At 51.2% G+C, this 72,089-nt stretch overlaps 1 protein-coding gene across 1 annotated transcript; it reads right to left on the bottom strand.

Moving 5' to 3' along the window:
* Window positions 1–29,285: 29,285 nt before the first annotated feature.
* LOC133350495 (prosaposin-like) lies at window positions 29,286–53,642 on the bottom strand. Its single transcript, XM_061564834.1, is given in 16 exon segments — window positions 29,286–30,679; window positions 31,118–31,228; window positions 33,361–33,441; window positions 35,102–35,188; window positions 35,190–35,260; window positions 36,049–36,241; window positions 37,778–37,876; window positions 38,402–38,491; window positions 39,804–39,860; window positions 40,572–40,718; window positions 41,419–41,545; window positions 41,547–41,550; window positions 45,634–45,760; window positions 47,049–47,123; window positions 47,941–48,068; window positions 53,368–53,642. Coding segments are annotated over 16 exon segments (1,485 nt in total). The 5' UTR covers window positions 53,420–53,642; the 3' UTR covers window positions 29,286–30,643.
* Window positions 53,643–72,089: the final 18,447 nt, after the last annotated feature.

Here is a 72,089-nt window from a genome sequence, read left to right on the forward strand (position 1 = left end):
AGATTGGATCACCGTTTTTTCCCCTAATGATGGTAATAGGTGTGGCGCTGCAGGTTACTTTTTTGATGGAGTTAAATAGTGATTTGTGATCGCGGGCCACTGAGGCAGACTCCATCTCCTCAGCAACCCACGACCACCACCCATCCTTGCAGCGCCTTACGGCTCTCCGAACCTCCGAGCGAAGGCTGCGGTAAACCTCCTCATTCTCTGACGTGGGATGCTGTAACCGATGAGAGTGGGCCTGTCGCTTTTTCTCAATTAACCTGAACACCTCCTCTGTCAACCAGGGTTTCTGGGGAAGTCTGGACCGCGTACCCAAAGCAGCCATTGCAGCTGAATGAGTCACAGTCTTAAACCTCGCCCATTTACCCTCGACATCAGGTGGAGTGTGGGACGATGCCAACCCCAGCTGCAAGCGATGATGAAATTCTCGCTTGCAACTTTCATCAGCTAACTGAGACCAGGCCACTTTTGGTTGGAATGGGGTCCTGGGTGTACACCCACCACCGGAGTGGAAGAATGGCAGGCGCATCTTACAGATGACTAGTCGATGGTCAGAGGGCAGATCAGCTCCACGGTAGGTCCTGGTGTCAAGGACATGGGCTCGCATCCGCTGGTCCGTCACTATGTAGTCCAGCAGATGTTCTTGCTTGGACCCGGCATGCATCCATGATGTTGTGTGGATGCGCCGATGCCGGAAGAGTGTGTTGGTAATTACAAGCCCATGGGTTGCACAAAAATCTAGCAGCCTCCTACCGTTGTTATTGAGCTGATCTAACCCATGCTTTCCAATCACTCCAGACCAGGTGCCAGCATCATGACCAACTCGGGCATTGAAGTCACCCAACAAGATGACACTGTCCCGAGTGGCCACTTTAGCCAGCACCTGTGACAGGAGGTCATAGAAGGCATCTGACTCATCGGCTTTGCCTGCATCCCTCCACGGATGTTCGTCTTCGGTGGGGGCATAAGTAACCACGACCACTACTCCTCGCCTCCGGTTGATGGGAAGGCGAGCCCAAAGTATCCTGGGGCTTACAGCTTCCCACACCTCACCGCCACGCTCCCACGCCCCCTTCATTCTTTTGTTCAGAAGAAGAGCCACACCCTGTTGTTTCGCAGTCTCCTGCCCCGAGTGGAGGACTGTCCACCCCTCATGGTGGCATGAACCAGAACCGGTCCACCGGACCTCCTGAATGCCGCAGAGATCCAGGCGGTACCGGTCCAGCTCCCGACAAAGGAGTGGCAGCCTCTCCTCCGCAGTGAGCGTTCGAACATTCCACGTGCTCATCCGCAATGGTTTTTCGTTGTTTCTGGAGAAGCCCCGAGGGTGAAGATTCAATCTCCTGGCTCCGCCAAATGGGGTTTGGCCAGGAGACGTTATGAAAGCCTGACCCCCCGGGGCTTCCGGCACAAGCTTATTAGTTACAAGTTTACGTTTAATTCGTGGTTTCGTGGTAATTAATTGAAGGTGGAGGGGTTACCAGCCCCTCGCACCCGTCCAGAGCCCCCGTTTAGCCACTGTGGTGGTCACAGACGCCATGAGGGGAGAGGCCAATGGGCATTGGCCCGCCCCCCACAGCACTGCCCACGACAGTGTTGCCCGTCCGGCACTGCGAGGAGGTAGGAGGTTGTTTTGCCGCCGCTATTGCAAGTCACAACACACCCATGTACACACAGACACACACACACCCATGTACACACAAACACACACACACATGTACACACACACCCATGTACACATACACCCATGTACACACACACCCATGTACACACACCCATGTACACACAGACACACACGCACTGACGAGGCGAGGTTCATGACGCGCTCCCCCGCCCCCCTCCCCCCACGATGCTCATCCCGAGCACGCGCCGTGTCGTCACCGCTGTCCGCCAGTGACCCCCTTCAGCCCCCCCCCCCGCCGTCACCCCCTCCCCCCGCCGTCACCCCCCTCCCCCCGCCGTCATCACCCCACCACGAGCCGGGCTCGCCTCGCTCTCACCCCACGCGCCGCTGCCGCCTCTCCTGCAGTCCTCACCGCCACCACTCCACCCCCCATCCCCGCAACCGAAGAATGCTGCTGCCTGCTTGTTGCTGGCCGCCGGCGGCTGCTGCTGCTGCCGCTATTGCAAGCCAGAGTCGCGTTCCCCTATCATGCGGTGGTCGTTGCTGCGTTCCTGGAGAACGGAACAGGCATCGCGTCATCATAAATGACATCATCTGGGGGGTTAAAGCACACGGCCCGCGACAACACGTGAGACGCGTACGCTGGGCCGAGCCAAGACCGAGGCGCAGTGGGCAGCATCCAGAAGCATCCAGCAGCATCCCGACGCCTCGTGGTGTGACGCTGCTGCTGCTGCTGCTAGGCCGAGGCAGCCGCACAACCGCCGCCTATTCCTGCTCGCGCTGCGACGTAGTTCTGTCCACTCCCATCCGCGTTCTATAAAACCGAAAATGTGTTCCCTAATTACATGCATCGCGTTGTATTCAAATTTGCGTTTTGACAACACGTGACGTCCAGAATAGACGCCTCATCCCAGACCCGAGCGTCAGAGAGCACCTCCTGCTGGCTTGGATATCCCTCCTCCTCCTCCTCGAAGATATCCGTGGTGGAGCCATCAACTCACTCACCAACTCAGTCACCCAGTGGTGGAATCATCAACTCACCAACTCAGTCACCCAGTGGTGGAATCATCAACTCACCAACTCAGTCACCCAGTGGTGGAATCATCAACTCACTCACCAACTCAGTCACTCACTGGTGGAAACATCAACTCACTCACCAACTCAGTCACTCACTGGTGGAAACATCAACCCACTCACCAACTCAGTCACCCGCTGGTGGAACCATCAACTCACTCACCAACTCAGTCACCCGCTGGTGGAACCATCAACTCACTCACCAACTCAGTCACCCAGTGGTGGAGCCATCAACTCACTCACCAACTCAGTCACCCAGTGGTGGAGCCATCAACTCACTCACCAACTCAGTGACTCGCTGGTGGAGCCATCAACTCACTCACCAACTCAGTCACCCGCTGGTGGAGCCATCAACTCACTCACCAACTCAGTCACCCGCTGGTGGAGCCATCAACTCACTCACCAACTCACCAACCCACGAAGCAGCCCTCACAGAGTCGCAATGCGGCGTCGGAGCCACCACGTTGCCCTCCCCTACGTCATGGTCTGGCTAAATTGGGAGCGCACCAACTTCGTGTCGTCAAGACCGTCCGCCACCCGACACAGACAATCGAACTTGATGGCCTCGTGTAAGCGGCATTGAACTGTGCGAATTCTCATTGTTGTTGTTGTTTCAGCTCACTTTTAATAACCGCAAAGACAAAGATCTTCCGTGTAGCCTCTAGCAAACTGTTGGGGCAAGTGCTGTTAGCGAGCACCTACGAAGGCCGGAATGGCACACGAATTGGGAGGGGGGGGGGGGGCAGCACCACGGCCGGCCGCCTTTGTCTCCCCAGTGGCGATGTTTACACACCGCGACGAGGTACTCATTTGAGGCTGAGTCGACATATAGGGGGGGGGGGCCTGGGACCGGTTCAGATATTCGTTACCGATGTTGGCTTAAGGGTTCGCAGGGCAGTGCGCTGACCATTGCACTACCGCCCCCCCTACACACTCTGTGCCTCAACCGCTTTCCATCAAATGTAGCGTTTTGATAATTGCAAAGCGCCCTTGGATAAAAGCGCTATACAAATCGAGATAAGATAAGAGCCATTCTCACAACCACGTGATGTACAAATTTGGTGAGCGATATGTTAACTACCTCGCCTGGTATACAGGAGGTCGTGGGTTCGATCCCGACCCTGACGCCTGCTGCTGTATATTTGGAGTTTGCGTGTCTCTCTCATCATTACGGTGGCTAGGAGATGTTGACTACCTCGCCTAGTATGCAGGAGGCCGTGAGTTCGATCCTGACCCTGACGCCTGCTGCTGCTGTATATTTGGAGTTTGCGTCTCTCTCTCATCATCACGGTGGCTAGGAGATGTTAACTACCTCGCCTGGTATACAGGAGGCCGTGGGTTCGATCCCGACCCTGACGCCTGCTGCTGCTGTATATTTGGAGCTTGTGGTGTTTCTCTCTCCGTGGCCCCGTAGATACCTCCGGTTCCCCCCCTCTACACTTAGAATCAACGTCACGCGTTTAGAGTATTCGGCTGCTGTAAACTTCCACGTGATGACGACAAGTCACCTCGTTGGGCTATCATTTATGGCGAGGTCGCTTCTGAAAAAAAATAGCTGCATAGCTCACTGGGCCTTATCTGGTAAAAAAACCCTTTTATACTGGTAGGAACCTCCTGGTTACACCAGCCCACAGGGGATTATTGTGTCCGTCCGTCCGTCGCGCATCCAAAAATGGGAGGGGTGGGGCTGAGCGGAGAGGAGATGGTGGGGAGGGTGGGGAGGGGCTGGGTGGAGAGGGTGGGGCTGGGTGGGGGGTGGAGAGGGTGGGGCTGGGTGGGGGGTGGGAGGGGTGGGGTTGGGTGGGGAGGGGCTGGTCACCCCGTGGTGCCCTTATAAAACTCAACGTTTAACCTACTCACGCCGGCTTGTGCCCGCCCTCGCAGTCGGGCATATTTGCGGAATACACCACGCCGCCGTTGACCCTGGCCATTGACCAAGCAACCCAACGTTCCTACCAGCTCCCTCCGCAGGAATGTGTTTAGTTTGAATTAAAACTCCACCGAGCATCGCCAACAGAGCGAGGAGAAGTCAGCTGTAAGAATGAGATCAGCAACGGCGGGACAAGGAGACGCGGCGGCGGAATGACGGTCAAAGGAGGGAAAAAAAAGAACGCATCCAAGAGTTTGACCGCCACTGGAGATGGAGCCGTGAAATCGTCTCGACGGCAGTGTGCGGGATGCCTTCATCCAGCAGCGGATAGAACAATGACTGATGACGACGATGGTGATGGTGATGAACGACCGGTCCAACCCGCACCGCCACACGTAAGCGATTAATGCGTCCGTGATTCGGTTTGCAATTCGATTCAGGGATTGATTACATAAATAAATACGTGATAGAAAAACAAAAGAAACCAACCAAAGCATTCCGTTATCCACTCGTTTTCTCAACCCGCACTCGCCAGCGTGGTGAAGTATGGTCACGCAACGCTCGTGGCCAATGCGCCTCGTAACAAGGTCAAGGGAACCATCTTCTTGGTTCTTTCGGTAAAGTCACGTAGAAGGGAAATAATAAAATAATAGAAATAAAACATTATAAAATAATTCTCACGACGTTTCGGCCACAACGCAAGCAGCCGTCCTCAGGTGAAGACCAGGTCTGTCGGGGAGACTTTACCGAAAGAACCAAGAAGTTGTTGGCACGTGTTGCACCAAGGGCCACTGAAACGATGCACTCCCAGAAGGCCGCGCGGCTGATGGGATTTGTAAAAAATAAAATAACACCGTCTCTATTTCATGTGGAAGGGCGAATATGTGGAAGATGATTGTCTTCTTATTTGTCTATTCAATCCAGCAGTGGATTTGCAGAAGGGCTAGAGATGAACCCGTTCCCGCTCCGATACGTCTGCAGGTCGCAGGGTGCGCGTTCCGTTCACCGCTGAGACTCGGAACGCGCAAAGCGGTTACCGCCAATACTATTCAGAGAGGCGTAGCGTCGTCGTTTTTAGCGACGTTGTACTCGCCGCGGGTAACTGTAGTGACACGACCGCACTCCACGATAGCTGCCGTCAAACTGTGCCACGCGCCCTCCCGCATGGCCTCCTGGGGGCCTCGCTATCGATGAAGCTATTCAATGTTTCTTCCGTACACGCACGATGACGCGCGTACGTCATTGGAACGGAATCATAATAAAAACCGATGACGTATACGTACGTAGCGGTGGCGCAGTGGTAAGTGCACTGCGCTCTCAACCCGGGCATCTGGGTTTAAATTCCCGGCCGCAGCTAACGTAAGCGACAAGCAGATATCTGGACCGACGCTGCCTCCCCCACCTTTCGCATTGACCAGCGTAGTGAAGTATGGTCACACAACCCCGACACTGCACGGGGCGACCGTCATCCATCAGTGGATAGATCATCACCAACGACGAAGATTATATCTGTGTTGCACCGCGACAAAGTGCATTTACTCCCCAATATACATTCTATCAATTCACACCACTCCACATTCCACGAATTCACACCACGACATTCAACAGATTCACTCCACTACACATTGTACTGCTGAATGAAGGACTCCCAACCAGCACTGACCAGCGCGGTGACGTATGGACAAATAGCCGCCACGAAGAGGCGGCTATTGTCAACACAACCCACGTGGGAGAGAGGCTCGAAGCCTCGCCCTCACGGAGCCCCGCGAGTGATGCAGCCGCCGCGGTGCCTGGCGCTGGGCGGAGTGGCCCAGCCCCGTGCCACCCAGCCCCGTGCCCAGCCCCGTGCCACCCAGCCCCGTGCCCAGCCCCGTGCCCAGCCCCGTGCCCAGCCCCGTGCCACCCAGCCCCGTGCCACCCAGCCCCGTGCCACCCAGCCCCGTGCCCAGCCCCGTGCCCAGCCCCGTGCCACCTAGCCCCGTGCCACCCAGCCCCGTGCCACCCAACCCCGTGCCACCCAGCCCCGTGCCACCCAGCCCCGTGCCCAGCCCCGTGCCACCCAGCCCCGTGCCACCCAGCAGCCCCGTGCCCAGCCCCGTGGGGGCGAGGCGGTGACACCCCGTGGGGCGATGTCGCGCCACGCCACGCGACACCCCCCCCACCACCCCCCACCACCCCCCACCACCCCCCACCACCCCCCACAGCCCCACGGCCCCACGGCTGGTGTGGGGGGGGGGAGACACCGTGCGATCACTCGGGTTCCCTGGGGTTCACGTCCACCAGTGATCTCGAGTTTCTCCGGAAATACCTTCAGAGTTGACACTTCATTGGGCTGTGGGGGAGGAGGGGGTGGTGGTGGTGGGGGGGTAGGGTGGGGGGTTGGAGGTTTGTCCCTGGATGGGCAATAAAACGACGGGATGACCATCGCGTTCCACGTGCGCAGAGTCGCGGTTGGCCCATCGTGAACCCTCATCTACCGTGATCACTCACCTATTGTGATCACTCACCTACTGTGATCACTCACCTACTGTGATCACTCACCTATTGTGATCACTCACCTATTGTGATCACTCACCTACTGTGATCACTCACCTGCTGTGATCACTCACCTACTGTGATCACTCACCTGCTGTGATCACTCACCTATTGTGATCACTCACCTGCTGTGATCACTCACCTATTGTGATCACTCACCTATTGTGATCACTCACCTGCTGTGATCACTCACCTATTGTGAACCCTCACCTACTGTGAACCCTCACCTGCTGTGAACCCTCACCTACCGTGATCACTCACCTACTGTGATCACTCACCTGTCGTGATCATTCACCTACTGTGATCACTCACCTACTGTGATCATTCACCTGCCGTGATCACTCACCTACTGTGATCACTCACCTACTGTCAACCCTCACCTGCTATGAACCCTCACCTATTGTGAACCCTCACCTATTGTGAACCCTCACCTACCGTGATCACTCACCTATTGTGAACCCTCACCTATTGTGAACCCTCACCATTCCGTGATCACTCACCTACTGTCAACCCTCACCTATTGTGAACCCTCACCTATTGTGAACCCTCACCTACCGTGATCACTCACCTACTGTCAACCCTCACCTATTGTGAACACTCGCCTACTGTGATCACTCACCTACTGCGATCATTGGGCGCTTTGGAGGCGAGGGGTTTTGTTTTTTTGTTTAAACCCAATAAACAGAACAAAATATGATTGTTTTTTTACCCTTTTATCTGGCAACAAAACTGACACCTTTTTTTACAAGGAGTCATGTTTGCATAGACCACAATACCTGCAGTCGGAATGCAAACAAAAAACATAACTCTGATAATGTATGCACTGTCCTTGAAATTGATTGGTCCACACCCGAGACAGCTTTCTTTAGAGCCTAGTCTCACATGGTGTTGGACCAGATGACGCCAAAAGGCGCACAACTCAAAGACAATGCACCATCAGAGTATGAGAGCTCGGGGTAAGCATTCACACCATTGGAACCTCATTTGCCAGTAACAAAATATGCATACATTATCAGAGTTGTTATTTTTGTTTGCATTCCGACTGCAGGTATTGTGGTCAATGCAAACATGACTCCTTGCAAAAAAGGTGTCAGTTTTGTTGCCAGATAAAAGGGTAAAAAAACAATTATCATATTTTGTTCCTGGCAAATGAGGTTCCAATGGTGAGGACTAAATATCTCAAATGTTGCCGAGTGCAGTGCCCCCAAAAGGCCCAGCAGGCCCAAGCGGCCAGCAACAACCAGCACTCTTGAGGGCGCAACAGGTCAGAGTTGAGTTTGTCGAACACGTGTCTTGATCCGAGCACAGCTAATGGGAATATTAGTTCACGAAGTTTCGAGCGCAACACAATAGCGGCCGTTCTTAGGCGGACAAAATAAGAATGTAGCAGTTGAACTGCTGAACGTAGGTCACAGCAGTTCAACTGCCGTGACTTTACCGAAAGAATCAAAGAGTATGGATGTCTGCAGTCACGAAAGCTTCAAATCAAGAGAGTGAATGATGTTAAGGGCTTGGGGAATAAAGACGACGATGATGACGCCGGAGGTGATGGTGGGAATCACAAAGTGGGAGCAGGGCGAGGTGAGAAATTGGACAGAGAAGTGGGCCAGTGAGTGTTGTGGTGAGTGGGTGGGTGAGTGTGTTGGTGTGGTGAGTGGGTGGGGTGAGTGGGTGGTGAGTGAGTGGGTGAGTGTGTTGGTGTGGTGAGTGGGTGGGTGAGTGTGTTGGTGTGGTGAGTGGGTGGGTGAGTGTGTTGGTGTGGTGAGTGGGTGGGGTGAGTGGGTGGTGAGTGGGTGGGTGAGTGTGTTGGTGTGGTGAGTGGGTGGGTGAGTGTGTTGGTGTGGGGAGTGGGTGGGGTGAGTGTGTTGTTGTGGTGAGTGGGTGGGTGAGTGTGTTGGTGTGGTGAGTGGGGGGGTGAGTGTTAGTGTTGTGGTGAGTGGGTGGGTGAGTGTGTTGGTGTGGTGAGTGGGTGGGTGAGTGTGTACGTGTGGTGAGTGGGTGGGTGAGTGTGTTGCTGTGGTGAGTGGGTGGGTGAGTGTGTTGGTGTGGTGAGTGGGTGGGTGAGTGTGTTGGTGTGGTGAGTGAGTGGGTGAGTGTGTTGCTGTGGTGAGTGGGTGGGTGAGTGTGTTATTGTGGTGAGTAGCTGGGTGAGTATGTTGGTGTGGTGAGTGGGTGGGTGAGTGTGTTGCTGTGGTGAGTGGGTGGGTGAGTGTGTTGGTGTGGTGAGTGGGTGGGTGAGTGTGTTGGTGTGGTGAGTGGGTGGGTGAGTGTGTTGGTGTGGTGAGTGGGTGGGTGAGTGTGTTTCTGTGGTGAGTGGGTGGGTGAGTGTGTTGGTGTGGTGAGTGGGTGGGGTGAGTGTGTTGGGGTGGTGAGTGGGTGGGTGAGTGTGTGTGTTGGGGTGGTGAGTGGGTGGGTGAGTGTGTTGCTGTGGTGAGTGGGTGGGTGAGTGGGTTGGTGTGGTGAGTGGGTGGGTGAGTGTGTGTGTTGGGGTGGTGAGTGGGTGGGGTGAGTGTGTGTGTTGGGGTGATGAGTGGGTGGGTGAGTGTGTTGCTGTGGTGAGTGGGTGGGGTGAGTGTGTTGGGGTGGTGAGTGGGTGCGTGAGTGTGTGTGTTGGGGTGGTGAGTGGGTGGGTGAGTGTGTTGCTGTGGTGAGTGGGTGGGGTGAGTGTGTTGGGGTGGTGAGTGGGTGGGTGAGTGTGTGTGTTGGGGTGGTGAGTGGGTGGGGTGAGTGTGTTGCTGTGGTGAGTGGGTGGGTGAGTGTGTTGGTGTGGTGATTGGGTGGGTGAGTGTGTTGGTGTGGTGATTGGGTGGGTGAGTGTGTGTGTTGGGGTGGTGAGTGGGTAGGTGAGTGTGTTGGGGTGGTGAGTGGGTGGGGTGAGTGTGTTGGTGTGGTGAGTGGGTGGGGTGAGTGTGTTGGTGTGGTGAGTGGGTGGGTGAGTGTGTTGCTGTGGTGAGTGGGTGGGTGAGTGTGTTGGTGTAGAGAGTGGGTGGGTGAGTGTGTTGGTGTGGTGAGTGGGTGGGGTGAGTGTGTTGCTGTGGTGAGTGGGTGGGTGAGTGTGTTGCTGTGGTGAGTGGGTGGGTGAGTGTGTTGGTGTAGTGAGTGGGTGGGTGAGTGTGTTGCTGTGGTGAGTGGGTGGGTGAGTGTGTTGCTGTGGTGAGTGGGTGGGTGAGTGTGTTGCTGTGGTGAGTGGGTGGGTGAGTGTGTTGCTGTGGTGAGTGGGTGAGTGGGCGGTACAGCAAGCGGGTTTCCACGACCCCGCTCCGAGTGTTACCCCCCCACCCCCAATGCGTGGTGAAGGTTTCTCGGGGTCATTCGCTATTTTCAACATTTTGTTGTTTTCGACCAAACGTCCCAGCGCCCTCCCGAACACGTGTTGCCCGAGACTCGGCGACGCTCTCATCGATTCATGAATGACAGTCGTCATCATTCCAGCCTTGCCAGCGGCACTTTTATCGTGCCACGGTCGCTCCCTCCCATGCTCTTTATTAGTTTAATCTTGGGAGAGGTCTTTATCCGTGCGGTTTTACGTTTCCTCATTCATATTCTAATTGAGCCCCTGTCGGCATCGGGTTAATGACTGCCACTGCGGTGCGTTTGGTATCGGCGACAAATTCTTCTCGTGGCGCGCAAGGCGACCACGAAGCTTCTGCTGCGCTTCACAGACAGATGCTGCAGGCCGGGCTGGAGGGGGGGGGGTGGTTGATGTTGCTCCCATTGAGTCGCTGTTCGAATTTGGCCGAGCGAGGTGTGTTTTTTTACGGAAAATATGAACGCAGTGTTAAATAAGTAATGTTAAAAAATATAAAAAAAAACACGCTTTAATGAAATATACCGTACGAGTAATGGAAGAACTCCACGACTCCAGGAAGTGGCCCCGAAGCTTTCCATAACGTAAGAGACCGTGGTGATTTACAATTAGACTCAAGCCGAAACATAAGATATAAAAAAGATTGCTTAAAAATATGGTTTTATTTTTTTATGATAGAATATAGTATTGTCGTCAGTAAGACATACGTATACCAAGTTTGCAGTCGATACCACATTGGGAAGTGGGTTAAAATTGAGCTACAAGATTTGAGGATACGACAACAGACAGAGTTGAGGATACAACAGACAGAGTGAGTTTAATAAAAAGCGTGTAATAAAAATAAAACGAATCTATTTTATTTGACCGGGTAAGGCCCACCGGAGCTGTCTAGCGCCTTTTTTCAGTAGCAAAGGTGGCCACACGTGATGATAGCTCAACGAAGTGGCTTATTACGTGGACGTTTTTAATCAGCCAAATTTCAAAACCGCGTGTTGGTCCACGCGACCATGGGGAGAGAGAGAGATACACACACTCCAAATATACAGCAGCAGGCGTCAGGGTCTGCTTCGAACCCACGACCCCCTGTGTACCAGGCGAGGTAGTCAACATCTCGCTACCATGGCGCTCAAAGTCCAGGGCGGCCTACCGCCGGGTCCGTGTCGTCTCCTCCAGCAGAGAGGACGAGGAATGTCCACTCGGAATCCTCCCGCATCGGCCCGCGGCGGAGAAATAATCTGTGGAATAGGACATCGCACAAATACTTCCGAAGCCCCTTCAATTGGCGGTGATATGTTAACTACCTCGCCTGGTGTGGGTTCGATCCCGACCCTGACGCCTGCTGTATAATTAGAGTTTGCGTGTCTCTCTCCCCGTGGAGATGTTGACTACCTCGCCTGGTGTGCAGGAGGTCGTGGGTTCGTTCCAGACCCTGACGCCTGCTGTACATTTGGAGTTTGCGTGTTCTTCCCGTGGTCGCGTGGATTTTTCTCCGGGTTTTCCCTCCACATTTAGAAACACGCGTTTAGAATATTTGGCTGCTGTATATTTCCACACGATAAACCAGCTTCGTTGAGCTATCATTTGTGATAGCCAGGTCGCTTATGAAAAGGTCTCCATTGCTCAGTGGGTCTTACCTGGTAACATAGAAACAGTTGATAGTTGATTTCAATTGCCTCTTGGCAGCACAAAGTGGTGCTGCACTTCTTACACGCCCCGCTGTGGAAGAGGTGTTCGCGCTTGCCAATAAAAAGAGATTGTTTTAGTCATTGGAGCTGCAATTTGACCACATTCAGTAAGAAGAGAACGGATCAGGGAACAAGCGCAAATCGGAAACATCATGCGGTGTTGAGTGCTTGCCGCAAATGAACTATATACAATTATGCCACAAATTAACTCTCTTATATAAGCGCACAACTTTATCTATCTGTGATGAACGCTGCATGGACGACGGAGGCGCAGGGACAGACGTTCGATGACGTTGGAATCGATCTGCAGACGGCGATGTTCTCGCACGGCCAGCAGCTCTGTGTCGCCTTATCTCGATCCCGCAATCCCAAACAGGTGAAAGTCCGCATCGAACCGAGCCCCTAGCAAGGCCATCTACTTAACGACGAGAGAAAATTCACACGAAATGTCGTTTTCAATGAAGTCTTCCAGATGTAAAATGACATAAGCTTTCAATGAAGAAATACAATTATCCAATTCAAAACATAATAAAATTCAAAGATGTTTCATTTAAAAACTTCATCACGGGAACTTCGGTGGTGACCCTCGCAGCAGCAGCGGCAGCGGCGGCGACTTCTGGCTCAGCCATCGAACAAAGACGGCGGCCACCGCATCGCGCGGCGCTTTCAGATGCGCTTCCGCGGCCGTCTGGAACGCTCTTTCCTTCCGATATTAGGAAAGCCAACTGGAGCTATGCACTTTAAAATAATCTACATTGAAAGCGAATTTTTTTGTTTGTGTGTTAGTTTGTTGTCCTTCCCCCGCACCTCCGATCAGCGCGGTTGGCTACATACGCTGTGATAGGAGTTCAACGTACGCGTCCGCACAGCGATGATTAAGAGCAGCAAACGGTCTTGGCCAGCACGCGTCGCGAGATGAGACGTTTGGCGGACGAACGAGACCGGTGATGGAACGGCAGACAAAGGAGCGAATGCGTCCAGGGGGATGACCATAGGCTAAGGATGCAGCGGCACAAGTTGGCTGGCGAGGAGTGAGGTGGATTGTAGCATCCCTGGAGCCGGGAGGGCTGGTGGCGACTTGGGGAGACGTCCTGGCGTCCACCGGGCGACTTCTCCTCGCGGCAGGCAGGGTCGACAATCGTTGCGGAAAACAAAAACAACCCCATTCCAGATCGAAGGGACTTTGCCGAGATTGCAGCAGCCTCCACCAGGAGTCGAACCCGGCTCGTTTTGATTTGAAAGTGCAACTATGAATACGGTGCCACCACCGCTGATGAAATTACATATAAACGCTCAATGTGGCACAAATGGCACACAATGGCAGGTATGAGGCCACATCCCCATGACGAGGAACAATCTGAGCGTAGTGCCAGCGTCCCTGCACAACGTGGCAATTCACATTACAGAGCCCAGAGGGTTATTGACGGCGATGATGGTGATGATGATGGTGATGATGATGGTGATGATGGTTATGATGATGATGGTGGTGATGATGGTGATGGTGATGGCGGCCACTGACGCCCGGCATGATGACGATTGACATTGTCCAATTTGAGGATGACGATGGGAGACAATCTGGTTCCACGACGAAGATGATGATGACAAATGACGTTAACGACCTGAGTCGACCCCAGGATGGACTTGAACTCGGTTCTGAGATACGCAATCTGACCACGGAAGTGCTCCCCCCACCCCTCCTCCCAGATGTTTGCCCACGAAAAACAAAACAGCTGCTCTGTCGTGAGCGTTTACACACGCTCGCACAGCCAAAGAACCCCCCACCCCCCGTATAGCCTCAACAGAGTGTTGGGGCAAGTGCTGTTAGTGAGTAGCACTTAATGAAGGTCGGCACTGTGGCACACGGAGGGCTGTGGGTGGCTAACACCACGCCCGGCTGCATTAGTCTTCCGAGTGACGATGTTTACACGCCATACCGAGTACTCATTTGAGGCTGAGTCAACCTAGGGGAGGCCCAGGACCAGTTCAGATTCTCTCGCTGGTGGTAGGGTGGCCGTGTGTCTGTGCTCTCTCTGTTCATGCCTCTATAGGTGTCGCTAACAGCGCTTGCCCCAAACGGTCTGTTAAGGCTACACGGGATATTTGGTTTGTCTGTGTCTCTGTCCGTGTCTCTCATTCTCGGCTCAATCACTCTCCCACTCAACCAGGCGAGGCAGCTGCGGCCGGCACTCACGAACCGCGCACTCACTTAGCACGTGCGATGGCTGCTGCTGCTGCTGATAATGATGATGATGATTCTAGGTTATAATTACAATGCGGAGGAGCCACTTTTCGCGATTAGAAATTACGATGAGTAAAAGCCACACGAGGCGTGATTAGATCAAGGAGAAGGCAGTCTCGAGCGTCTAAATAAAGCAAAATCAGTTCCCCGGTAAAGAACGTGCGGGGTTTGGAGCGTTGTCCCCTTCGTACGGCGCGACAGGGCCTCTCCAGACGCTCCCGACGACGCTCACGCACGGAATTGGCCAAACACCCCAATGCAGGAACCTCCTGAAAACATACCCTTGAGATCTTGATCTTCTTCATCTTCTAGTGCATCAAGACGGTGGGTTGCATGGGGGCCAAGGACGACACGTGGCCAAAGATAATAGCCCAAAGTGGCACCAGCATCAGGGTTATCTCAGTTCACTGGTGCTACCTCGTGAGCTGTTCTCCCATGGTGGTAAAATATATTATTACTGTGGGAGGGTGGGCAAAAGTAAATGAATAAGTCACCCGAAATGCTTCCTATCCAAGTCTCCTTTCGTATGGCTGCTGATGTAGATGGAGAGCAACGACTACAATTTCACAATCAGGTGGTGAAGCCCAGGCAATGACTGCGTCAGGAGCAGCGGAGTGTAATCGCTGCGACGATGTCTCCTTCGTATTTGTGGATCGGTGCATTGCGTCGTGAGACGTTGTACCGTCTGTTCTGGATGACCACAGTCGCACACCACTGGACATTTTAACTTATTTTCCATTTGTGCATCAGGGCATCCGCATCTACTGCCATGGTTTGTGCAGTGGATGCGGTTTAGGGTGGAGCACTCTTGAGATCACGTGAGGCTTCTCTTCGGTCGGCGATGCGATGACGAATATCGAAACGACGTAACTCGAAGCGATTGACAGGGTAGTCGTCGTGGTAGTAGTGGATGGTGGTGGTGGTGGTAGTAGTGGTGGTGGTGATAATAGTAGTGGGTGGTGGTGGTGGTGGTGATGGTGGTGGTGGTCGTAGTAGTGGGTGGTGGTGGTGGTGGTAGTAGTAGTGGGTGGTGGTGGTGGTAGTAGTAGTAGTAGTGGGTGGTGGTCGTGGTGGTGGTGGTAGTAGTAGTAGTGGGTGGTGGTGGTGGTAGTAGTAGTAGTAGTGGGTGGTGGTAGTAGTAGTAGTATTGGTGGTGGTGGTGGTGCAGGCGAAGGGCTGAGAGGCGTCGGATGACGAGAAGGGACGGGACGGTGCCGTGAGCGACATGAGTGTGGGGGTTGAGGCGACGCACATCGAGGTAGTGGCGGTGTTAATCATAACAAGGTGACGACGTATTTGCGAAACGACGTAGAAAGGGGGTGGGGGGGGGGGGTACATCGCGCTCTGACTGAGTCACTTCATCAGAAGCCAACGGCGATCCTCCAATGGAGAGACCGTCCCCCGGGCATAGGAATGTGGAATTACCTCCAGTGGCATCACGAAACCCAGCAATAATGAACGCTGTCCTTTCCCTCCTCTGAGCGGCGGAGAAACTTCGGCGAGGGATGTTAACTCCCTCGCCTGGTGTGCAGGACCTCGTGGGTTCGATCCCGACTCTGACACCTGCTGTATATTTGGAGTTTGCGTGTCTCTCCCCGTGGAGATGTTAACTCCCTCGCCTGGTGTGCAGGACGTCGTGGGTTCGATCCCGACCCTGACACCTGCTGCTGTATATTTGGAGTTTGCGCGTCTCTCTTCTCCGTGGTGATGTTAACTCCCTCGTCTGGTGTGCAGGACGTCGTGGGTTCGATCCCGATCCCGACACCTGCTGCTGCTGTATATTTGGAGTTTGCGTGTCTCTCTTCCCCGTGGTGGTGTGGATTTTTCTCCGGGTCCTCCGGTTATTCCGCTCCACATTTAGAATGGTGCGTTGAGAGTCGTTTGGCTGCTGTGAATGTCCACGTGATAAGCCACTTCGTCGAGCTAACACTTGTGGTGGCCAGGCCGCTTCTGAAAAAAGCTCCATAGCTCAGTGGGCCTCACCTGCTAAAATAAAGAATAGTTCAGTAAAACAAATTGTTTGGGCGGTTAACACAAAAATCTGAATGTTAACGCATGACGATTCAGCAAAACTTGCAAAAATTCTAAATTACGTACGGAATGCAGTGCGATGGAACGTGCTGGCATGAAGACTCGGAGGGCTAAGGTCCATGTCAGATTACGAGTCGGCAAAAAAATGAATTTTGGGGCACAAAGAGGGTTCACGAGTCAAAGGCAGTAGACCTCGCTGTTGAGTGCCACCTCGAAGTTACACGACTCTGCTCGCGGCTCAATGTCTTGATGTGGCCGACAACATCGCGATATGCGATGGCCATTCGAGATTAGTGGGTTACGAAACCATCCGCTAATCTAGGTAACTACCTCGCCTGGTATAACAGGAGGTCGTGGGTTCGACCCAGACCCCGACGCCAATGTATGTGCATGTTCTCCCCGTGAGGTTTTCCCCTCCACATTTAGAATATTTGGCTGCTATCGATTTTCACACGACGATGAGCCAATTCGTTGAGCTATCGTTTGTGATAGCCAGGTCGCGATCTGAAAAAATATCAATAATAATCCACACTCGTATTAAAAAAAAAATCGGTGCCACTAAAGTTTTATTATGTTTTATTTTTATTATTTTATTACTTCCCATCTACGTGACTTTACCGAAAGAACCAAGAATATGAATCCCTGCAGTCACGAAAGCTTTACATCGAAATTTAAAGCCACTAAAGTTGTTGTTACCGTTGGGTGTCACCAAATTCTGATCGGGCCCATTGGACCAAAGCCCCCGGGGTCACCAATCTGTGCTGGGGCGTCTTCTCCTGCCGAGTCCGGGCATCGTCATCGTCGTCACCGCCACGACCCCTGGGGCCAGATTGCCCCAGGAGGTGTCCACTGCACATTTCGTCATTTGTTGTTTCCACTCTCCTCTCTGTCTTAGAGTGCCAACATGCTCAAGTAGTGGCCACAACTTTTTGCCACCAATCTCTTTATGTCGCCATGAAGTCACTCTCTCTCTGTTCGCTCTTCCTCTCTCTGGCTCCGTTACTTTGTTTTGTCTCTGGACGACGACAACAACAACAACAAGACGACACTCTTTAACTCTCCACGCTGTTGTCCAATCCTACACAGTGCCCTGTACGGTAAACCGCTGCATCTGTTGCAACTTAGTATCAGCCTCAGGTCACAGGCGGACGGTCAGGCGCCACTCGGCAGCCACAGCGAGTAGGCCGCGTTCCCCCCCAACTCGTCGCTGCTGCTGCTGCTTCTGCACGGCTCTCCCACGAGCTTGCCGGTGGTGCCACGTGTTTTTCGGCACGACGTCCGACGTTTCGCTCCCAGATCCGACAGAGCACGTTCCATCCAAACCAAAATAACAAGAAGAGTTAAATTTCGATTTAGAGCTTTCGTGACTGCAGTGATTCATATTCTTGGTTCTTTGGGTAAAGTCACGTAGAAGGGAAATAATAATTTATTTTTTTAGTTTTATTATTGTATTATTTCCCTTCTACGTGACATTACCGAAAGAACAAAGAACAAGAAGAGTGTTTTTGTTGTTGTTGTCGAATTCGATTTAAAAAAAGTGCAATGTTTCAAGAGGCGCCAATGCCCCGTGGTGAATACGAGACGGGGCGGTCCTTCACAAAATGACGTCACGAAGCAGCCCTTTGAAGAGCCACATGCGGCTGCGGTGCCACAGGTTGCCGAACACTGGTGCACTGAACTTGCATGGTAAACTGAACTTCCATGGTAAACTGGACTCCCATGGTAAACTGGACTTCCATGGTAAACTGGACTCCCATGGTAAACTGAACTTCCATGGTAAACTGGACTCCCATGGTAAACTGGACTTCCATGGTAAACTGGACTCCCATGGTAAACTGGACTCCCATGGTAAACTGGACTTCCATGGTAAACTGGACTCCCATGGTAAACTGAACTTCCATGGTAAACTGGACTCCCATGGTAAACTGGACTTCCATGGTAAACTGGACTCCCATGGTAAACTGGACTCCCATGGTGCACTGAACTTCCATGGTAAACTGAACTTCCATGGTAAACTGAACTTCCATGGTAAACTGGACTTCCATGGTAAACTGAACTTCCATGGTAAACTGGACTCCCATGGTGAACTGGACTTCCATGGTAAACTGGACTTCCATGGTAAACTGGACTCCCATGGCAAACTGGACTTCCATGGTAAACTGGACTCCCATGGTGCACTGAACTTCCATGGTAAACTGGATTCCCATGGTAAACTGGACTTCCATGGTAAACTGGACTTCCATGGTAAACTGGACTTCCATGGTAAACTGGACTCCCATGGCAAACTGGACTTCCATGGTAAACTGGACTCCCATAGTAAACTGAACTTCCATTGTAAACTTGACTCCCATGATAAACTGCACTCCCATGGTAAACTGGACTTCCATGGTAAACTGAACTTCCATGGTAAACTGGACTTCCATGGTAAACTGAACTTCCATGGTGAACTGGACTCCCGTGGTGCACTGAACTTCCATGGTAAACTGAACTTCCATGGTAAACTGAACTTCCATGGTAAACTGAACTTCCATGGTAAACTGGACTTCCATGGTAAACTGAACTTCCATGGTAAACTGAACTTCCATGGTGAGCTGAACTTCCATGGTAAACTGAACTTCCATGGTAAACTGAACTTCCATGGTAAACTGGACTTCCATGGTAAACTGAACTTCCATTGTAAACTGAACTTCCATGGTAAACTGGACTGTGAAACGTATTGCTTTAAAACAGAGACGTCTGCCCACAACAGCCTCGTACCTGGATTATAAATACATCCAATCTATTATTCGCACCACGTGTTGATGGCACATCTGTGTCTTCATTCGGTTATTAAGCTCGTTGAGCCAGTTCGGCCAGACTTGGGCAAACTGACCTACAATGAAAACTAGCAATCACCATATTAAATAAGTAATATTAAAGACAAACTTTTTTAAAAACACCCTTTAATGAAATGTACCTTACTATTAATGTAAGAACTCCATGACTCCAGGAAGTGGCCCCGAAGCTTGCCATAGCGTAAGGAACCGTGGTGAATTACAGTCAGTTTACCGTGGACAATTAGAGCCGAGCCTAAACATAACATATAAAAAAGAATGTTTTAAAATATGTTTATTTTTATTTTTTATGATACAATAGTATTTCCATCAGTATGACATAAGTATACCAAGTTTGCAGTCGATACCACATTGGGAAGTGGGTTAAAATTGAGTTACAAGATTTGAGGATACAACAACGACCACAACAGACAGATTGAGTTAAATGAAAGCGTGTAAAGAATCACGATTAAGAGACAAACAACATATATAGAGTTTTATTAAAACTAAGAATGAAAGTTACGTGAAAAAAAATCGCATTAATGGTCTTCTACACTGCGGATTACTTAAAAGTGCAATGCAATTTCCTGAACACTGAAATCCAGCGGCGCCCTGGCAACTGTGGTCGTGAATTCCCAGTCACGCGACTCTGGCCGAGTCCTCGAAGATACCCTCCAGGACAAGACAGCGGCTTTCACATAAAACAATCACCGATCGGAATGAAGTTGCCCAGCATACAGCTCCTCCGACTCGGACGCTCTCAGCAACAACCGCCACTAAGTGGCGGTGACGTCACCCACGGGCGCTTGTGCCAGGCTAGGTGCACCGAGCATCATGCTCCGCTCAAGCCACATGACCCCCAATGCACTGCCGAATTGCGCCACCCCGTGGGCAGGCGGTAGGCCAGGGTTGGAGCGTCAGCCACGACACGAGAGCTTTGACAGCGACGGGATTGTTGCATGCATCTGTGCGGAGCCGGTGGGGGTTTTCTCTCCCGCGCTCAGAGGTCTGGAACGGGCCAAACATTGCAAGGCGTGGAGCCCTCGCACAGACTCGGGCTGGCCGCACTGCACGAACGACGAACATCAGTAGCAGCATCAGCAGCAGCAGCAGGAGCAGCCGCAGCAGCAACAGCATCAGCAGCAGGAGCAGCAGCATCAGCAGCAGCATCAGCAGCATCAGCAGCCGCAGCAGCAACAGCATCAGCAGCAGCAGCAGGAACAGCAGCAACAGCATCAGCAGCAGCATCAGCAGCAGCATCATCAGCAGCAGCATCAGCATCATCAGCAGCATCAGCATCAGCAGCGTTGTCTCACAGCCCAGAGCAGTGGTCTCTCACGGGGGGGGGGGGGGGGGCTGGGCACGCGGACCCTTGGGGGGGGGGGTCACGTGGCATTGTCCCAGGGGGCTACGACGCGAGGTGATGTACACACGTGTGTGTGAGATTATGCCACACGCGTGTGAGTGTGTGAGATTATACCACACGTGAGAGTCGTTGGTGAATAATGATCACGTTGTATGAATCTGCCGATGCACGAAACAAACCTGCTCATATACGGAAGAAGAAGCAGCAGCAGAATATTAAAGAATATCAAATAACTACGACGGCATTCGAATCCATATGGTGACCTATAGAACGATGCAAACGACCTTTCTAAACTCCCCGATGGTAAACAGAGTAACCACCAGTGAGCGAGAACAAGCACAGAGCGTCCGTTTAATGTTTTAGATATTCGCTCGCATTTACGAACTGAGCGCAGCACATAACCTCGCAAAATGGACCGTCGGTTAAGATATTGGCGATCATTATTCATACATTTGTTTGCCAGAAGCACGTTGGCTCAGGCAAGGGGTGGGGGCCACTTCGGTTGCAACAGCAAAAGCACTCCACCAGGAGGGCGACAGCAGCAGCAGCCCTCCTTGTTGAGAACCGCTGGGCCGATTAAACGGTAACCCGGTCGCCGCGTTGTGTTACCGATTTCGAAAGTCAGGAACCCGTAAACTGATGCCATAGACTGTGTGGGGGGGCAGTGTGGGCAGAGAGCGGTGGCGCAGCGGTTAGCGCGCTGCGCTACGAACCCGGCGACCCGACGAAAGGTTGAGAATCGCTTCACTTTTTTTCAAAAACATAATAACAACAACATTCGGCTGGCCCCTTCTCCGCTGCGCAAATGGCGTTGGCACAACCCTCTAATATTCTTGGTTCTTTCGGTAAAGTCACGTAGAATGGAAATAATAAAATAATAAAATAAAACATAATAAAATAATTCTCACGACGTTTCGGCCACAACGCAAGTAGCCGTCCTCAGGTGGAGAACAGGTCTGTCGAGGAGACAGAGTCTGAATGACAAGCCCCAGGCTTGGAGCGACTATTTAAGCTGGGATGGAGGGTCGAAGAGCGCCTTGACAAAATAATTTGCATATCAAGAGGAATTTAGCATATTTATGGGAAATGCAGATATGCGATTAGTACTACTTGTGAAATACGTAGGAGGTTTGGCGAGGGGTTTAAAGTCATTATGCCCGTGCATTATGCAGGATTAGCAGCATCAAAGGGAGGGGATAGGGGTAGCATTAATAAACCCTCTCATACTTCAATGTCTAACCCTGCGCCAACCAGCGGAACTTCCCGCACGCACATGGACGGGTGGCGAGGCCAGGCCGTCAACACGATGCCCACCGCTCGTGCCGACTGTCCCGCACACGACGACAGATCAACAACAACAACAACGACAACAACAACAAAGGTGGCAACCGCTTTGGGCGCGCGGCTTAAAGCCGCCCGGGACGCTCAGCGGGTGCTGCCGATGATGACGTAAGCACGATCACTGCCAGGGTGGTGGTGGTGGTGGGATTGGTGGATCGCGTGGAGATTAACGCGCCCGCGTGCGTCCGTGCGAGACCCGCGTGGGGATCATTGGGCTGGGCCTGGACGAGGCGGTAGGCTGCCGACCTACCCATGAGGGGGTGCTTTCAAGAAATTGGCCAAACGTTTCAAAGAGGGCCCTCTTCTGAACAAATATGATGACATTTAAAAAGAAAAAAATGTATACAGGGTGCTTAAAAAAGAAAATGTTCACACTTCTGAGAATTTGCAACAACGCCACAGGAAATCTGCCTCCGGGCTCTGGAGAAGATCCCAGGCACGCGTTGGCAACGATGGCGAGCAAGTGGAGACTCTTTGAAGCTATCAATATACATTTGTTATCATAATACAGAGTATTATCAGTTTTTTTCCCCAATAAAAACGATAGTCCCATATAAGTGTTAAACCTTTTTTGGAAGCACCCTGGATAATGACATTTAAAAACTAAAATGTATAAATGTGTACAGTATTTATTTACACTGACCAGTGATCGGAGGCTCGAATTCCTTAAAAACAACACTCGTCCATTGTGGATAGCGGTCGTGCCAAGGATCGGCTGAACCCCGCCACCATCATCATCAGCCGTGGTCAATCCACTGCTGGCTGAATGCCTTCCCCGGGGTTCAGTCTGCGATTGCGACCACACGCACTCAGCACCGTTCACGGGCAACGGATGTCATTGCGTGTACGTTCAACTTCTCTTTCGCAGCGTACGTAGTCAACCACGCAATCGCTCCATCTCATCGTTAGAGGTTCTCTCCGACGCGTTCCATTCCTTGTAACGTTCTGACCCCGTGCACTTCCCCCCCCCCCCCACGTTACTGGACATCTGTGGAAAAAAAGCGCTTTGCAGCTTATCGGATTCCTCCTCCAGTATAAAGATGCCGATTCTGATTTTTGGCCGCGACTCCATCATCACGGTTGACCACCGTCCCATCCAGCCGGGGGATGCGTGCTGCTCAAGCCTTGGCTCGGTTGTCTTGACGATTTTCGTGAGATCAATAACCCGATCGCGTCTGCCCTGATGTCATCGCAAGCGTCGCTCGATGATTCTCTGCCACAGTTTTCAGTTTTTCTTCTGACAATGTTTGTTGCTTCCCACCCCCCGCCTGCCACCACCACCACGAGCGTAGAAATGTCAAATTTTAACCACCGCCCCAATGAAAAAAACTGCTCATGCAGATGAAGGCCATTCCCATTGCTTGTTGGGAGTAGGGAGGAAGCCGATGATTAAGATTCGCGATTCATATTTTGGGTCAAATGGCCGCGTAAGTAAACTGTGTGTGTTGTCCACCCTCCTCCAACCGACACAGCAAATTAAAAACGTCGTCACGTGACGAGCAAGGGTGCCAATTCGTGACTGCGTCAGCAGCGGCGTTGATGTGCGGGGGGGGGGTGAGAGCGATCTCACGACATTTCACGATTGGGTGGGGACGTTTCGCTGAGCTGATTGTGAGTCTACTCGGCTTTAAATCAAAAGGGACATGGGCACAGCGCACAGGGGTGGATTGGCAGCCATCACCGTCGCACTGCGAGGGTGGAGACGGGATTGCTCAGTACGGCAGTGGGGAGGCGCATAGATGATCTGGATGACCTGGCTGCTATAAATATCCACACGAGGATAAGCTCACTCCGTCGAGCTATCACTTGTGATAGGCAGGTCGCTGGGGCAAGGAGCGGTGGAGAAGTGGTAGACGCACTCACTGCGCTCTGAGACCAGCTGACCCCCGAGTTCAATTCCTGGTTCACGGCTAACATCAGTGGCAATGATATCCGGGCCGGTCCTGGGCCGTGTCGTGTCTTCCCCCCCCCTACCCTCATTCACCAACCCGCACCGGGACCAGAGTGGTGAAGTATGGGGCCGTCCATAAATGACGTCACGCGATTTTGGACGATTTTTGACCCCCCCCCCCCTCGTCACACGGCGTCACAAAAAGTCAGACACAAAGCTCTGCCCCCCCCCCAAACCATATTTCCATTTTGAAAATAAAACATGCTTAAAATCGTTTTAAACAATTGTCACTGGAGTGCGTATTTAATGTGGCGCTGCACTCTGATGTTGTAGGATAATTTATTAAACAGTCTATTTAATTAAGTATTTTGATGTGACGTCACATTTCTCAACCCCCCCCCCCGGTGCGTGACGTCATTTATGGACGGCCCCTATGATCAAACAACTCCAAACGATCGACATGGAGGGGGGAGGAAGGGGGCGAGGCACCTTCATCCAGCAGTAGTTTTGAGAAAGGGCTGCGATTATAAAAGTCGTTACATGTTTAAAGCGATTTCCCAACAACGAGGTGACGCACACACCTCCTGCTGCTGCTGCTCCTGCTGCTGCTGCTCCTGCTGCTGCTGCTAATGCTGCTGCTACTGCTGCTGCTGCTCCTGCTGCTGCTCCTGCTGCTGCTGCTCCTGCTGCTGCTGCTGCTCCTGCTGCTGCTCCTGCTGCTGCTGCTGCTCCTGCTGCTGCTCCTACTCCTGCTGCTCCTGCTGCTCACTCCGGGCGAATACTCCGACTGCTGCGCGACTGGACTCCACGTGGGACCGAGCACACCCGCACCTCCCAAGAGCACTGTTGGCCACGCACGGTGCGAAGGAAGTTCAACACACACGTACACACATGCACACGTACACACGTGCCCACGTACACACGTGCCCACGTGCACACTCACGTACACACGTACACACGTGCACACACGTGCATACACACGTGCACACGTGCACACGTACATACCCACGTGCACACTTGCACACATACACTTGCACACGTGCACACGTGCACACGTGCACACACACGTGCACACACACGTGCACACACACACACGTACACACGTGCCCACGTACACACGTGCCCACGTGCACACGTACACACGTGCACACTCACGTACACACGTACACACGTGCACACACGTGCATACACACGTGCACACGTACATTCTCACGTACACACACACGTGCACACCCACGTGCACACTTGCACACATACACTTGCACACGTGCACACGTGCACACACACACACACGTGCACACACACACGTACACACACTTGCACACACACGTGTGCACACGTGTATACGCACACATGCATACGCACACATGCACACACACACGTGCACACGAAGCGTCGCCCGGTGTATCGCCAACGCTTGCCGCGCCAGACCCGGGGCCTTGGGCTCAAGCAGCAGGGCGGCGTTCCACGTGGGGGGTGGTGGGGGGGGGGGCTCGAGGCTGGGAAGGAAGAGGCAGAGCCATTGATGATCCACGGGGGGCACGGGGTGTGTGTGTGAGAGAGAGAGAGGCAGGGAGAGGCAGGCAGAGGCAGGGAGAGGCAGGGCAAGAGCGAGCTGCAAGGAGTCCAGGCGAGAAGTAATGGAGGCGTGGACCAGAGTCTGCCCAGCCGCTGGAGCCAGACCATCCCGTGTGTCGGCAAGGTTGCACAGGTGCAGGTGAGAGGTCGGAATCTTTCTTTGGCCTGGATAAATCCGATGAGCTATGAAGTTCCTTTTCACAGACGCCCAAGTAGGGGCGCAGGACAGAAAGTTACAACAAAAATGCCAAAAAAAACAACCCAACCTGATGAGTGCAAAGTACATGATAGGATAGGTAGGCAAAAGACTAAACACAAATACGTAAAATAGATAAAGAATAAAATTTCAAATGGCACAAGTACACCAATTCCCAGGCGTGAGAAAGGCAGCAACACAAACAGCAAAAAAACCACCCAGCCCCAGACCACATCAATACAATACCACACAGCCCCTCATTAAAATTGTACGTTAAAAATATAGCTATGGATAGACGGGTGAAGGATGAAAGTTAAAAACAAGCTCCTGTCCTGCGAGACTTGGGACATGCTGCGGTGGGTAAAAAAAGCGTCAGGACAAAACAAACAAAAAGTCAGCGCCCAGGGTTGTTTCACGCCGCTCGCCAAACATAAAATCAAAAGTTCACACAATTCGCGCTCGATTTGGGGACTTTATAAACGACTGACATTTGACCAAGTTGACGGACATCATTCGAGTACTGTACACAGATGCAGGGAGACGGGACAGGCAGGGGGGGGAGAGAAAGGATAGGTATGGAAAAGAGAGAGGCAGGGAAAGAGGTGAGAGGCAGGAAGAGGTGAGAGGTAGGAAGAGGTGAGGGCTGCGTGCAACACGTGTTGTAGAAAAAAATACAAATATTACATAGAAAACAGGGGGAACATAGACAGAGTAGGGAGAGAGAGGGGGGGGGGGGCAGAGAGAGGGGGAAATCTTTCATTTAAAAGTGGGGAGGGGGGGTTTACATAAAGCAAAGCATTGAAAAACACACGAAAAAAACGAAATGATGAACGAAGCAAAGTGCCGACTACACCGAGCATCTTCTTGTTTCCTCTGATCGTAAAAAAATAAAAAAGAGAGAGAGGTGAGAGGCATGGAGAGAGGTCAGAGACTGGAGGGAAAGAGAGAGGAAATGTATGGAGAAGAGAGAGGCAGGTAAAGCAAGAGAGATGAGAGGCATGGAGGCGGGGAGAGGATGAGAGCTCCAAGACGATTTGTCCTGCAGCTCTCGCCTGCACTCACTCGCATCCTCCACCTCTCGTGACCAATTAGAATTCACTCGGCATTGCCAGTGGCGGGCATCCATCGAAGATGTGCACGCAGACAAGCATCCCCAACAGAGCTCATAAGAGCGACCGGAGGTTCCCTTCATGAATATCGATGAAAGTTCAACTTTGCATTTTACCGGGTAAGGCCCACTGAGCTATATAGCTCTAACTGGTAGGAACCACCTGGTTCCACCAGCCCACAGGGGATTATTGTGTCCGTCCGTCGTGCATCCAAAAATGGGAGGGTGGGGCTGGGTGGGGGGCTGGGTGGGGAGGGGCTGGTCACCCCGTGGTGCCCTTATAAAACTCAACGTTTAACCTACTCACGCGCCGGCTTGTGCCCACCCTCACAGTCGGCCATATTTGCAGAATACACCACGCCGCCGTTGACCCTAGCCATTGACCGAGTAACCCAACGTTCCTACCAGCTCCCTCCGCAGGAATGTGTTTAGAAGCGACCTGGCCATAAACGATAGCTCAAACGAAGTGGCTTATCATGTCGAAATGTATAGCAGCCAAATACCTTAAACACGTTGATTCTAAATGTGGAGGAAAATAATTAGACACGGGGATAACGTAAAAAAACTCTAAATGTACAGGCATCGCCAGGGACGGGATCGAACCCACGACCTCCTGTATACCAGGCGAGGTAGTTAACATCTCCTAGTCACCGTGGCGGTACCACATTTGCGGTTCGTTGCAGAGGCTCGCGGTTCGATACTGTCGGGCGCCATGGATAATACTGCGGTTGGATTTACCCATTGCCATGCATGCAGTCTGCGCCACGGCTTCACAGCAATGTCCAATAAAGAGTAGGCAACATGGCAATTGTGGGCCCCCCTACTGAGAAAACTTGGCATGACCCTCCTGCAAAAAGTTGACTGCAAAACTTTCCTGGGTAAAAACATGTCGTAATACTGGTGATTGCCGTCGTGAATAATTCAACCATGGTGACGGGAGGCTCCAACAATCTCTTCTTTTAAAATGAAAGGTTACCGACATCAATTGAAGTGCGACCGAGCACACTAAAATATTTATAACGAAAGCGAACAGAGGTCGCCGATTCATCCGTGACAATTAATGGCAGCGACTTCGAGGCGCACTTGCCAGATTGCCTAGAACGAATTCTCTGGACGCGTGCGCAGGTCAACGAACGATTCAGCAGCCATCAGCAGATACCGAGGACCCATTTGCAGACATAAGCAATAGCCGAATTTGCACATCCATCGCAACAAAAATATTTTCACAATCCATCAGCCCGACGCCGATGATTATTTTGAGTTGTATGGTTGGGTCAAACTCGGCCCACCCCCAACCACAACATAATGGGAGGTGTACTTGTATGTTGAACTTTTTTCGCACCGTACGTAGCCAACCGTGCTCATCTCAGGTGCGGGGGCACCTGCCTGTCCGATCGGCAGTCCAAGCATCGAGTCCAGCGAGTCCGACTGTCGATGAGACACCACGGGTGCATCTTAACACCGGCCCCGGCGTTTTGCGCGTCTTGAAAAAACGCTGCCGAAATCGTGCACCCGTCCCCTCCCCCACAGAGCTCCGTGTGGCCGGCGGTATGTGGAGAGAGACGGATGCGTGAAGACATCTCTCGTCTTCTTCGAGACGTCTTCTTCCCGTCAGGAACATCACACGAGCCCTCGCTTACAGGAGAACCCAGAGAGAAAGGGGGGCGAAGAATGGTGGCCACGCCAAGTTCAGCTCTGCAGCCCTCAAAAAATCGCGACGCGCGCTTGTTGCTCGACCCGACATCTGCGTTGCACGCCACACGCTGGGGGCGTGGCAGGGGGGGGCGTCTCTCCAGGCACTGGAGGGGTTTCCTTGGCAAGTTTCCAGCGGGCAGAGCGATGTAACGACTGCTTTAGCCTTCCCAGGTGGCGACAAAGACGCAAGGTCGCCATGCGACGTGCAAAACCACCACACCTACTCCCTGCGCCATGCGACGTGCAGAATCACCACACCTACTCCCTGCGCCGTGTGACGCACGCAATTTGTGGAAGGAGAGGAGGTGGGGGTCTAACCAGAGAATGCCCCCTCCCCCACAAAAAAACGGTCCTCGTGTCACCCCTACCCCAACCCAATGTCACACCTTGATAAAGTATATTGAAACGTCACTCAATTCTCACTCGGGCAGGGAAAATGACAAATTCCATCCGGAAGATAAACATCAGCAGGCGGAGGCATTCCACCTGCACCAGGATTCACGCAGCCACGAAAATAACCAACCACGCCCCCCCACCACCCCTCTCGACTCCACAAGGAAACGATTCACATTCACTAGCAAGCAGCCAAAAACCAAGATGCCCCCATGTAGCCTTAACAGACTGTTGGAAGCAAGTGCTGTTAGCGAGCACCTATCAAGGCCGGCACGGCACACGAAGTGGGTGGGGTGGCCAACACCACGCCCGGCCGCCTTTGTCTCCCTAGCGGCGATGTTTACACATTGCACCAGGTACTCGGTTGAGGCAGAGTCTACCTAGGAGAGGCCCAGGACCAGTTCCAATACCCGTCACTGGTTTTGGCCATGAGCGGGAATCAAACCTGGGTCGCCAGGTTCGTAGCACAGCATGCCAACCTCTACACCAACGCTCTGCACAACCACCCACACAAAACACACACACACTTCCCGCACTTCACGTTACAGGCTTTATTTAGTCAACATTACGTTCCAGAATCTACGGCACCTGCTAAGCCATGAAGGAGCCGATTTCATTCCTTTAAAAACCTGCAAAACAAGTGTCGTGCTCACGCGCGAGACAGGTGACGATTGGTTGTGTGCAAAAACACAAGTGTATTATCCTTTTGATATATTCAACGAGACCATTTCGGACCCGGGCAAACGGTGGGCATCAGGATTGGTAGGCGACGGGGACAAGCGAGGAGGAGGGGGGGGCGCAAACACTTTTGGCCATCGCTGCTACAACGCAAGGTTCTAACTTGTCAAATAGAACGCTCCTTTGCGGTGAAATGAAAATGCAAATTTGGCTCCGTTGTGCAGAGCAGTTCGGCCAAAGTGATTGCGGTGCAGACCTCTGCAGAACTCCCCCCCCCCCCCACCATCTCGTTAGGAGCTGTGCACAAAGCAAATTGTGTTCTCGGCCAGAAAATCAAATGATGCATCGTCATCGTCAAGCTGAAACGAAGGCAGAGGGAGAAAAACATTACTCCCCCCCACTACCCAAGTCAAGAAAATGGTTTTCAAAATCGTTCAAACGTTAAACGGTTTTGAACATTCAAAAGAGAAAGCAGCTACAATCCTACCACGCCAAAGTACATTCTCATAAATCGGCAAATATTACATGTACATTTTTATCCGACCGGTATAAGTAACGCGTTAAAATCAAAGTTACAAATTTGAAGATTAGAACCCCCAGTAAAGAAATCAAATTAATTATCAAACCTGCAAAAATCAACACTAAATTGGGAAGAGAAAAACTGCGCCAAAGGCAAAAACAGTGACGTTTGTGAAATCCGCTGCAGACTGGGCAGGGATCACTGTACCCCGAGAAGCTTTGGCAGCAGCGAGCCAAACCACCACCCCCCCCCCCCCCCCGCGAGACCAGCATCAGACACACCACGCACACCTCCCAGCAGCACACCCTCACGCGTCCCGATACAGACTTGAAGACGCGCGTGCCCTCACGTTCACACGAGTGGAGCACATTCCACCCAGTCGACATGATGGCGGAGAGCGAGTCTGGACACGTGGAGGGGTTCGAGTGTACGCGGAGGGGCGGTGAGCACGGGTGGGTGTACGCAGAGGTGGCGGCGAGCACGGCCCGATGTGCGTGGAGGGGCGTGCGTGGAGGGACCCGCGGGACAGGGCGTGAGCGGATGGCGTGCGAGGAAGGGGCGCGGGTTTGCGGCGGAGAGGTGCGCATGGAGGGATATGCCGAGGGGTGCGTGCGGAGGGAAGTGTGGGATGAAGAGTGGAGTGTGGGGCGAGAGATCAGAGAGAGGTGAGGGTGGCGGTCTCGTTCAGACGATCGCTCAGTTCCACACGTGGCGCTTGCAGTGCTCCTCCGCCTGGCAACAGAAAAAAAATGGACACACGCGAGACATCGTCAGGCACGACGCAGCGGTACTGTGTGGGGTGGGGCACTACACACGCACGCGGATGGGAAGCGGTAGTGTAGTGGTCAATGCACTGCGCTACAAACAACCCGAGTTCGATTACCACTCACAGCCAATACCAGCAACAATTATATGAACAGGTCCAGGGCTTCCTTTGGCTTGACTCAGCCTCAAACGAGTACCTGGTGCAGTGTGTAAACATGGCCGCTGGGGACACAAATACAGCCAGGCGTAGTGCTGGCCACCCACCCCCTCGTGTGCCACCGTGCCCGGCTTTCATTAGGTGCAACTTTCTTAACAGCACTTGCCCCAACAGTCTGTTAAGGCTATACACAGGGTGGGGAATCTTCGTCCGTGCTTTTCGGTGTGTGCGCGTTCCCTGCAACTCACGCTGCAGCGCTGTGCGTTCTCCTTGCTCTGGCACCAGAAAGACGGGCCCCAGGTGCACTCCTCCAGCCCCAGCGGGGTCGCGTGACGCGCTGCGATGCACGCTCCCAGCTTCTGCTCGCACGCGGGGCGGACACGCAAAGAGGGAGCGGGGCACCTCGGTGGTTACAGACGTGGTGGCGAGATGTTAAATCCCTCACCTGGTACACAGGGGGTTGTTGTGGATTCGATCCAGACCCCCGACGACTGCTGTATATTTGGAGGGTGCGTGTGCCCTCTCCCCCATGGTTGCGTGGATTTTTTGCCTGGTGCTCCCCCGTTGTTCCCTCCACATTTTAAAAGCAATTTGTGTTCGAGTATTTGGCTGCAGCTATAAAATTTCACGGAAGCCACTTCTCGTCGATCAGTTAATTGTTGCCAGGTCGCTTCTAATAGAGCTATATCACTCCGTGGGACTTGCCTGGTAAAAATAAAAAATAGTTTAGCCGAGTTTTAATTACCAGCCTCTCCCTCATCCAGATCGCTGGCACCTACCACCCACCACAGAGACACTTTGTTACAGGAAACGTATTTAATTAAATGTCGGGATTATATTTGCGCAGTTTCATTTCTGTCATGCGCACGGTTCAGATACAATTTATATTTGCTTGTTTTGTGCCGTCGTCTGTTTGCTTTGTCGCTTTTGTTATGTTGGTGACCCAAGTCACCTCTGCAAGCGGGACTAATCCTGGTCTCTTCCGTTCTCACCAGTTCTCACCCAGTTAATCTAAACTGCACTGCAATGGGTCCCCCCCCCCCCCCACCCCCATACAGATTGGAAAGAGGGTCACACTTGTTAATTTTTGCCGTAGCACGTCTTGATGTCGCAATGTAGTGCGAAAAAGTAAATAAAGCAGATGCATTACCAAAGAGTTCCCATAATCCGCATTTTACTCAAGACCAGCTCGAGGTTAATTGTTAATTTCCGAAGCTCCTAAGGAATAATGAGAACCTGTGACTCAGCCACTGGGAATTAAAAATTACGAAACCCCAAAAAAACAATCGTTTGTACCGTGTGGGCCTGCATGTCCTAGGAATGGGTAATAATGTTCAGTAATGAGAAATGTGACAGTCAGGCAATGCTCCAGTTACACAACAGATCGAGAGTTGATGCAAGTCAGTCAGAGCGCCAAACTGCAAGCCAATTGGAATTTTTTTACGTTACATTAACATTCATTATCATATATTAAATGACACCACCCTCTGAATAGGGTGGTTGTCAAAGAAATGTTGCAGTTTGCGGTCACAATTGCGATTGTTAAGACCAAACCAGATGGACTGGCAGCGCAATTTGCGAAAACGCAATTACTTTCCAGTCCGCTTCTAGTTGGCGACTGGCTTCAGGTCACAGTGGTAACCCCGTTTGTGGCATGGAGGGCTGGGCTTCGTCACCAAATTTGGACTTTAACCCCCACACCCAGCGAACCAGACCTTGATACGAAGAATCGGTGCGCGCAGCTGCGAGAGCCCAAAAACCAGAACATTTGAAATGTGTTCAAATCTTTGCCAACTTCTTTTAAAGAGGCTTTGAACGTTTTCCAGGGGCAGCACGCAGAAATCTTGGGTGTGGAGCTACAACATCGAGGACGAATGTCGGTACGATGGCAAAGCCAGCGGGCTCGCCGACACATTTGCTGTTAGCCCATAACACGGACCGACAAAATGTTGGGTCTGCATCGCGCTCACGCGAAAAAAGCGGAAGACAGGCAACAGCCGAAGCTATATGCACTTTTAAATAGATTGAAAACAAATTTCTTTAGAACTGCTTGTTGTGTATAGTTTGTTATTCCTTCCCCCCTCCCCTCCGATTAAACACGGTTGGCAACGTACGGTGCAAATGAAGTGCAACATACACACATTTCTAATGGCCAGGAGGTGGCAGCAGCGTGGCGTGAGGGAGTGTGGCGTTGCACGCGGCGTAGTGTGGCGTGACATGGCAGGGTGTGGCGGGCGTGTGGCATGGAGTAGAGCATTGTGGCAAGGAGTGGTGTAGTGCGACGCAACATGGTGTGGTGAAACGTGAAGGTGTGGCGAGACATGGCGCATTGTGGCGTAGTGTGGATTTTGGTGTATGCATATCACCGTGTTCACATTACAGACAGGGAGACAGGCGTGACGTGGTGTAGGTGTGAAGTGACATGGTGTGGTGAGACATGGCGTAGTGTGACGTAGTGTGGCGTTCGGTGCGCGCGTGTCGTCGCGCTCACGTTACAGACGAAGTCGGGGTCCAGCGCTTGCTCCAGCAGCTGCACCAGCAGCTCCCCGTACTGCTCCACGAGTGAGTCGCACTGTGCCATGAGGGAGGGAGGAGGGGGACACGTGCTGTGGTTACGGCAAGACCATCACGGCACTGGCCGGGGTCGCGACGATGACGCCGAGCCACGCCGGCAAAGGGGCGGCGTCATCAGGCCACCGTAGCTGTCACACGCAACGTCGGCCAGGATCAATCCACTGATGGATGAAGGCCTCTTTCCCCCCGTCAAGCTGTTGCCACCATTCGTGGTACTGCAATCCTCGCGGTAATGTAACAGCCACTATTCGCCACGAAGTGACGGTGATGTTACCATGGCGCCGGTGCCAGGCTAGGTGCACCGAGGCCACGTGAGTTGTCGAAGGCTCGCCGACAGGTCACTGGACACACCCAGGTGCCATAGTTTGGCTGACTGAGAAGACTGGCAGACGAGCAAGACTTCATCTCTAGGCGTCCGTGGTAGACGTCCTCCCAGGTGCGTTCCCTCCTTCGGCTGCCATTCCTCGCTAAGTCTCGATCACCGGCCACCGCAATCCTTCCAAGTGATGTTCTACTTACAATTCTTAACCGTCAACACAATGTCTTAAACGACCATGCGCTCCAATCCACGCGTTCCCCCTTTCTGTCTCAATGGAATTCAAAGGGCGAGCCTCTCCGTGCTTCTCTGCACATATCTCCGTTTGTCTGTTCTCAACAAGAGGCTTGTGCGCTTAATGCGGTTCCAATTATTCACGAAGGTCTTACCCAGTCTCAAAGCTTTGCTTTTGGGATGTTAGGTTAATTTCGATGAATGTGAAAGAGCTTTACAGCTATTGGATTCTTCCAGTATATTCTGATTAAAATGTTTTTAAAAGGAGTGTCTTTTTAATGTGGTGGGTTGGGGGGGGGAGTATATAACCTAGATATAAATTAGCCATGCAAGGAAATAACACAGATTTACAGATGGGTTCACACATTTATCGACTGTACCATCATCTCATAGCCATCTCATCGCCCCTGCCTTCATATAGACCCGATACAACATTAATGTTTGACAGATCAACTTGTGCCGTGTCAACACTATGATAATCATTCAACCCACATTCATCAATAACCATGGCCTTGAAAGGAAAAATAATACACACAATAGGTGACGTGCCAGGCAATGGGTCCTTCGTAGCAAATAGATCACATAAAGGCCACATGTCAATGGAAGCATCACCAAAAAATTGTTTTATTGTTGTTTGATGCAAATTGACACGAGTGTTGAGCAGTGACACACGGACTCCAACCCGTGGCTGTCCAACCCTGTGGAGTGCATCATCCCTTCTTGCACGTACTGGTCGACGTTAATCCGTGACCCTTATCAGATTTACGCTTCGCACAGACGGATAGGGGGGGGCTCTTGTTTGTTTGTGCGCTCCCGTTTTAATCCGTGTGACGTTTATTTGCGCATCTCTATTATTGCCGCACAGATTATGTTACCGGTGTTTGCCGATAGGGCTAACAATGTCGACTTGCAACGCGCCCGCCACTGCTCTCCACGGCCAGAATGACTCAAGGTGCGCAGAGGAGGAGGAAGTCACTGCGAGGATTTGCTGTGTAAATGAGCGCAATAATTTACATTTTTTAAATCATGGATGCGCAATGCAGGCGAGGGGTAGAGTTCGTCATGACGCCCCATGCCTCGCCTCACAACCACACCACGCGTCCACTACCTGCTGCTGGAACGCGTCGGGCAGGAAAGAGCACACCGTCTCCAGCGCCTGCTCAATCTGCTCCTTGGTGGCGTTCTGCCCCAGCATAGGAGTCCAGGTAGCTGACGAGCAGCTTGCACGCCTCGCAGAAGGTGCCACCGGCCAGCTTTGCTGGCATCACTGTGGTGGGGCGGGGGGGGCACGGGGCGATGGGGGGGGGGGGGTGCCAGAGTACAGGGAGTCACAGTGGAAGGCCACAATGATGAGGTGACTCTTCTGACAACTCGTGCACAAACACCAAGGGGCTGGGGAATCTTTTTGTTACCAAACGCGTGTGGGGAAACAAATATTCGTTGCCTGGCAGTCACACCAATGTGCCCATTTTTCGGAGTAAGCAAGCTTGCCACACGTCAAGTGAAAAAACGATTTAACGCGATGCTCGATTTGTGTGGTCAGTCCATGGGCGACCACAATGAGACCATCGGTGCTCCGACCCACAAGCAACTCGGGCACCTCTCGAACAATAAACATTTTTAAGAGATCGCCTTCTAACACAAGCACCACCAACATAGCCGTGGAGGGTAATTAGTGAGGGGTAGGGCTGGAGTGGTAGAGACCTTTGATATTTGTGTCATTTTTAGAGTGCAGGGTGCTCACAAAAGCACTGCTTCAGTCTACAGTAGTTTCTCACAGCAGGCAGCAAGCCATGTTGCTCGGGGTAATCCCAATTTGCGAAATTTGCCGTGTCATTTTTCAACCTTTGGCAAATTCAGACACACCGACACTGGATGTACAACGGCCCACTCTTATGCGATCTTTAATCTTCCACTGCGTTGCAGTACTCCATAAGTATCTTACGGTTAAAAACGCACCTGCGGTATTAACTGGGGCGGCACCCGCACGAATTTGGACCGTGAAGCTCGCGCAACAAGCGGCCGCATGCGACTCCGCTGGGGTCCCCTGCGTACCTCTCGCCAGAGCCAGCTGGCGCGCCTCGCTCTTGCAGAGGCCGAGGAAGGTGCACACGGTTCCGGCGTCCAGCTCCTGCACTAGCAGCTCGATGGCGGCGCGCCCGTACGTGTCCACAAACTCCTTGCACTCGCTGGCGATGGTGCTGGGCAGGTGGGAGCACACCAGCTCCAGGTCCTTGACAATTGCTGCCTGCAGGGAGAGAAGCACGTTTGCAGGCATAGCGACGTCGCAAACGAAAATTCTGCACGTAGTCTGTTCTCCTACAACGCGTGGTTTTCATGACGCAAATTGGAGATAAACGTGATGAGTGTAATTAGGGAACCACATTTTTTTCTAACACGGACGCGAATTGGATAGAACGGGATCGAGTGAACGGAACTACGTTGCGCGAGTCGGAATAAGCGGTTATACGGCCGCCTCGGTGCAGCACCACACAAGGTGAGATTGCTGCTAACTCCTTGCACTTGCATCACACAAGGTGGGATTGCTGCGAGATGCTACTCACATCCCTCAGTCCGTTCCGCCCGCAGACACATCTGACATGTTATTGCCGGCTGTGCTATACCCTATATTATTTATTGTAACGCGATTTTTCCGTAACGCTACTAGCACGTTAAATCGGAGTACACACTACCGGGAAAGAATACCACCATAAATAATATGCGTACATTTTGTTTTTTGGGGGCGAATGCAGTGGAACCTGGGCGCGTAAACGCGTGTAGTGGCACGGCCGAGCACGAGAACAAAGACGGCCAAAGTTGGAGTTAGGAACGTGGTTACTCATTGGCGGAGGAGCTATTGTTTTCAGAGCAGAAATAATTTGCACAATCTTGCCGAGTAAGACAGAGGTACACTTCACCATAGTTTGTCATTAGAGGAACGGGTTGTTACCGTGCAGCAGGGTACGGTCCCATAAGGAAACACAGAGGCTTATTAGAAGATGCCAAGGAAGTTGAGTTTTAGTGGGGCTAGCAGCATTAAGAGTTCGCTTTAGAAGGGCCCCTTGGCAACAATATTGGTTTAAGATGGCAATTCAGCAACGTTATATAGCAGTGCCCAATTAGCCTGGCCGATTTGGCTTCAAATGAGGTTTTGGATGTAATTATTAAGCGTTTTACACCTCATGCTCTTGGTGGCTACGTAAAGTAAAAGACATCACTCGTAGCAGTTGCAACACCAAAAAGGTTAAGACACCAAGTAGCCATGTCTGGTGCGAGGGTGGACAGATGAACACAATCTACAAAGTTATACGTGCAGTACACGTTGCACTCAAAGTTCGCATGGTTCAAACGCGTACGCCTGAGAACAGATCGGATGTTTTTAAATCGATGCAAACAAAGGAGGAAAATCTGGACATACGGCTAGATGCGCAATTATTGAAACAGTAATATATGTTTCATTTTAAAACCCGCTCACATTTCTGGCACCTACGATTAGTGCGGTTGACTACGTGACGTACGAAAAGAAGTTCAATATATATACGTACAACTGAGAAATGAGGTCATATGTCAACCTAAGAGTTTATATTTCAGTGCTGAGCTCGATACAATTTTGAGGCTCTCCATCACATCAGAAATGAACTCCCCCCACCTCCGCATTTTACGCAACTACAAACCTGCACACACGCAGTGGAGCAGCGACACACGACCAACGCCCGTGCAGACATCACGGAAGCACAGACCGCGCACCGCGGTTAAAACAAAACGCGCCATGGCAGAAACTCACCTCAGACTTGTTGTTGCCGATCAGCTCCTCAAGCTTCTCCATCACAAACTCGCAGATGACGCAATTTGGTCCTCCCTTCAGCGACGGCACACGGCTCTGCTGCACGCACACACGGCGTCACGTCGCGTTACGTCGCTGATCATGCCGAAACCACGCTCGAAAAAACGTTCCCCGCAGTGAGCGTGGCGCCACCTGTCTCTTGCGCATTGTTGTGCACGAGCCATAGCTACGCGCAGCAATGTAATCAGTTACACCGCTGACGGGCTCCCATTTCAAATGGTTAGTTTTACATCTCGTCGCCAACCTATAGTAACCCTCAAGGTCGTACTCGCACAAATCCAATGCTGGTACCGCAATTTATCAATAATTCAAATGACCCGATGGTGATGGCTCCGAGGGCTGGAATTAACACACGAGAGGTTGGGGGGCGGGGGGGTACGGCGGAGTCGCAGTGACAAAAATGACATCTCTGCACATTGCGTTTCGAAGTTCGTCCAGGCGTTAGCACGAGTGCATGCTTACGATCGAGTGAGCGAAGGAACCGCACGCTTGCCTTGTGCAACTGGGACCGAATCGTTTTTTTGGTCAGCGAGTGGGAAGGCACGTCTCTGCAAGATTATTCACCTTGATGGACAGCGCGGGGGTCAGACTCAAAAGAGGAGAGTGCTTGGCCTTGGAACAGACGCCCACACCACCGCACAGGACCTCTGGTGACTGCACACACACAGTCATCGAGGGGCATCACTGTTTTAGTCAATGGTGCGCACACATTCAAACGATGATCCCCCATTTAAAATGGTGTAGACCGCAAGGAAAAGTGTTGTTCGCAGGCACTTAAAGGCCGCCATGACAGTGTTGTGGCCTGAAATACTGACAGGGTATTATTTTTTGTCCAAATGATGATGTTCAGAATGTGCCAGGTACTCATTAAAAGGATCAGTTAAAGTAGGGGTTCAGAAAATGCCATATATTTAACTTGTTACCAATGCTCTGCATCATCAGGCATCAAACCCAGGCTTCGGGGATATTGGTTGAGTATGCTAGAAGTGACCTGGCCTCAAATGACAGCGCAACAAAGTGGCCTATCACATGGAAATTTAGAGCAGCCAAATACTGTGAACGCATGTCGATTCTAAAAATGGAAGGATAAACCCGAGGAACTGGAGAAAAATTAATGCGACCGCAGGGAAACCATGCAAACTGCAAATATTAGGCGTGAGGGTCTGGACTGAACCCATGACCTACTGCATACCAAGCGAGCTAGTTAACATCGCCACCGCAGTGCCCCTCCACTAATGGACGTACACTCAGACACACATATCATCATGTGGGTCCATACAAACATGCATACCAAGCAACAGATTATTCCAAAGCAGGCTGCCACCAACATCAAAAGTAACACAGCTAGCCCCCTCAACAGTAAGGGATAAAACAAACTATGCAAAACAACTCTGTGGAACAACCGCCACCAGCCACCGCTCCCACTGCACGGCACCGATCAGTACTATGTTAGTTCTGCGTTAGCGTCGCTGCAAGCACACTGTGCGGTTAGACACGGGGAGGGGGGGGGGGCCTGCACGGAAACGCTAACGGGCACAGCACACAGGCATCAGAGCCTGCCGACGATGACGTGAAGGACAAGGGAAAGGCACGCAGCATGCGGCTGGTTTCAGAGGTCATGGTGGAGGATGTGCGGCGGTTGGGGTTAAAGATGTAGAGGCACGGATGCGGTTAGGGTTGTACATAAAAAAACTCGTCGTACGTACCTCGGCCTGCAGTTTCAATACATTTCAAGAAGCAAAAAACACAAAATCAGTCGCAATGCTTACACAATACTAGGTTTCAAATAACCTTGATAATAATGGTGTGTATGACATTGAAAGCAAGGGGGACAGAGAAGAGGAATTGACGGCGGGGGTGTGCGAGGTGTTCGTGCGAGATTTACAGGAAGGGCACAACAAATGTGGGAGAAGAGAGGGAGGGAAGAAAAGGGGGAGCATGCAGGAGGGGAGTAGGCCTTCCTTACCGAGCCCATGAACATCTGCACCATCTGGTCGGCGTAGGCAGACACGTATTGCTTGCACTGTAAATGAGTGAGGGTGGGATCAGAGGAGGGGGGGGGGGTGGTGAACGTTTGTGTTACACAGCGACCACTCCTGTGCATCGGCATTAATCAATATCGCTAAAATTGGCAAAACATGGCCTGTTTATAGCGTGCGGACCAGCTAGGTGGCGCTGTGGTTAGCGTGACAGGCGATGGTGGTCCAAGGGCCGCTCACTGAAATCCGCTTGTTTCAGTCGAGGCATAGCTACTAAAACCTACGGTAGTTCCAAACCGAGCCACGTGGTGAGCTGGCGGCAGGCTCATCCCTAAATTAGCACCGCCTACTTTTACATAGCCACGCCCACTCGTTGTGAAGCCCCGAACGTGGCCAGCAGCCTCCTGGTCATTGCAGACGGCTACGCCCAATGCACGCAGGCCCTGCCCACCGCTGAAGTGGCCCCACCCTTATATCTCTGTGTCACGAGCAGAGCATGAAGCAGAACAAAAAAAGAATCCATACAGCTGCTCCGAAACGGAAACAGTTCCAGCCAAACCTGGATGGGTGCCAGCGCCTTTTACTTTAAAGTACATTTACTGCTAATTTGTCAGAACAAGAGCCACCTTTGCCTGGTTTTGCTTGCAACGCAGAACTTTGCAGAATTTAAATAAAGAACGAGGCACGGGGCGGACGCCCACGAGGAAGAAGAGAAGAATGGCAGTGGTGGGGGGAGGGTCCGGGCGCGTCCTCACCACGTCGGACATGTCAGGCCCAAGCATGTCGCACTGCTTGGAGACGGCGTCGATGAGCGCATCGGCATAGGAGCGGTTCTTCTTGATAAGGTCCTGCACGTCCTTGAGGAACGCCACGCAGTCGTGACACACGTCGCCGTTCCCCTTCTGCACACGCACGAGCGTGCGCAGTTCGATTAGTGTTGTGCCTGTTGTTACGATAAAGGCTACAGGCTCTATGTGGAGTGTCAATGACTCCCCCGCAGGTGGAGAGGACTTCAACTGGCAGTGCCAACAGTTTCTTCTCAACAATACGTCATTCCTCTACCACACTGCAGGTCACACACAAACACTTCCTCCCTTTCGTCACGCAGAAAGTGGCGGCGCTTACGCGTCATGCAAAAACATTGCCGAATTACAGCCTTTCACTTATTTGTCTTCAGTACCAAGATGTGGTGCAATGTACATACAAATCCAAACTGGTACTGTATCCCATTAGAAAAAAAAGAACTCGTCCTACTTGAGAAACCAAAATTCACTTTAACCCAGGATCACAGGCTGTGCTGATGCCAAGGCTATTAAACAAGCATTAGCCCCCCCACCCCCTCCATCGGGGCTTCTCCCGAGCCGTCGTTAGCTGCAGGAGCAAAATTTGCTCGCCAGAGGCGTCGCATCATTGGCATGGGGCTCTGGTGCGGGGAGTGAAATGGGCCCCCTCCCCCATCCAAATTCGCCCCCCCCCCACCCCTCTTTGTAACCAGGCACCTGGGCTCCTCCGGCTCCGGTGCAGCTGCACAGCCCACACAATCGATAGCGACTTCGCTACGGGGCGCTCCCCAGTACCCCGTGAAGCACCCCACACACACACCTTCAACTTCTCCTCCAGCATCTCCAGGATGGGAACCTCGGGAACGGGGATGTCGTTGGTGGAGATTCGATGCTCGTTCACAGACTGCTGGGTCTTGCAAATGTTCAGGGCTGTGCACACCACACTCGGGTCCTGTACACAAAGACAAAGATCCCCCTTAGCCTTAACAGACTGTTTGGAAAAGTGCTCGTAAGCGAGTACCTATGAAGGGCTGGCACGGCACACGAGGGGGTGGGTGGCCAGCACCACGCCCAGCCGCCTTTGTCTCCAGTGGCGATGTTTACACACCCAACCAGGTACTCATTTGAGGCAGAGTCAACCTGGAGAAGGCCCAGAACCGGTTTAGATAGTTACTGGTGTTGGTCGTGAGCAGGAATCAAACTCGGGTCTCTTAGTGTAGTGCACTAACCGCTACGCTACCACTCCCCATATAAACCACCGCCACACGTACAGTGAACCATTCACGTCATTTGTTTTCTAAGACATTTTGGCAGTCATGCATTGGGATATTTAAAACGTGTTTTTATTTTATTACGCAAGGCCCCCTAGAGCTATACAGCTCTTTCTCAGAAGTGGCCTGGCCACAAATGATAGCTCAACAAAGTTGCCTTTTCATGTGGAAACTTATAGCAGCCAAATAATTGAAATAATGTAAATGCACGTGTCTAAAATGTGGAGGGAAAAACCGGAAGACCCGGAGAAAAATCCATGTGACCACAGAGAGAGAAAGACACGCAAACTGCCGTCAAGGTCGGGATTGAACCCACAAACCCCCTATATACCAGGCAAAGTAGTTAACATCGCCACTGAGCGGAATGTTTTACTCAACCGAAAGCAAACCGGACAAAGACTCAACAAAATTAAGGCAAAACACTCAATATTACCAATCGGTTTACAAACCAATTTGCTGTACTGAGACAATGGCCACAGAACAGCCCAGTGGGGTTGGAACATTCACCATAGCTAAACGATTCGTCAAATCGCACCTCCAAAGTGTGTTCTGCTGAAGAGTCCAATTATCGTGCAATATAAAAAACTTCTCCCATTTCCAACCACAAAACACCGTCTAAAAAAATCGCCCATGACAAACGTCACATCCTTGCACAGCTTTCCGAGTTGTATTTAACTGCTGCATAAAGCCAGTGTGTCCTCTAGTGTACCGAACACCACATCTGTGCCAGTGGCCCGCTCAGTCCCAAGATCCAACATTGTGGCTGCATTGCTTTTTCACAGTTCAGTTTAAATTCTATAACATCTGTAGGGCAAAGGCTTGAATATCGCGTAAATGATATTCACATATGCAGTTTGTATGATTCCACAGTATTACCACTCATCTCTGTGCAGTGAAGAAACAGTACGGGGGAGTGTTGGTGAAAATAAATAAATAAAAGTCTTTTAGCTGCACATTGCACATTGAGGTTAATGAAATGGTTGTTCAGGATTGGTGCTACATTTACACGGCCCCGAGCCAGACCCGGCACTCAGGTCACAAATGCCACGTGGGTACGAGTGACCGAACATCGCACGGCGCATCACACATCTTGGAGGAGGTCGTCAGACAGTTAAGTCCATTTCATGCATATTATATAGTGGTGTACAAAATAGGTGCCATTAATGGGATTAAATTATTGTTAAATCAGTCCTCTCGAGGCATTAGAGAAGGTCCGTCTCCCCACAGTTAATAACGTGGAAATACAAATGAGTTAGACCCTCTTCCATCAATCCGCTGTGAGACAAGTTGTTTGAGCATACTTCACCGCACTGGTCCGTGTGGGTTGTTGGGAGGGGGTGGGAGGACTGATTCAGATGTCCCTGGCTACTGAATTTAGCCATGGCTGGAGAATCCAACTCGTATCAGCAGGTTTTCAGTAAAATGCACAAAATACTGGCTTTCAATCATCGAGGGTACTTTACATTCCCAACAGAATACGAGAAAAATCCACTACCAAGAAAATTATAGCTTCATTATGGAGAAATTATTATTAATTCACCTATCTGCAAATTAGGAAGCTACTGGGAGCTATGCACTAAATTGAAAAGTAATTTCTTGAAATGTCTTTTGCGTTTAGTCCCCCCCCCCCGCACCTCCGATTAACACGATTTGGCTACGTACGGTGCGAGAGAAGTTCCACATGGGTACACCAAAAACCAGGTGCAGGAAACCACAAAGCCATCTGCCGCCGCGCCTCTGCACGCAACCATTCCTGGCAGTGCGGTGGCGGCATGGAGAAGAGAGCAGAGTGCACCCCACAATATTTGCACACTGGTACAACAGTTCTCCAATCGTCTGCAGGCAAGAGTGGGGCACTAATACCATAACAATCATCCATCGCTCTGCCAACCTTCCTGTCAATCACCCCCCCCCCCCCCCCGCATCGACACGGTCATATATAGATCACGGAGAGTTCATACCGGACTAAATGTGGTCAAACCAGATTTCCCAATTGCTGCATACACCAGCGTTGCGTGTGTCGTTAAATGGTCATCTGGAGGACTTAACTTGAACTTTAAAATCGTTACCGAATCGGTAACAAGCGAGGCATTACAAAGCAAGGGCGAAAAGCACCGCAACTTCTCCCTCCGCAGTCATGCGGGTACAGCAAATGCACGAAGCAAACATGCCATTTCCGTATACTCTGCCGCATTTTTCTAAAAACAACCTTGCCCAAGTTCCCCTTAAATTTTGTAAAAAGACAAGTTTCACACGATAGGACCCGTTTGTAGAAAGTAGGCATTTCCCCAAAATGGGACCCGTACGCTGGTTTTTCCCATTTCAGCCTGGAGGCCCCGTCTTACCCATTGCTGTGAGATAACCCTGCCTTTCGTTTTCCCACCACCCATTTTTATTGCCGTGCCAGTCGGGGACACTACGCTGCTTTACGACGACACTTGACCAGTTACAAAGTACCCTGTTTGTCCGTCAAATATCGTCACTGCACGACAGAAGACTTGTGAGTACAGCAAATGTTCAACGTCTGCATTTTTTGAAAGGCAACAGCAGAGGAAGCCTTCTTGATAACCTTCTGCACGTCGAAAAGAAAATACGGGAAGTATCGCACACCTTACTATGCCACCTTTATCTATGCTTCAGTTCTTTTATATATATATGGGCTAAGTGCGACAAGGACTACAAAGAAACATCAATTCTCAAAACATTGTCTCCCCCCCCTTCTCCAAAGAGCTATTTCCAGTGTTAGATTGTCACACACCTGTCAGCAAAACCCGAGTTTGGCGATACACCAGAAACTCAAATATTGACATACTTCAATGTTATATTGCATTTGAAGGAGATACAAATAAGTTAGTTTTACAAACGCACAAAAGTCCCTGCTGAAACCGACAGATACGGATCTCACCAACATTTGGGGTCACGCGGCAAGCCCTCATCCAGCAATGACTAGATGAGAGAGCTGTGCTTGTGGCTAAGCAATCAGATAAAGTCAGAATGCCAGCATTATATTACACTACCTGAATACGCAGGGTTTCCTTTTGACTTTAGAAAACCGTTAAAATAAAAAAACATTCGTCAATAACACGGCCTTAAAAAAAGTTACAATTATGTTTTGGACAATGTCCCTTCTTTGTCGACAAGAGGCCAGAGACGTAACCTCAGAACATTGCCTATTATACACTTTATTTTTACTGCAGTGTTATTTGACGAATGTTGATTTGATACGCTTCATTTTTACACCACTGCTGATGCAGCACCAAATAAAAAGTGTTTAGTTTTAATAATAATTCATCAGGGTAGACCTCTTGTTGCAATATAAATTTTACTTTGGTCCAAAGACCATGGGTTCTCTGAAACAAAAATGTTTTTTTTAGGCAGACTGACGTTTTAGACAAGAAAAACCCGACACATTTTAACTTCTCCACATCTCCGGGTCACATCAGCGAGGCATGGCGATTTTATTTCATTTAGGAAAAGCCCCACCGAGTTGCTAGACTTCTTTCGGAGGATGCTTCTGGGGACGCGTGACCTATTCATCATCCGGTTTTTCCCCTCCACATTTACTAATCAACATGCATGAGAAATATTTGGCTATCAATGTCCACACAATGAGCCACTATTGAGCTATCATTTGTGATAGTCAGGTCGCTACTGAAAGCTATGTAGCTCAGTGGGCCTTAACTGGTAAAAAAATGGTTTCGTTTTTACGCAGGGAGTCGCACAATACTTTTTGGAGTGCCTGCGAGCTGGCATGAGAAAGTCACCATCTGATGCTTGAGCATGTCCAAAACATTGTCCAGGTAATTGTCCACCAACTTCTGGCACTCGGAAACTGAGTCCTGGATCGGACATCATGGAGCAGGCACTTTCCAGGTACGCCTTCAACTGAGCCTGGGGGGGGGCAGGGAAGGGGGACAAAGCAAGAACACACAGGCAAATGATCCCACCATTTATCCCTATAGGCCAAGGGGTTGACAACCAAAAAAATTAGCCATTTTTTTCGAATTCGGCAAAAACCTCAATATTTCTCAGGGCCGCGACTGCATGTGAATAACATCATGAAGCAGTTCCTTCAGAGCCGCATGCGGCTCAGGAGCCGACCCCTGGTATCGGTCGTCAAGGCAAGTGCTGTTTGTGAGCACCTAACGGCAGCCACAGTACAAGAGGGGTGAGTGGACAACACTGCATGGTCTCCTTTTCTTTGCCACGATATTGATGTTTGCAGTCTACCAGTTATTAATTTAAGGAAGAGTTGGCCTTAGGAAAGCCAAGGAGAGATAAGCCTCACTGCCGATGTAACCGAGAGGAATGGAAACAAAATCACATAGTTTATAGCTAAGTGGGATAAATGCAAACTCATGCTCCCCAATAGCTTTGTTCATGAACGACGTAACTTTACAATCATGGGTCGTGAACATGTTTATGGCACTCCTGCCATAACAGACCTCACTCCCACGAGCTTCATGCCAAATGAGCATCGCGAGGTCACGAGAAGGCCCTTCGATGGAGCAAATGCCATCATCAAATCAAGTCAGACAGGAAGTCAGACAGCCCCGAGGCACAGTCAAGGAAGGAGCTGTTTGTTGTTTGGGCTGCATCTTTCCCACGGGCCAGGTGGCATAAGAGGGGTGTGGGGTTGATGGGGGCAAATGCCATCATGCCAAAATGTGTTGTTACTTCAGGGGAGGAGTCAGCAACAGACAAACAGCTGCCATTGGTGTGTATTGGCCAAGAGTTGAACACAAGAATTTGGGCCTGCAGTCACACTGATGAATATGAATGTCACAAGGTTAAAGGTCTCCCATTGAAAAAGCATAGAATGTTTTCAATACAAAAACTTACATCAGGGATAAGATCCAGAAGAGATAGGAACAGCCGCATAAGTTGCAGACGTTTTCTATTGCACTAATGCAGTTCAAATTTGTAAAATGTAAAAATTACCCACAAACTACTCAAATCGGCATTACTCCTCACAGCAATCGCCCGTCTGACAAGACTCATGCCCGCTGGCAGGCCAAGTCCCGAGTCACATGGGGACAGCTGCCACTGGGGGTGCCCCTTTGCAATGTTTAAGAGGAGATGCGAGTCGCTTTAGCGAGTGTGAAGACCTCTGAAATACACCGGTGTAAGCGGTGTTATAACAGCAACGAATAATAATTATAAACGGGAGCAGCCTCACCTCCGTGGCACTTCCCAGCATCATGTCCCGCACCACCGTCACCACCTCCTTGCAAGTATCACACAGCTGGTTGTTCTGCTTGAGAAACAAAACACATCCCTCTTTCACTCTATATAGCCTTTAACAGCACCCACAAGCAAATATAAAGATCTCCTGCATTAGGCATAGACTGCTGGGGCAAGTGCTGTTAACAAGCACCCATGAAGGCCGGTATGGGCACACGAATGGAGTGGGTGGCCAGCACCATGCCCAGCTGGCTACGTCTCCCGAGGGGTAATGTTTACACACCCTGCAGCAGGTACTCATTTGAGGCAGAGTCGACCTAGGGGAGGCCCAGGACCGGTAGAGATAATCGTCACTGGTGATGGCCATGAGCAGGAATCGAATTCTGGTCACGGGGTTTCGCAGCGCAGCACGCTAATCACTGCTCCACAAACAGTCACATGTGCACACTAGTGCTACAGATAGGATGCTGCATTCCAGTTCATTGATAACATTCAATGCAATGGCAAAAATAAACTTCGGAAGATTAGGGGCCATGATAGCACATTTCAGCGCACAATGGTTCGTTCAGACTTTCCCAGTACAACGTTAGTTCAGCTGCCAAGGAGGAATGGGGTCTGTTCTGCTCTACCCTCTACTTGACAATTAGGCATGTGGTCGTTGATGCAAAGTGAGGTGCCGTGGTGCGGTGTGCCACAGCGTGCCCGTGTGTTGTGCTGCAATGCGGTGTGACACAGCATACTGTAATGTGGTGGTAATGCGGTATGCTGTAACGTGGTGTAACACGGTGTGCTGTTGTGGGACATGATACGATGTGCTCGTGCGGTGTGCTGGAGTGTGGTGTGCCGACGTAGGTCGCGATGCAGTCTTGCGGTGGTGCGTCACGCACGGCGGTGGGCTTGTTCCACACGGTCTGAGCGCAGTGCTGCACGGCGCTGCACTCGGTGGCGCTGCGGAGGTCGCGGCACCAGTAGCTCGGGCCGTAGGTGCATTTCTGAGGGGCGGCATTTACGCCCGCTGTGCAGGGCACGGACAAGGAAGACACGAGATTTACAGCAGGTGGCTAAACCGACGACGAGGCATGGATCGGTCCGCGAGCACCAGGGGTGCACGAATGCTTGGCAAAAACTAACATGACGTCATGTTCGTGACCATCACGGCCTGCAGGGGAGAGCCAATTCCAAATGCGTTCCGTGCTTATTGAAGCACGCACACCTCTGGTCTACATCACGACTATAATAACGTAGTTTATTTATATTGTCGCAAACATTTCATTGAAAATCCAGCATTGGGGAAGTTTGGCCAATTTCTTACTTAAGGGGAGAGAAAACCACAGCACTCGAAGAAACCTCAGCACGTGTTGAAAAGGAACTAACACGCAAGGTTGTGCGCACGTATGGGCTCATCAACAAAACAGCTGTACTACCATCTTCGAAGGTAACCTCGTAGCACACAGCAGGTTTGAGAGGTTTCGAAAAAATTGCGAGTGACCAACTCTTGCTTCTGCCAGACCAGAGGCCCGTGCTATCACACCTCGCTCATAGCAACACCAGGCCCATGCAAACAGCAATAATAATAAATTCGGTTTCATAACGTGCCTTCCAAGTTGGTAATCTTCAAGCGCTGTACACCAGAAGTAGAACATTCATTTTAAAAACAATGACAAAAATAAAACATTGACACCAGTAAACATGCAGTCAAAACCCAAATGTAGGCAGAGCTTTTGGGAAATAGCCGAGTTGTGAAAATTCAGTGGCTCAGGCATGGAGGTCAGCACAATTAAGCAGCCTCAATAACCAGTGCACATTTTCTGCGGCAGGGTTTCCAAATTGTCTGGAGATTTTTTAAGTCACCTTCAGATAAACAAACGGTGCTAAGTCCACCAATCATTGGCATTTCAGCACCTTATCAATTCGTGGAGGGAACATTGGAACACTGCTTTAAAAGGCAAAATGTAACATGCAAACCGCATGGACTTTTTCATAAAGGCACAAAAAACACTTCCCCTAGAACTCACCGAACAAATGAAAAAGGAACTGATACTTCTCAAATAGGCCGACAAGTCTGGATTAATTTATAACCAACTAAACCAAGCGCAATCGCCATGAAAACACATTTATGGCCCATAACCCACGTTTACCAGGACTATTGACCCTAACAACACGACAATAAAACCAAGGTCCTGTGGCATCTTAAAACCTACGTTGTCAATTTGCATAGGCAACTAAAGATCGGCATCGATGTGTTGGAACCTTGGGTTTGATTGTATCACTTGAGCCATTCCCATCTGATCCTACTGCGAAGGCGGGAGGAATTGTCAGACTTAAGATGACCATTGATCGATTGACCAGGATCTCTTTCCAAGTGGCAACTTCGCTTGTAACATGGGGGCGAGGCAGCAACGTTCACACGGTGCCCCCTACGTTGGAGTACTTGCTCGCAACTCATCTCAGTCATTGCCACTGTGCCCCCCAGACTGTCGTTATGAGAAATCGTATTTCCAGACACCATAAGTGTGGTTAGAACAGTGGTGTTCGCTAAATGGCATCAGGCACGGTGGCGAGATGTTAACCACCTTGCCTGGTATACAAGAGGTCGTGGGTTCAATCCAGACACTGACGGCTGTATATTTAGTGTTTGCATGTTCTCCCCATGGTCACGTAGATTTTCCCTCCAAGTTTTCCTCCGATTTTTTCCTCCACATTTAGAAACACGCGTTTAGATTGTCTGCTATGTATTTCCACCTGATAAGCCACTTAATTGAGCTATCATTTGTGGACAGGTCGCTTCTGAAAAGAAAGCGAAACAGCTCAGTGGGCCTTAACTGGTAACATAATAAAAAAAATCCTAGGTGGTACCAAATTCTACTTCGTTAACCCATAGTTTATATTTTTCTCATACACGGTGGGAGCTTGTAGTTCACCTTCTTTCGAAGCAATGGATTCAAAGCCAAATATACGTCCGTGTCGAGATGACTTGTTAGCCAGCAAAATGGCTTCAGTTGATCAAGAGATAACAAACCTTCACGAAGTTCCCTTGTTAGGTGTTTTGAACATGGACATTCATTAAATCAGCTGCATGGCCATAGCCCCCATCAGGAAATTGCAGCCAGTGAAGCTACAAAAGCAGATGCGACCGCTGGATTGTCATGTGGCTCTGAGTCACTTCAATGGAAAAGTTGTGGTGCTGGCATATCAGCAGTGCTCAGAATGTATGTACTGGTTGTTCCTGGGCACAAACGCATGCCTTTTGAAACGTGGAATATTCCCTGTTTGGATGTTTCTTTTTGGCCGTCTTGTTTCAAGCTCTTTTAAAATGTTGAGTATTAACTCGCAATCAGAAGCAGAGTTAATTTTATGGTTATGGCTCGTGGTCATTGCTAGTCACCTATTTCAATGGAAACAATTTCATGACAACATGAGATTGACGGCTCTTAAAACTAAGTTAAGAATTCACCACCATGGCCATAAACCCAACATCATTACACCACCAACATCTATAACCACAAATATTTACAAGGACTGTAACAACAAGGGACAATACCCATCAACAAAAAAACAACAAGACAACCACGACTTTACAAAGTACACCATCACTTCACTATGCACCAGGAACTTCGCCGCACTGACGTAATAGTAAAACAAACTACGGACAAGATTGCATTTTTGTTCATTACCACACTTTGATATATGGATATAAATATATACTACACGCATTTTAAAGAAACTATTAATGAAAAAATTGGTGTAGGGTCGTCTCCTGTAGAATCGTGGCAAGAAAAGCCAATTAGAATTATTACAACCCCTAACGCTGAACCCATAAGCCATGACCATAACAAAGGCATTGTGCACCGAAATGTTCTCAACTAGAATCCAAGGTCTGCGATTAGACAACAAAGATCCCCTGTATAGCCTTAACAGACCGTGGGGTCACATGCTGTTTGCGAGCATCTATAAGGCCAGAGCGACATACGAGGGGATGGGTGACCAGCACCACACCCGGCCGCCTTTGTCTCCCCAGTGGCGATGTTTATTACACACCTGCAGGGAGTGCACTTCCAAAATAGCCAAACAAAAGACCACTCTGTACTCCAGGCAGCGGTGAACTCGTGGGTTAACCATAAATAAAAAATTATAATCGGCAACGTTTCGGGCAATGGTCCTTATTCATAGCATGTGTTTGCATGTCACCGATTATATTTCTCTTTTAAGGCCACAGGGTAGTTAAAGTGTGCAGAGTTATTTTGTTTGGGGCGCCGCGGTGGCGAGATTAATGGCCTCGCCTGGTATACAGGAGGTCGTGGGTTCGATCCAGACTCCAACACCTGCTGTATATATTTGGAGTGGTCGCGTCGATCCAGCTGGTGCATCTACCATTCACCTCAGTCAACCAACCCATGGCACATGGGTCTGTCCCGAGACCTCCAGTCGGCGAGCCTACGACACTTCACGTGGCCTCAAAGAGCACCTAGCCTGGCACAGGCACCGTGGAGCGGGTATTGGTATTGACCACGTGGATTTTTCTCTGGGTCCTTCCCCTCCACATTTAGAAACACACGTTTGGAGTTATTTGGCTGCTATAAGTTTCCACAAGCCACGAAGTTGAACTTTCATTTGTGGCACGGTCGCTTTTGAAAAAAAGCAGCTATAAATTATTTTAGTGGGTCCTACCTGGTAAAAACAAAACCACCAAAATAGTAACCTTTCACACCACTGCCAACCCAGCAGCCGCATGAAATTGTTTACTCCGCAGTTACTAACGTCTTTGCTAAAGATAAGTAATATTTAATAAAAAAAGCTTTCATGAAATGTACCCTACTAGTAATGGCAGAACTCCACGACTCCAGGAAGTGGCCCCGAAGCTCGCAATAATGTGAGGGACCGTGGTCGATTACAGTCAACCGTGAGTTGAGCGTGGACAATAAGACCCAAGCCGAAACATAGCATTAAAAATAATGTTTAAAAAGTATATATTTCAGTATATACCAATTCTAGATTTGAAGCTTTCGTGACTGCAAGAATTAATACTCTTGGGGTTTTTCGGTAAAGTCACGTAGGTAAAAATAAAAATTTACAGAAATAATGGAAATAAAATAAAAATCACGACGTTTCGGAGGCAACACAAGTCTCCGTCATCAGGTGGGACCGTCACAGCTAAATTGACTGAATCAAGTGAGGAAAAAATCCAAGAGACAAGCTCTTAAATACAAGTTAAGGGGGAGGGGGGGCTTATCTGAATGTGATAGCCAGGGAATGGAACGTGTTGGGGGGGGTAAAAGAGAACAATTGTTGCACATCGACTCGGGGTTGTGGCCGGTGTTAGCTGATAATCCAAATACTTTACCGAAAAAACCTAAGAGTAGAAGTATACCAAGTTTGCAGTCGATACCACATTTGGGAAGTGGGTTAAAATTGAGTTACAAGATTTGAGGATACAACAGTGAGTTAATAAAAATCGTGTAAAAAAATAATACCATCGGTTTACATGACCCCCAACTAAAAGTTACCCTTCTCCACTGCCTCCTGGGGCAAGTTTTACAATCTCTCCATCACCTCTTCGCGGGGCGAGATCAACGCCCTCCGTGCGGCTTTCATCACAACAGAGGCAACCCCCGGGGTGGGGTTCTAGAAATCTCCACCTCAAATTGACAAAGACTCGGGGAAATTCGCCGGCAACTTTCTTCCTCAGCCATAACCTCACCAGAAACTGCGACTTCATATTCAACCTCTTGATAAACCCCCTTTACCAAGCCCAACCACCCACACCACCACCACTCTGTCTGCTCCTAGCCGCAGTACTTAACCGTGCCCGGCTAAGTAAAATGTCTTAGGTTTGCGTTTCGCTTAGTGGATATATTTAAACAGCGACACAAAACAACAATAATAACAGCCACCCAGAGCCTTTGAAATCTCACACCTCGGTCACCTCATCGCGTCCCCATGCCCTGACCACATCGTATCTTTGCCAGAGGAAACGAGTGGAAGCCACGCCGCATTACCCCACCTCTTCATCCCCTCATTTTCACTTCCACCACACCAACGCATCTCAATTAATCGCCCATTCACCATCATCACCACCACCACTCGTCCACCTCGTCACCTCAACCCTTCCACACGACCACCTCGCCTGCTCCGTCAACCACCGCCACTGCGCTTACATCACCACGTCCACCACTTTACCTCATCGCTTCACATCACCACCATCATCACCACCACCATCACCATCATCACCATGTCCACCACTTTACCTCATCGCTTCACATCACCACCATCATCACCACCACCATCATCATCACCACCACCATCATCCCTCTCACCTCCTCCAAACTCACTGAGTCCCAGCGACAGCAGCACTGCCAGGCCCACCATGACTTGACGCATCTCGCTCGCTTCACGGGCTTGAGAAGAAGGGGGAATGGGTGGAGAGGACGCGACTTGCTTCAAGTACAAAGGCAGAACACGCCGATTACTACTACGGCAGTACGATCGTCAAGAAAGCCGCGTCGAGGGCAGAGAAGCCGATGCCGCAGACTGAGGAGACGTCCTTCTTCAACAAATGGCAACCGCAGCTTCCGCGAGAGGTGGGGGGGGCGGGTGAGAGAAACCACCTCGCGGGCTCCTCTCATTGGACAACCGTGGGTCACGTGCACATTCATAGCCAACGGGCGCGCGCGTTGCTTCGGGAGAGGGCGGGAGAATTGGGGGTAGACCCCTCCCCTCCCCCACAGCCCCTCCCCTCCCCCACAGCCCCTCCCCTCCCCCACAGCCCCTCCCCTCCCCCACCGCCCCTCCCCTCCCCCACAGCCCCTCCCCTCCCCCACCGCCCCTCCCCTCCCCCACAGCCCCTCCCCTCCCCCACAGCCCCTCCCCTCCCCCACAGCCCCTCCCCTCCCCCACCGCCCCTCCCCTCCCCCACAGCCCCTCCCCTCCCCCACAGCCCCTCCCCTCCCCCACCCCCACCCCCGTTGCCTCCAGCGCGTTCGAAAATATCACGAGGACGTCGGTGACGTCACGGGCCGAGGTCACGTGACACGGCGACTCGTGTTGTTGGGGGGGGGCATCCTTCGAGTTCGTGCGCAAAAATCTGTCACAACTGCACCCCTCCCCCCCTCCCTGTGGGCACGCGGACTGTTTACACCCCCCCCCCCCCACCTGCTTACGTACGCCTGACGCACCCCCCCCATTACGTACGCCTGACCCCCCCCCCCATCCTATAGAACGGCCGATATTGAATCCACGCAGAAACGATCAAGGATAAAAAAAAACCGCCACTTTTTCCAAAATTTCTTGCTGTGGATTTCACACCGATTGCTTGTGTTGCAGTCGAAACGTCGTAATGATTTTTATTGTTTTGTATTTTTATTCTTTTATTATTTCCCTTTGGGTTACGCACTAAATGAATGGCCCATTCATGCAAGTCATCGGGGGCTGCCCATCACGACGACTTTCATACGTTACGAAATCATCATAATAATGATTAAACGCGTTGTTTGGCGACGTTGCTTGCTGCTCATAACGCGACGCATTCGTCAGTAACACGGTGTTGTGGAGTTAAAAAGGAAAAAATAGGTGACGTTTCGGGCATGGCCCTTCTTCAGAGCACAGAGAGACCACTTCGAGTGGATAATAGGGGTTGGAGACTGCGCCGAACACCGATGGGGCCTGATGAGAATTACATTGAACAAATATGTTTTATTCTTAAACAGTTTTTAAATGGGTATATGAATAGTTACCAAAATACTGTAGCGACTATTAACATACAAACTCTTCAATAATCAAAAGTATTTCTACGAAATAAACTCATTAAAATACAAAAAAAATACATAAAATGTTAGTGGCAAATTGCGTTTTGAGAAAATGTTTTGTTTGTGGAACAAGACACCAATCCACCTGGCAGTGCATTCGCCAATTCAATAAAATGTAGCTGCAGCAGCGAACAAGCACACCCTGAACATATTCGTGTGACTAGCGGCTGTTAAGAATGATCATCCTCATCTGCACGCCCATCCCTGACATCATCATTGTCACATGCCCTCATCACTGATCATATAATCGTTATCACCTGCACCCACCATCACTGACACCCCCACCTCAATGAAAATGTTCAATGTCACTCACATAATCATCTGCCCTCGTTTTATTACAGCTATTCTTGACATAATTATCCTCACGTGCACCTCATCACCGACACCATCACAATGTATTGTTCCGATATCACGTGCATTATCATCACTCAACCCAGTGGTTCTCCACATTTTTTGGCTACTCTAACCCCCTTGTTGAATTTTGTTTCAACCGAGTACCCCCCCCCAGAACCGGCCCTAGACCTTTGGGGGCCCTAAGCAAAATTTGGTTGGAGGCCCCTTTGATGTATGATTTTTTTCACCCACGAGCTAGCAGTGACTCTAGGGGGCCCTTTGCTGGCCACGGGGCCCTTTGCAATTGCAATGGTCGCTTAGTGGCTGGGCCGGCTCTGCCCCCCCCCCTTGCCTGACCAAACATGGTTCTGATAAATAAATGTATGAATAGTGAACATCAATATTGCCCATTTCGTGACGGGTCCTAACTAGCAAAGTAACTGCTAGCAAAATAACAAGATTCCACGGGACGCTCTGCGTGCATGAAGTAACTAGTTATCGCTCGCTGGCTACTCTTAGAAACCACTTTGTTTACGATAAGTGAGTTTAGTAAGGTTTTTTATATCGTTCTAGGTTACCATATGGATTGATATTTTAGTTATTGCATATATTGGCAGATTCGTACATCATTATTCCCCAATGACTCATGTATGGTAAAATTCCACACATGTATAAATCACCCCGGTTGAGAACCACTTACCTAACCCCATCACTAACACATCACTAACTTTCCTTACTGCCATCATGATCAACATAATCTTATACATTATAAAATTCCACGTTTCATTACCACCACCATCATCATCAGTATCATTATGGCCCCATCACTCACACCATCACGATCTTTGACTGGCACAGTTGCCGCCACCATAACTCGTTTGTAACCATGACATCACGCAATCATTGCTACGAATGCTGAACAAATAGTAGGACATGTGCCGATACTGTTTTAGACTAGGGCATCATCACGCCGGTCACACGCAGCTATTGTGTAACTGGAAGATGACATTCCACACGCGAAGATGTGTCAATATCCACAACAATACCTGTTGTGCACATTTAAATTTAGAACTTCAAATGACATCTATTTAGCACGTAGGCTTTCGCAACCAATAGTATCCATAATACAGGGTTTTCGTGTTAGATCGCGTAAATATAAATGTGCCGTTAAACCCGCCACCACCCGACACAGCCAATTAGTAAGGTTTGTCACGTAAACAGAACATGCGAATTCGTTACTTATACAGCACACCGGTGTGTTGGAGCAAATCCACAACATTTACAATCTGAGAACGACATTTCGCAAAGTAATTACAACTGGCATTATCAGGCGGCAGCCAGATTTGCGGAGAAATCCTCCTATTTCGTTCCTTAAATAGAGGGATTGATATGATGACGTCACTTGTGAGCCCTTCTTGTGCGAAGTGGGGGGGGGGGGGAGATTAATGAGTGCGTATAAATTACAATGTGTATCCATTACCGGTTGCGTTATTGATATGGTAATCAACGTACACTATGCACGTACATTATTCTTGCCCATTGCTCTTGTACCTCCTGTCGTTGTGTGTGTAATGACGACTTGACACACTTCTCTTGAGATGGCACTTTATTGAAGACACGTTCACCTGACATCAGGCAGAGACCCCACTGCAACAGCCCCGAGTTTCCCACGCATCTCCCTTACATACCAACACGAGGGCACGCCCCCCTTCTCGATCATTCTCGCTGACTCTGAACGCTCGCTCCACTGGCAGACTCCACCGTCACCTGACCACGCTCCCTTCTCGATCATTCCCGTAGCCACCGCTCCCTTTGCACTCACAACTGATACTCCTGTCATTATCTCCCGTGGCCACTAGTCCACTCACAGCGCATGTTGGCTCTACTTTCATTACATCACCCTCCCCCTTCTTAAAAATATAGCTGTCTGGCTAATACCAAGACTTAAAGAAAGACAAAATTTCAACAATTAGGGCAGAATGACAACCCACATCTGCATGGAAAAAAAACTCATCACTCGACCACAGAAACCAACAATAACATAACAGGAAGAGTGAGTAGTGCAAGCCACCCCACGCGAACAACAGCAACCGCACCGGGGTACACACATAAAAAATGTTTGGCCTTGGGAATCGACAGTCCACTTCGTGGTTTGGAGAGCCGCTATCGCAGCCGTAAAGTTCTCAACCGGGTACTTGACGCCGGTCCATTTCACGTGGCGGAGTCTTGTGGGCCTCTGAGACTCAGAGGGTCGCATTCTGTGGGTGGCACAATGCACTTCCCAGGTTGCACAATTATTTTGGACGACTGCCTTGGCATGTCGGACACACCAGACCCTGGCCACACAGGGTATGGAGATGAGATGTCTGGGCGGGGATGGACGTATGGTTTGAGGCACGATAGGTGGACAAACCAACGGCGACGCCCCGCCTGTACTCGCACGCACTGTGGCCGGTCCCTGCCATGGTTGGTGCAACTTAGGTGATGTCCGCAGCGGCACCTGTGGACAATGCAGCTACGCTGTGTCACCGACAGCCCAAGGAAGCACGTGCTCGCGATGTCCTGTGCTCTTCTCATTAGCGGCTTGTGTCCTGGCAGTATTTTCCCTCTCGCAGCACGTGCCTCCGACATCCGGCCGAGCGCAAGCTGCAGCGGCATGGGTACGTCCCGTATTTGTTTCTTTGAAGCCGTACCCAGTTGAGCCTCTATGGAGGGCTCGTGCTCCCGCCCGTACATTATAAAAAATGGGAAAATCCCAGAGGGCTGTGGAGCTATCCTATATGCTGCCAGAACCCCTGGGACATACAAGTCCATTTCCGTTTGTGCCTCATTAACTGCAAGCGATCTACCATTCCATCCGTTTGAATGTGGTATGGGCACGTTCTAATCTTTTTACTATATAATGCGTCACATACCTCATGCAGCAGCTTAGATGAAAAATTTCGACTCTGGTCAGCGAGAAGCTGCTCTAGGGCACCCTTGTCCAACACGTAGCTGTGTAGGGATGCGTCAGCAATGGATGCAGCTGTCTGGTCCGATAACGGCCAAGCCATTGGCCACCTGGTAAGATATTTCACCCCCACAAGGAGAAATTTGTTACCCTTTTGTGAACAGGATATCTAGCGCTACCAATTCGTTGATACGGGACACCGTGATGGACTGCAAGGGGGGCTGAGATTTTTGCAACGGGGGCTTCCAGCGTGTGCACTCCGTGCAACCCGCGACCAGGTGCTAGACATCGGTCGACATTCCGACTAGTAAAAATCTCGCTGCAAGGTCAACAGCGTCTTACGACGTCCAAAGTGCAGTAGCTTAGTGCCATGCACCACACGCGTCAGCGTACCGCTTAGGGAAGTGGGGACCACCAGGCACCGATGTTGGGTGACCCCATCCCACCGCATCAAAAGTCCGTCGTGAGTAATGAACCGCGAGATTCCTGCCGAGGTAGGGTGATCCCGCTTTGTTTCCGCGCGACGCCGCAAAGCCAACAACGAACCATCCTCCATCTGCAGCTGTCCCCATTCCGCGTGCGTCAGCCCCAGTGTGCTGACTCCATGCACATGCACCGCAGTAGGCTCTGCCTCCCCCAGCGAAACCACGACTGCCGGCGATACAGATGCAGATGGTTTACACTGCGCCCCGCCCGACGCACATGCGCACAGTTCCCCGCGAGGTAGCCGAGATTAAGCGTCCGCGTTATTGTGTCTCGCTCTCTTCCTATAGACCACCTGGAAGGAGTTTTATTGTAGTATTTCCAGCCAGCGTGCAGGGCCAAATGGTCAGTGCGGACCATTAAGTCCCTGCCATAGAGGTAGGGCCTGTACTATTGTATAAAGCAGACCATTGCCAGCAGCTCCCTCCGGGTAACACAATACCGCTGCCCAGCCAGCGACAGAACGCGACTACCATAGGTGATGACCCTCTTTACTTGAGACAGGACAACCCCTATACCCAGATCAATCGCTTCCATGTCTAAGATGAAGGGCAGAGAGAAATCGGGATAAGCCAAAGGGGGTGCATTGGAGAGGCAGTCATGTAGTGCGACAAATGCAAAGAGATAGGCCAAGGGACAGGAATAGTGGAAAGGAGAGAAAGAGGGGGTTGAGAAGAACCTTCTGGAAGGTTCGAGGAGGTTCGGGGATAAGGATATAGCAAGGGGATGAACGCAAGTTCGGGGGTCTGGGAGAGACCCATTCCTTTGAGTGCTGGAATGTGCGGGATGTGTCACTGGTGTTGACAGCTCATGGACCTAGGTCGACTCAGCCTCAAATGCATACCTGGTGCCATGTGTAAACATCACTGGGGAGACAATTTGTGGTCAGGCAGGGTGCTGACCACTCACCCCCTCAGGTACTGTGCCGGCCTTTATCGGTGGTACTTGCTAACAGCACTTGCCCCAACAATCTGTTATGGCTATACGGGGGATATTTGGGACATGAAATGTGGGGAGCGGTGGCACAATGGTTAGTGCACTGCACTACGAACCCGGCGATCCTGAGTTCTATTCCCGCTCACGACCAACATCAGTGACGAATATCTGAACCGGTCCTGGGCCTCTCCTAGGCCGAATCAGCCTCAAACGTTTACTTTTGCGTTGTGTAAACATCACCACTAGGGAAACAAAGGCGGCCAAGTTTGGTCCTGGCCACTCACCCCCTCATGTGTCGTGCTGGCCTTCAGAGGTGCTACTTTCGAACAGCACTTGCCCCAACATTCTGTTTAAGCTATACAGAGAGTCTTTGTCTTGGGATCTTACCTATATAAGTAATTTTTTGTCTGTGTGTCTCTCTGTCTGTCTGTGTATGGACGAAACTTGCAAAGGATTTGGCTCGCGAACCGTGGGGTTTACATTTAAAAAACGTTCCCATGTACCACTCGATAAGCCCCGTGGCAAGCAAGAGCTATTCGAATTTCTCATCCTTCAACTTTAAAGTAGTTAAATGAACAATTTAATAGATTAATAATTATATTACGCCACTGAGCGTGTGCCAAAGCACGCATCTACGCATGTGCGACAAAGCCGCAACAAGTTTGCCCCTAGCAATGCACACGCGATCGCTGGGGGCCGGGAAAAATTCTTATTCACGTTAAAAATGCAAAAGAAATACACACAAGACTGAGGTAAATTCTTCACAGTGTGATGTCCTATTCTCCCCCCCTCTCCACCCCAATGTGTGCAGTTACTACTATAGAGTCGGTAGATGCTACTACTATAGGCCGTAGATGCTACTGTATAGGGGGCGGGGGGATCGTGGGTGGGGGGGGGGGCATAGCAGCCCAGCCACAGCCTGCTAAGGTGCCACGTCGTCAGGCTGGGCAATCTAGGCGAGGTCGGGGGCTTTGCAAGGGACTAGGCCTCACCACGGCACTGTTAAATACTATATTCTTGGTTCTTTCGGTAAAATCACGTAAATAGAAAAATAATACCACTCATGTAGACTGTGGCCTGGTTCTTAATCGGAGAGAGTGTACTGGCAGTCTATAATGTAGACTGGAGCCTGGTTATTAAATTTGGTGAGTGTACTGGCAGTCTATAATGTAGACTGTAGCAATGGTTATTAAGCTGGGTGAGCATACTGGCAGTCTAGCATGTAGACTGTAGCCTGGTTTTTAAGCTGGTGAGCGTATTGGCAGTCTATAATGTAGACTGCAGCCTGGTTCTTAACCTGAGTGAGGGTACTGGCAGTCTATAATGTAGACTAATTATTGGTTCTTTCAGTAAAAAAATTAAAATATAAAATAAATAAAAAGTTAATATCTTGATTTGAAGCTTTCGGGACTGCAGGAATCCATACTCTTTGGTTCTTTCGGTAAAGTCACGTAGTTATAAAATAAAATATATCACGACGTTTCGGGCGCAACACAAGCTTCCATCATCAGGTGGGAAAGCATGGTCTGCTGCTGAGGCAGACTGTTTTAAAAGGTTTGAAATGGGTGTAGCTCAAGGGTCATAAAGAAGTGGCTGGGGCTAGTGATGTTAATGTGAGAAATTAGCATGTAACTGTAAGATAGGATAGCGGCCTCCTCGACGAGGGCACGGAAGTGGCTATATTAATGTGAGGGATTAGCCCTATAATTTCTCACATTAACATCATGGTCCAAAGGAGTTCTTGGGAACCTTTGAGAAGGAGCTTGAGAGACCTGGAAGGTGGGCGGGGCGAAGGGAGGAGCCAGCCCCGGCCTGGGGGCATATAACGAGGGCCCCGTGAGGAGCTCGAGGTTCTTTGTGTGCCGGTGTTACGAAGATCCATGTCGGGCAGAAGAAGCTTCTAGCCACCTGGTCCGGGACCCCGTTTGTGGTCCGGACCGTGATAGCGAACCGTTTATAGTTCTGCCGTAGCGTGGCTAGATGGGCATTCGAGACCCGAGTGTAGATCGTGTTGTTGTGTTGCGTGTTAATGTGAATAAAGAGTGTTGCTCCCAAGATAACGTCTGCGACTCTGTTGGACTCACTACAACTGTATGGCGCCGGCCTGAGAGGGCCATGGCGTGCGATGCACTGTCATCGCGTACACCCCATGGGCAAGTGTGGTACCAGCTCTAGCGGGGCTTGGTGAGCGCTGGGATAGCGCAGGCACTACGCATAGCGTGTGGTGCGGGCTCCCACCAAGGGGAGTGGGAGAGTCAGTCCAGGGACAGGGTTGCCCCGGGCCATGGCACTCTGGTTGACCCAGGCGGGAGGGGGTGAGGGTTAGGGGGTGATCACGTGTCTGGGAAGAGCTCTCGAGAGGGATCAGGAGGGAGCTAGAACGCTCGAGAAGGGGGCGGGGCCAAGGGCAGAGTGGCCCCGACCCAAGGGGGATATAAGGCGGGTCCCTGAGAGGGACCGGGGTTGCTGCGTTCTACAAGCTGGTAGCTTCTTCTTGGTTCTTTCGGTAAAGTCACGTAGAAGGGAAATAATAAAATAATAAAAATAAAACATAATAAAATAATTCTCACGACGTTGGAAGCTCTACAGGCATCAACACGTGGCCGGGACCCGATTGAGGGTCAGACCCTTCGTAGCTGTAACTCCTCCGTATAGGGTAGTTAGCTGGGTGGCCACCACCATAGGCTGTATCTGGTGAAGGGGCAGTTACCCCTTTGTGTTACGTGTTGATGTTACAAATACATGTGTTGCCTCTAAGGAACGTCTGTGACTCAGTTGGACTCACTGCACTACTATAGTCAGTTGATACTCCTGTATAGTTAGTAGATACTACTACTGTCGGTAGATACTACTACGGTTAGTAAATACTACTCCAATCAGTAGATACTACTATAAAGTCAGTAGATACTACTGTAGAGTCAGTAGTTACTACTATAGTCTGTGTATACTACTATAGTCGGTAGTTACTACTATAGACTCGGTAGATACTACTATAGAGTCGGTAGTTACTGCTATCGAGTTAGTTGTTATTACTATAGTGAGTGGATACTATTATAGAGTCAATAGATCCGACTATAGATTCAGTAGTTACTACTATAGAGTTGGTTGAGACTCCTATAAATTCAGCAGATACTACTATATAGTAGTTACTACTATAGAGTTGGTAGATACTACTGTAGAGTCAGTAGATACTACCGTAGAGCCAGACCCTACTATAGTCACTAAACACTACTCACTCTATTGTATGTAGGGTGTGTAGGTATATATGCCTACGGGGGAGTAAAAATGTTTTTTTTTTGGGGGGGGGGGGGTCGACAATTTTCTGAAACCTTTTAGATAAACTATTTACCCGCCACTTTCTATTACTTTTTGATTCAGGACTTCTTCAAGCCTCTTATCATTTTGTTGATGGACAAATGGACAGACAAAAACATAACATGTACATGTTATGTTATAACATGTACATGTTATGTTTTTAAATATATTTTTCCCCCGGGCAACGCCGGGTACTTTCCGCTAGTATGCAATAAAGAAGCCCTAACCCCAAGATCGTATGTTGTGGCCTAAGACGGCTTAGTATACAGGAGGGGTAGGAGTCAGTTGATTTGATTTCGACAATAAAAGCAATGCATTATTAACACAGAGATGACTTTTGAAAAGCAATGCAGATTAAATTTGACAAATGCAATTCACATGAAAAATGAAACGTATCTAGATGAAGTTCAAAAGAACATCTCTGAGTCAAGGGACTGAAATTAAATATAGATGTAGACAGATTATAGATACAGCAAGAAAGACATGGAGACACACAGGCCCATATACTGAACTCTCATAGGGCCCATACAGCCACCCACAGATTCAGAGACCCACCTACTCAAGAGGCACATATACCCACGTAGGGACCCAGAGACGCACACAAACTCATACTCACACAGAAACCCATATATAAACTGTCAGGGCAAGCAAAGTTAGTGAGCACCTATTAAGGCAAGCAAGGCTCATTTGTGATGAGGCAATACGGCCAGCACCATGCATATGTAATAAACCCCGCTCAGACGACGTCGTGACTTGAGGAATCTTTATTCGGATTCGTTCACAGCTTTCCACCACGTCCGTCCTTCGGTTCCCTTGCTCCTTCACGCTGCTGGCTGACAGCGTGAGAGAGAGACTGCCGCGACCCGCCACGTGGCTGGCTCCGGACCACGGCACCAGCGTGGCTTCCCCCTTCGTTCCTCCGCACACTGACCACGTGCTGTTTTTCTCCGCCCCTTTTAATTCCTGACCCACGTGATACCACGCAGCCAATCCGCAGCCACACCCCTGGAATTTTCCCGAAGATACTGTCCAGCTCCAGGGCCACGCCCCTGGCTCGACTCCTCATTGGTTGCGGCTGAGGCCGGCAGAGCCTATAATTATCATCCAGGTGTCACCTCACATTACACATATGTAGGGGTGTTAAAGAGAGGGCCCGTTATGCATGGCAGCCTATGGAAAACAAACACAGTGGGCGGGGCTACGTAAGTGCACGAGCAAGTGCCCTCTACGACGTCCGAGCCAGACACCCTGGGGGGGGGCTGGTTCGAACGTTATGATCCCCCGGGGCCCCACCCCTCAGGGAGGGGTTGGGTATAAAAGGGGATGTTTCAAAGGGCTCGGCAGTTATGTTAAGCTAAGGGAAGAAGATTGAAGACGTCTTAGATAGAGCCCTGGACTCCCCTGGTTCGATGTCCTTTTCAGGGCCGGACAGGATTGAGCCAGCGGCGTGGTCCCGAAAGCCAGAGCCGGTGCTCTTGTAAGAGCTGGTCTGGAACTCCGGGTACCGGGCCCGACTTACCAGTGTCGGGCCAGTTAGCCTCCCCTAGCCCATTAGTGGAGGATTCGGGGCTAGGACAGAGTTAGCTAGGGGTGTATCCCGAGTTATACGGGTGAGGGGGCCGATACCCCCTCGAGTGTGTATATGCCCACTGTCATATTGTGAATAAACATACGTGTGCCTCAACCTCGGCGTCAAGCGTCCTCACCGGTACTTCAACTGGTGTCAGAAGTAATTCGAACATGGACACGCGGAAAACAGCGCGGGCCAAAGTACCGCAGGAGGAAGACACTGCCGAGATCGTCGAGCCCGAGACGGCTCCACAAGACAAGGTGCAGCCGGGGCCTGACGCCTCCTTACCGGGGCATCGAAATGAAGAGGGGCCGCAGCCAGACGCGTTACGGCTGGCTCACGGGAGGCTGGCGGAGCTGCTGTATGCCGCTGCCGCCACGCTGGAGACCATCACGCGACTAGGGGCCGGTGATCCAACACGGGGCGAGGCGAGCCAACGACCAGGGCGCCTTCCCGCCATTTCGGAGCAGTCCGAATTTGAAATTCCCGCCATCGACGCTACAGCTGTTCGGGGCGTGGCCAGCCTAGACATCCGCTCCGACATCGCCATCGCTGAAGCTGCAACGTCATCACAAGCGCGACAGGCGATCCCATCGGCCGTTCGCACCGACGCACAGCCGAGTGGTGGTGACATCAGCCTGCGGGAGTCCACAACGACCGCTGCGCTTCATCAGAGACTGCCCCCGCTGAAGGAGTTCATCGGCGCGGAGGGGGACTGGGCCGGTTTTCGCCGACGTTTCCTCGCCCATCAGGAGATGGCGAAATGGTCCGATGAGGAGGCTCTCTGCGCGCTGCCGGCGCTCCTCGACGGCGACGCGCTCGCCGCCCTCACATCGGCGCCGAGAGAGAAGCGGTCTACGTTACCGATGGCACTACAGCTGCTGGGCGGGGTCTATGGACCATCGGCTGAATGCCGACAGCAATTTTACGACCGCAAGCGGGGTGAGAAGGAGTCGCCCCTAGCATATCGGATGAGCCTCCTGGCGATGGCTAAGTCGGCCTTCCCTCGTATGGACGACGACGGCGTGGACGCGATGGTCACGGAGAAGATCCTCCTCCTGGCAGACGACCTTGACATCGCGGTCGTCGCCCGGGAGGACGAGGAGATGACATCGCTCCAGGCGGCGCGGCTCCTCCACGCCAACCTCCTGTCACTGCGGCGGAAAGCCAGCAGGGCATCGGCGGGGCGTGCGGTGGCTGCAGCCACCATTCCGACAGAGGAGCTCTACGCCGTCGACCACCGACCGCAACAGGCGACAGGAGCACGGTCGGGCCGGGACGGGCCGGGCCGTTTCAACCGTCCGTCTCCTCCAACGGCGCTCCCGCGGTGTTTCAACTGCGGCGTCCGGGGCCACGTCGCCTCGGGGTGCCGCGCTCCTCGACAGCGCGGGACGACACCTCAACGGGACGACGGGCCTCATCACAAGCTCCACCATCATAACCCGGCGAGTCGCGGCACCCCACATGTTTGGCCCACGCACACACCCGTCACGCACTCAAACACCGCAACGAGAGGGGGGCCGATATCGCGCACCATCGCACCATCACGCACCACCCCGGGTACTCATATCGAACCCGGCCAGTGGTCCGTGCTGGCCGATCGTGTGGTAGCCGCATCGTCGGGGTCGTCAGCCGTTGTGGGGCACATCGACGGGGTTGAAGTGCGCATCCTGGTCGATATGGCATCGGCGACCATTATTTCGGAGTTGATTTACAATATTCTCCCTGTCCGGAGTCGTCCTTTGATGCCTGTTAACGTACCATTCTATGCGGCTAACGGGGGCTCACTTGGCATCATCGGACAAATTCGTGCCCAAATTTGTATTGGGGAAATTAAATTGTCTGGGCCGATTTTTGTTTCCTCCTCGCTGGCGGTTCCGTGCCTGCTGGGGACGGACTTCCTGGCCAAAATGCCGATTAGGATATTGATCGACCAGGGATGTATTGAGCTCCCGTCGGGCAGACGCATGGCGTTTCTGCCATCGCCTGTTACGACTCGGACGGCGTTCGCGACGGTGCCGGCATTCGTAGAGAGAACGGTGCGCGTCCCTCCGGGGGCGCAAATGTTGATTCCCTTGAAACTTCGGCGGCCCTTCGCTAAGGGTGTTGGGGCCCAAGGGGTTCTGCTGGGGCCGTCTAGGGCCGGGGTTAGTGGACCTCATTTACTTCCGGCCCAGACCATAGTAAGAGGGGACGGTGAACCCTTCATCGCGGTCCTCAATGTGGGCTCGCAGACGGTGGTGGTCCCACAGGGGACCGTGCTTGCTCACGCAACGCCGGTGCCATGTGAGGAACCCGTCGCAAATCACGTCAGCGTTGTCCCTGCGCCGCGACCGCATTCGGACAGCGATGAAGGGTGGCTCGAGGCGCTTTGTGCGGGATCGACGGACCTGTCAGATTCAGAGCGTCAACAACTTAAAACACTACTGCGGGAATTTTCCGACGTTTTTAGTCGGAATAAATACGATTTGGGTTGTACTCACCTGCTGCGTCACCATATTGACACGGGTGACAGCGCGCCAATTCGCCAAAATCCGTTTCGGTTGAGTCCCGCCGAAAAGGACCATGTCAAATCGGCTGTTGATGACATGTTGGCCGCCGACATCATTTCTCCTTCCACCAGCCCTTGGGGAGCGCCGATCGTCCTGGTTAAAAAGCAGGACGGTTCGTTGCGGTTTTGCGTTGATTTCCGGCGTCTTAACAAAATTTCGGTTGCCGACGCATACCCGCTCCCTCGGATGGATGAATCGCTGGACGCCTTGGCGGGAGCGCGATTCTTTTCCACACTGGATTTACTTTCGGGATTCTGGCAGCTTCCTCTGGACGATGATTCAAAGCCTAAAACTGCTTTCCGTACACCGCACGGCCTGTTCCAATTCAACCGGTTGCCGATGGGCTTACACTCAGCGCCGGCAACTTTCCAGCGTTTGATGGAATTGGTTTTGGCTGGATTGCAATGGGAGTCGTGCCTCATTTATTTGGATGACGTTATCGTCTTTAGTAAAACTTTTGACGAACATCTCCAGAGGTTGCGGGCGGTTTTCCTAAAGATGCGGGCTGCTAATTTGAAATTCAAGCCCCAAAAATGCCATTTGTTGCGCGATTCGGTGCGTTATTTGGGGCACATCGTGGGACGCTCAGGTATTGCTACCGATCCCGCCAAAACGCAGTGTGTCAGCTCCTGGCCGACTCCCACCTTGGTGGGAGAGGTCAGGAGTTTCATTGGGTTCGCGTCGTATTACCGACGGTTCGTCGCTGATTTTGCGACAATTGCAAAACCCCTGCACGCTTTAACATCTAAAGGGGTTCGGTTCCACTGGGGTCAAGAGGAGGAGGCTGCTTTCTGCTCCCTTCGGGACGCCCTGGTAAAAGCCCCTCCCTTGATTTACCCAGATTTTTCTAAGCCCTTTTTGCTCGACACCGATGCGAGCAACACGGGTATTGGGGGTGTGCTTTCCCAGGTGGTTGATGGCGTGGAACGGGTGGTCGCGTACGGTAGTCGGGTGTTGTCTCCTGCGGAGCAAAGATATTGTGTCACCCGTAGGGAACTGTTGGCAATTGTCTATTTCATCCAACAGTATCGCCCATATCTGTACGGTCGGCATTTCACCGTCCGCACAGATCATGCGGCACTACAGTATGCCCTGCGAGTTCAACAACCATCGGGACAGTTGTCTCGATGGTTGGAGGTTCTCCATACGAATGCGGACGCTCTGTCGCGCATGCCAACCACCTCCGAATGTGCATGCCTCCTGGGGTCGGGACGTTGCAGGCCTTCAGGGGACGCATCGGTTCCGATCTTGGCAGCCACCGACGACGACGAACCATTGGTTACTAATTCGATCGAACAACAGGGAAGAGATTCCCTGTTGGGGTTGCCCGTCACTGAATGGGGGCGCCTCCAAATGGAGGATACCTCCCTCCTCGGGTGGCGTCGTCGCGTCGGGGGTGCTGGGCGGGTGAAGGGGGATTCGGATGCATGGGAAATGGTGCAAGGTCTGCTGATGCATTGGGACGGAAAATCCCAGCGACATCGGCTGGTGGTCCCTTCTGAGTTGCGAGGCAAGGTGGTGTGGGCCGCGCATGAGCGCCTATTACACCTGGGGACCCAAAAGACTCTTGCACTGCTACAACTTGATTTTTTTTGGCCTGGTATGACGAGGGATGTTGGGGATCTATTGGGATCATGCCCTCGGTGTGCGCAACGGAAACCGCCGGCGCGGGAGTCTAACCCGCCCTTGCAATCGATCAAAGTATCCAGAATAAATGAGCTTGTCGCGCTGGACATTTTGGGCCCATTTCCCGCCACCCCCAGGGGCAATAGGTATTTGTTGACAGGTGTCGAGTATTTTACGCGCTGGCCTATGGCCTGGCCCCTTGCCAACCAGTCGGCAGCAGCCATCGTGGAGGCCTTTGTTCAGGGATACGTCCTGGACAAAGGTGCTCCGGAGCGGCTGCTGACCGACCAGGGCAGAAATTTTTCCGGTAAATTACTCAAACAAGTCTGTGACCTCTTAGGCACGAAGAAAATTCGTACCTCCCCGTATTACCCGCAAACTGACGGAATGGTCGAGCGCCTGCATCGCACCATTACGTCAATGATGTCACAGCAGGTCTCGGACTCGCAGACTGACTGGGACCTGCATATTCAAGGGGTCTTGGCGGCATACCGGATGGCACCCCATGCAGCTACGGGATTTTCCCCCTTTTACCTCATGTACGGTCGCGAACCCGACCCGCCTGTTCGCGCCCAGCTGCAGATCCCCGACCCGCAAGGGAAAACTAAATTGGCTGACCACGTCAAATTTAATCTGGCCAAATTAACAGAGGCGCGGGATGCTGCTATGCTAAACTCGGACCTCCGTCAAAAGGCGAATGAGCGCCTCAGACTGGGTCGGGCGCACGTAATACAGTGGAAGCCGGGGGACAAGGCATGGTTGCACTGTCCCCAAGTGCCCCTGGCTACCTCCCCTAAGCTGGCGCGGCCGTGGCGGGGCCCTGTGGAGGTGGTCGAAGTTTTGCGACCACAGTGCGTGCGCATTAAATGGGGGAAGCGGCGATGGTTCGTGCACCCCTCTAGGTTAAAACCCTTCGTTGCGGTACACAAACCCACTTCACACATGCGTGGCCAAACGTGTGGGGGGTCGACCGACTCACTGGGTCCGTCTCCGTCGTTCTCACCTAATGCCCTGCCGGCCGTGCCACCTCCAGGTGCATCAGGACTGACGGGCTCACGCCCGACCACCCCTCCTGGGGATACCGACGGTCACGCGGCATCGGATGAGGTCTCACTCCGGGACGGACAATTGCCACCTGACGGTCCGCCACCCGGGGTTACCCCGTGTGAGGGGCCCGCTGCAAGGACGCGCGCAAAAATGCGCAGACTGTTATGAGGCCGGAAGATGTGTACATAGGTTGTGTTCATCGTGTGTTGTGTGGGTGGTGTGTTCCCTGCCCATTGAAATGTACATACGTTGTGTTCATTGTGTGTTGTGTGGGTGGTGTGTTCCCTGCCCATTGAAATGTACATACGTTGGGTTCACCTGGTGTTGTGTGTATGGTGGGTTCTCTGCAAATTGTATATAGGTTGTTTTTTTTACGGAATTCGTATTTATTCAAGGGGGGGTGTGTCGGGTTGTTTTCTCTTCTTGCTGTTGCATTTTGTTGTGTTCTTGTTGCTGTTCTTGTTATTGTTGAAAAATAGTAAGGCACACGCGCGGTCAAGGTGTAAATGCACTTTTATTGTCATTTTTGTATGTTGGCAGCCGGGACGGCTGCAAGCTATGCGGGGGGGGGGGGGGGGGGGGGGGGGGATGTAGGGGTGTTAAAGAGAGGGCCCGTTATGCATGGCAGCCTATGGAAAACAAACACAGTGGGCGGGGCTACGTAAGTGCACGAGCAAGTGCCCTCTACGACGTCCGAGCCAGACACCCTGGGGGGGGGGCTGGTTCGAACCTTATGATCCCCCGGGGCCCCACCCCTCAGGGAGGGGTTGGGTATAAAAGGGGATGTTTCAAAGGGCTCGGCAGTTATGTTAAGCTAAGGGAAGAAGATTGAAGACGTCTTAGATAGAGCCCTGGACTCCCCTGGTTCGATGTCCTTTTCAGGGCCGGACAGGATTGAGCCAGCGGCGTGGTCCCGAAAGCCAGAGCCGGTGCTCTTGTAAGAGCTGGTCTGGAACTCCGGGTACCGGGCCCGACTTACCAGTGTCGGGCCAGTTAGCCTCCCCTAGCCCATTAGTGGAGGATTCGGGGCTAGGACAGAGTTAGCTAGGGGTGTATCCCGAGTTATACGGGTGAGGGGGCCGATACCCCCTCGAGTGTGTATATGCCCACTGTCATATTGTGAATAAACATACGTGTGCCTCAACCTCGGCGTCAAGCGTCCTCACCGGTACTTCACATACATGGCCAATGATCCCTAACCACTGCTGATGTTCACAATGTAACCAGGTCCATAATTAGTTGCTTCTGGGTGAGATCATGATCTGTGGGACCTTTTTACCAGTATCGGAATTATGGAAAATATAAGCAAAAATGTGTTAAGATGTTCAAACACCAAATAGAAACCTTTAGCAAGGCATCAAGTTTGCATTAACCACACGTACTTGTGGCAAAACATGCAAACAAATATGCTCTGATAAATATATGGGCATTGTACTTGAAGCCGATTGGCCTACACCAGAGACAGCAGCCTTCTTTATAGCCTTGTCTCACTACCAGTGTTATCATGGTGTCTGTATAATGCAAATTTTCAGCTGTACAATCTTGATTTGAAGCTTTCGTGACTGCAGGAATGCATAGTCTTTGGTTCTTTCGGTAAAGTCACGTAGGTAGAAATAAAACGACGTGACTTTACCGAAAGAACCAAAGAGTGTGGTTTCAGCTGTACATTCGCTAACCGACAGAGCCAATCGAACCAAGGTATCAGGTGCGGGCAAATATGCAATTTGTTTAGTGTTTTCAGCACAAACCGGGGTAGGAATGTTGAAAAACCGAACGATTGAGCCTTGAGGTGATGCTCATTTGCTGTTTGCTACCCTGAGCCACGATGGTGGGGGTAAGTCTTTGCATGTCTAGAAGATGACCGTTGACTTCCGAGGACATTTTTTTCTAAAAACAATGTTGCTTGATTTTCAACATTCCTCCTCCATCGTACCAAGGCGATATTATCTAACCCAAAATTATTCTTGACTCCTAATATTAGTCGTGAAACCTACGTGTAAAAAGTATGCATCCAGGTACGCATTAACGGTCGAGTCGACCTAGAGGAGGTCCAGACAAGATTCAGATTCCGGTTGCAACTATAGCGTTGCTGTTCACCATCGCCTCTCTGGAGGTTGAGCTAATCCCTTCTATTGCGCATGGAGGCAGCAAACATGTTCAGGCGATAGAGATGCCAATGTCGAGATCTGAGGCTCGCCATGGCAACAAGGGCTTGAGGAGAGAGAGAGATAATTCGTGTAGTTTTGCTGTTCCTCCTCCGTTGAAGGCGCGTTGACTAGAGTGATTTATTATATCGTCCATACAATTCCAGGAATACGTCTCCCCCTTTGACCCGATCTGCGTCGCCCTCAACCCAGACTCACGCGGCCGACAGGGCCATCCATCCATTATCGTTATCTGTCGCCTCTACGAGGGCCTTCGC

Source organism: Lethenteron reissneri, chromosome 34, assembly GCF_015708825.2.
Source record: "Lethenteron reissneri isolate LAM-NWPU_2019-01 chromosome 34, ASM1570882v1, whole genome shotgun sequence".
NCBI lineage: Eukaryota > Metazoa > Chordata > Hyperoartia > Petromyzontiformes > Petromyzontidae > Lethenteron > Lethenteron reissneri.